Source organism: Dendrobates tinctorius, unplaced genomic scaffold, assembly GCF_039654945.1.
Source record: "Dendrobates tinctorius isolate UK_male_01 unplaced genomic scaffold, ASM3965494v1 ptg000169l, whole genome shotgun sequence".
Classification (NCBI taxonomy): domain Eukaryota; kingdom Metazoa; phylum Chordata; class Amphibia; order Anura; family Dendrobatidae; genus Dendrobates; species Dendrobates tinctorius.
Genome location: NW_027361836.1, coordinates 144,463 through 216,551, shown reverse-complemented (window position 1 = coordinate 216,551; position 72,089 = coordinate 144,463). Strand labels below are relative to the sequence as shown.

General features: G+C 42.0%; 1 protein-coding gene across 1 annotated transcript; it reads left to right on the top strand.

Annotated features, from left to right (window-relative positions):
- Positions 1-23,775: 23,775 nt before the first annotated feature.
- PI15 (peptidase inhibitor 15) lies at positions 23,776-65,398 on the top strand. The gene is made up of 5 exons (XM_073550769.1): positions 23,776-24,084; positions 57,706-57,824; positions 59,612-59,744; positions 65,060-65,175; positions 65,263-65,398. The coding sequence occupies exons 1-5, from the start codon at positions 23,812-23,814 to the stop codon at positions 65,396-65,398; spliced, it is 777 nt and encodes a 258-aa protein (XP_073406870.1). The 5' UTR covers positions 23,776-23,811.
- Positions 65,399-72,089: the final 6,691 nt, after the last annotated feature.

Sequence of the window (72,089 nt, the reverse complement as noted above, 5' to 3'; positions counted from 1 at the left end):
TTGCAGTGGCGACAGATGGGCTGTCCATCCTGGTCGTAACGATCGCTGTCTCTCCTTCTGGTCGGTGGAATTCTTCTCTGCCATCACCATGGGACATCATCTGACCAGCTGTATCTTCTTCTTTGGGGACACTTGCATGTACTGCATGGTTTTGGTTAGTACACCCACACTTTTGGTCAGCTCCTGGACCTGGAGATGTAGGCCTGCAGAAGAGATATTATCTTGGGTCGGCGCGTCGGCCTCAACAGGGGTCTGGGGAAAGGAAGCTGCCTCTTGCTTTAATTTAATTGCTGGACACCTAGGGGGTGCTGTGCTGCTGGAATTTGGTTCATGCAGCACCGGGATGGCCCGATCTTTAAAGTTCAGGTCCAGGTTTTGTAGGGCCATTATGCGCAGCTGTGTTTTTTGATTGTTAGACATGAGTCCCTCAACAAACTACTCCGTTAGCAACCTGTCCTCGTCTTGCCTGCTTTCTGGGTCAACCTGCTTTACAGCCCGTAGCACCTACTGTAGGTTAAGTGTTGTGAATTCGCTTTCTGGCCTCCCTCTGGTTATTACTGAAGGTAGTGGAGCTGGTAAGATTGACAGAGGGGTTGCGAGTTCTCTTTTTGGGCTCCCTCTGGTGGTTACTGGAGGTAATGGAGCTGATCTGATTGACAGAGGCTTGCCACCTGATAATGATGATGACGACTGGATATCTGAGGTTTCAGATTGGGATTTAAGACAGCCGACTCCCTCTATCTCTGCTGGTGATTTGCTTCCTGTTCCTCCTGAGGTCTGATTTCTCCAGCTCTGTCCCTGCATGTTCAGCTAAGTGGTTTATTTGCTATTCTGTTTGCATTTGATCTGGTTTTGTCTATCTCTTCTTGTTGCGGGTCAGCCAGCTCCGGCTGGGGCTGTGTGGAATCACCGCCCATGTGTTACTGCTTGTGCCAGTTTGTTTTATCCCCTGTTAGATTGGTCTCTTTTTGCTCTGCTTTCAGAATATACCAGAGTGCTGATATAGTGGGGGGCAAAGTCGTGTGACTTCAGTGCTTTTTGCATCAGACGTGTTGGACTTTTTGCAGGGTTTTTTGCATGATTGCTGACGGTGTCTTTCCTTTCCTGTCATGTCTAGTCAGTGTGGGCCCCCATCATTTGCTCAATCTATTTTCCTGCCTGTGTTTGTGTTTTCATCTTGTCTCACCGACAATATATGTTTGGGGGCTATTTATTCCTTTGGGGTCTGCTCTGGGGCAGTTTAGATTTCCCCTTTCTTGCTTTAGGCTTAGTTAGCTCTCCGGCTGTGCCGAGGCATCTAGGATCATCGTAGGTACGCTCCACGGCTACTGCTAGTTGTGTGGATAGGATCAGGGGTCTGCAGTACCAACTTCTCTGTTTTTTTGTGGCTTAACCTAGACCTGCTCTCCTCCTCTATGACCCATTCATAACAGTTAAGGGCATAGTCCCATATACTGTCCTGCACCCTTTGTTTTACACCCAAAGAATCTCATTTTTATTTCTGCTGCAGTGCGAGTGTCAAAGCTGTCCTTCAGCCTGGCTAAGACTTGCTTAACAGTTCCTTTATCAGTGTCCAGCCAGGACTTTACTTTCCTCTGGGCCACACCAGTTAACTGGCTAGTGAGGATGCTGACTTTTTGACTCTCAGACAGGGGGTACACTTCAAACAATCTACATAGGCTGTAATCAAACAGCAACTAGCAGAAATTGGTGTGCACTGAGATACCTGTTAATTTTTACAAAAAATATGAAAAAAAAATGCTTGGACCACATAATTTTCATAACCAGCAGAGGGATAGCTGATGGTTAAGGGTTGATGCTAATATTCTGGGTAGGAGTCAACAGCTATAAAGGTTCTCAGGCTATTAATATCAGCTCACAGCTGTTTGTTTAGCTTTTTCTGGCTCGATTACAGGGGAACACCAGAAAAAAATTGAAGTAGGGTCCTCCTATAAATTCTAACCAGAAATGACTAGGCAGGTAGGGGCCAATGATATTTGCCCCCTCCCAGACTAAATACATCAGCTCTCAGCCATCCCAGAAATGGTGCATCAATAATATGCCCCAAATATGGCACTTAGCCTCTCTCTTCCCATTTGCCCTGGTGCGTTGGCAAGTGGAGTGATATTATTGGGGTTCAAATCAGCCTTGTATTGACAGCTCAGGTTAGTAATCGTGAGGCGTAGATTCCCCATTAATAACCACATGGTAAATATTTGTAAATCAAATACAGCCGAAATAAATTTCTTTATTTGAAAAAAATGATACAGATTCCTTTATTAATTCTATATTTACCACACTCACCGAAGGCATTTTTCCCCTATAAACAATAAAAAATAATAAACAATCATATTATATACTCTCCTGTCAGCTGTACTCAATGTAATCCAGAGTATCCCATGGCAACCTCACTTGTAGAACAGTCACAATGGGAGATGTGATTGCTATAAACGGCCGCTGACTACACACAGACAGGAGTGTCATCGCTCCCGCAGTCTATAGCAATGAGCTGCGTGAGAAAGGTCACACAAGATCATCAGCTGATGAGCTCAGGTGATCTCACGGCTCCACCGCTGAGTGAGAAAGTTCTCATTCTCATCACCGATGTATGTAGTCGGCGGCTGGTTAGAACAGTCAGATCTCCCGAAGTGATTATTCTACAAGTAAGATCGCCATGGAACACTCTGGATTATGTGGACTATGGTTGTCAGGAGAGTATATGGTTGTTTATTATTTTTGATTGCTTACAGGGGACATTGGCATTGGGGATTGGGCGTTAAGGTGAGTATATGTTGTTTTTTTAGTTTACATTTTTTATAAGAGATAAGTGCAATAAGGATTTGGTGTTAGGTGAGTATCATGTGTTTTTTATTTTTAGTTCAATATGTATTTAATTATTTTAAATGTTTTATTTTTATTTTATTTTTTTTAAGTTTGTGCACAGGCGCCGGCTGATGAGAGACTACTTCTCCCATCAGCGGCACCTGCTATCACTGCTATCAGTGACAGCAGATGTAGCCTGATGGGAGTAGTAGTGTCTCATCACCCAATGCCTGCTGACCTGCGGTAAGCTTCTTATTGTGGGTCACAGTCACAGCTGCGGGGTCATGCTGACATCTGACAGCGTTACCCGACAGCACTCTGACCGATGTTAACGATTTTGCCGGCAATTCCGGTACCGCCGATCTGAAAGACAGGTGTTTCTTGCACAGTCACACAGATGACAGCGTAGGAAACACCACAGGACGTCCATAAAAACTAAAGGTGAAACTCAGCAAATCAGCAGCAAATCTGCAAACATTTTTTTATGTGCGTTTTTTTGCTGCGGATTTGACTGACTCAATTGAAGTAAATGGATGAAGAACACTAAAAATCAGCACAAAGAATTGACATACTGCCAAAAAACCGCACTGCAAATTCTCGGAAGAAAATTACTGATCATGTGCACAGCACTTCAAGATTCTCATTGAATTAGCAGGTATAAGGATTCCCTAACGTTTTTGGGCTAATGCTGCGCTGGGAAAAAACGCCATGGAAACGCACTGTGTGCACACAGTCTGAGAGTATACACTGTCCCTTTTTATGGCAATACATCCCTCTGTTAACCCAAGAATTATCTTTATACCAGGAGATCACAAGATGAAATTGACTAAAATAAAATTGAATTTATTTACCAAATGATGGAAGAGTTCAGATTTAATAGAAAATACATGACCTAGAGCATATTATGGAACAACTCACAAACGTCCATCGTGCACAATAAACAAAATTCAAAAGCCTAAAGCAACAAACTTCCAAGATGCAACAGAAGAACGTAGCCAATCTCTTCAAAGAAAACATTGTAAACTAATTTCAGATGTGTAGTGATGGAGAACATGACAAATTGTGGATGGAATTCAACATGAATTTGACACAAATTAAAAATTAGAGAAAGAAATGGAAATGTTGAACCAAATGGGCAATGTACAAACATGAAGCCAAGCCAAATAGTTAATTGCTGAGGGCTGCAGTTATAAGTATAATGGAACAATATCTGTAAGGCCCCCTTTACATGTCCATGTTTGCAGTACGTGTGCCATACGTTTTCTTCATGGATGACACACATACCGATTATAACCTATCATGATCTTCACATGGCTCATGTTTTCACATGTCCATTTTTCCGGCAGTACCGATGACAAGAGCCAATACAAGTTTATGGGTGCATGAAAAACACATATGGTATACGGATGTGCCATCCGTGTGCTGTATGTGCTTAATATTGCAAAATATAGGAGAAGCTTTGTAATTTCATTATTGCTTTATCCATACTGGATAAACACTGATGACACATTGATGGCACACGGATGACACATTGGTGGCACACTGATCCAAAATACTGATAAGACTGGTAATGTTTTATCCGGAACCGTTTTCTGCAGACGTGTGAAGGAAGCCTAAGGGTGGTTTCACATTTGCGTTTAAGGCCGCAGCGATGGCCTGCGTACGGCCGCCGCTAAGCCCCGCCCCCTGCTGCGCCTCCTCCGGTAGCTCCGCCTACGGGCGCATGACGCTGCATGCATCCAGCGCCCCCTATCTTTAGCACTGGGGACGCAGGCCGTGCGCAGGTATGCATTTGGCGGTGCATGCGTCCTTTTGACGCTGCGCCGACCGCACCAAATTGCAACAGGTTGCATTTGGCGCTGGTCTGCGCAGCGTCAAAAGGACGCATGCGCCGCCAAGCGCATACCTGCGCACGGCTTGCATCCCCAGTGCTAAAGATAGGGGACGCAGGACACATGCAGCATCATGCGCCCGTAGGCGGAGCTACCGGAGGAGGCGCAGCAGGGGGCCGGGCTTAGCGGCAGCCATGCGCAGACCGTCGCTGCGGCCTTAAACGCAAATGTGCAACTATCCTAAGATGTATACACTGATATGTTATAAGTGTTTTTTATCGCTTACATTTATGGCATATCTAGCATACCATTTAGACCTGCATCTATCTAAAGACAGGGGCCCTGGTGACTGTATTGTGCCACCTGTAGAGATAGGTGGAGGTGAGATAATTCTTTAGGGAATTTTCAGTGTTCAGCCTAGGACATTAGTTCTAGTAAAGGGAAATCTTAATATTTTAGCATACCAAGACATTTTGAGAACTGTATGCTTCTAACAAGGATCATTCACTGAACAAAAATATAAATGCAACCCTTGTTTCTCCTCTCAATTTTTATGAGCTGAACTCAAAGATATAAGACTTTTTCTATGTACACAAAAGGCATTTTTTTTCCCAAATATTGTTCACAAATTTGTCTAAATATGTGTGAGTGAGCACTTCTCCTCTGCCAAGATAATCCATCCACTTCACAGGTGGATCAGGAAGCTAGTCAGTATCTGGTGTAACCACCATTTTCTACACGCAGTACAACACATCTTGTTCACATAGAGTTGATCAGGTTATTGATTGTGGCTTGTGGAATGTTGGTCCACTCCTCTTCAATGGCTGTGCGTAGTTCTTGCATAGCCAGCATACTGATCGGACATGTCCCCCCTCTAGATCATTTTTTTTCAGTCTATCTGCACCATGCGCATATAAAGGTTTGGTCTGCCTTTTCTTTGAGCTGGACATTATATTGATGTGGTTCTGAATGGCTGTGTGTCTACTAGCTAGGTCCAATCCTTCTCGGCCCTTATCCACACGCATGTCACTTGACAAACGGTAAGATATTTAAAATTAGATTTAATACTGTCCCAATTAGGGTCACCGTGAACTGGTGGGATAGCTTTTGCATTTTTTTTAAAATAAAAAACATGTTAACTAAGTACCCTATTATTATTATCATGCACTATTGCTATTTATTTACTGCAGGGTATCCAAGAATTATGTTTCTGTCTTTGTTTTTTTTAAAGTCCAAGATCTTGTCTACATCTTTGCTCAACAGCATGAAGACTGGCAACTCTAACCTACAGTGGCTCCACCTCTGGTAAATGGACCTGCTCCTGGGAAGTATAATGGGCAGCCTGCTGTTCACCATGTCTCGCACGGATTCTGCAATTCATTCAAATGGCCTGGGTCATGGTCTCCGGCAAAAAACAAGGGGCATCATGAAGGACCAGAGCATCCCTAGGAGTTTCATAAAAGTCTTTGTGGAACTGGCAACTGAGAGCCGCATCGTTCCACAGAACTTCAGTGGACCACTGCCGGAACTCAGTACAGTAGTCTTCAGGTGTGCGACCCCTCTGCCAGGTTCATAATCTTCATCTCAGTGACCTGGATCCTGTCGGGTTTATCATGTATCAAACTTAGACTGTCAAAAAAGGAGTCAACAGAAAACTGTTCTGGGACTTGTGTGGACAAGTAAAATACGCAGAAAAAACACAAAGATTGAGCTTGATTTAAGTTGGTATACATGCAGCACATAAACGTATGTTCACATTGGCCATAAAGTATACAAAAACCACAAAAAATAAAGCGAGCAAAAACTCTGCTGTAATTAAATAAGTATAAAGCAAAAGTGCTGTCAGAGTTGACCTAAGTGTGTGAATAAGGGCAGACAAAAAGACCATATACCAACTTAAATCAAGCTCAATATTTGTGCTTTTTCTTTGTATTTTTGCATTCTGTGCAAGCTAAGGTGTGGCCTCCCTCTCCTGAGTTGGAAATTACATTTAAAGGCTTCTCCAGACTGGTGTCCATAGATAGGGACCCTGTCCTTTTGTCTGCACTTATTCACAAACTGAGGTCAACTCTGACACATGGTAAGGTTTTTAATATTAGACAGTGTAGGACTGTCCCGATCAGGGTCACCTTGTCGACAGTAGGATGGCTTTTATGCTATTTTTGAAAAACAGTATTACTAAGAACCCTGTGTTATTTAGATGCACTTTTGCTTTTTACTTATTTAATTACAGCAGAGTTTTTGCTCATTTAGTTTTTTGTAGGTTTTGTAAGTAAAATGCCCAGGTCTGAGGAACCCATCACAGCAGGGACATAATTTTTCCCACCTGCTGGAACTCACCCAATGATTACCTGGGGTGCCGGGTAAAAAAACCCTACAGCTCTCCTTGAATACCCTAAATTAGTCTTTCTCTCCTGAAAATTTATCAGGGAGGGCCATTACATGTTCTTGAGAGATCAACTCAGAGGGTACTGACGTCACAGCCACTGCCGGCAGTGGAGGGGTATAGGAGGTCTTCATCAAATTAGTTATCTGACCCTGCAACTGACATTGTGCTGACTCTAGACTCTGGAATTCTCTGGCCAGATCCTGAGTCATCTGCGTCAAATTTGCCACCTTGTCATAGAGCATGTGAACAGGCTTCATACTGGCAAAAAATAAAAACATATTGGTCAGATGTAATGTGATGATGAGTCCCCTCTCATGGACAAGCCATGGCATGGGATAGTCAAGGAGTCCGAGGTCAGAAGCCAGGAGTGTAAGTCATAAACAGAAGGAAGAGACAAAGATGTAGTCAGATAACATTCCAAGGTCAGAATACCAAGAGATAGCAGATCAGAGCAAAAGGGGTGAAACAGAAGGATGGTTAGAATGAGGTCCAAGGTCAGACAACAAAACATCAACAAACAGAATGCATGGCACAGAGAGAACAAACCATGCAGGAGGTGACTGTATGTCTGGCAGAGGTCTGAGAGAAACAGTCCAGTTAAATAGCCTAGAAATCACCTGGTACAATCAACATCTGGAGACAGCCAGCACCTTCCAGTCTCAGGTTGGACAGCCAAGCTGTCAATCAACACACCAACAGCTCAGCACACCCCTGTACCAAAATAGAAGGCTGAGCTGTCAGTAACTGCATCCCAGATGCACTGAGGGATGGAACGGTGACACTAGGAACTTAGAAGAAGAAAGAAAAGGGAAAAAAAGAATGAAGTAGGGTCAATTGTTTTTCGGTGGCTACAATATTTAAATTTCATTAGGTTTTGTAAATTTTTTAGATATTTGGGCCAGATAATACAATAATAGGACAGATTATTTTAGCTAGATATGTAGGTAGATAGATGTGCCAAGATGCAGCTAGTGGGCTCACATGAATTGGCCAAAGTGTGTACTAATGACCTTCATTTTATACTTATATGCTTTATAGCATTAATGTAGTCAAAATGTCATTTATTCAATTCTAACCAGGGTAGATAACTCACATTTATAGTAGCCTGCTTTGCAGCAATAAAATTCTCTTGACATTTTTATTATTATTTATTATTATAGTGCCATTTATTCTATGATATAGTAAAGTGTTTTGACATTGACCCTGAATTTTTATTAAGTGTAAAAACCAGTTAACATATATACTCGAATATAAGCCGAGATTTTGAGCCCATATTTTGGGGGCCGAAAGTCCTCCTCTCGGCTTATACTCGAGTCATATAGGCCAGGGGGTCGGCGGGGGAGGGGGAGCTGGGGCGTCAGATCATACTTACCCCCCGGCGCGTCACTGCAGCCCCCCTGCTTCTACCACGCCTTCATTCAGCGGTCACATGGTAACGCTTATTAAAGTCATGAATATGCGCATATTCATGATTTTAATGAGTGGTACCATGTGACCGCTGAAGGAAGGAAGAGCTGCCGCCAGGAGGGGGTAAGTATATGTGATATTCACCTGTCTCTGGTCCATCGCTGCGTGCCGCTCTGTCCTCCACGTCCTATTTCAGTAACTTTCAGGCAGCAGAGGGCGTGATGACGTAGTTAGTGCGTGTCGCGCCCTCTGCTGCCTGAACGTCACTGACAGAGGACCCGGAAGACAGAGCGGGCCCAGCGATGGACTGGGGACAGATGAATATCGCAGGTGCCGGGGCCCTGAGCCAGCGGTTTCACCGACACCTTCCCCCAGCGACGGAGAGGTGAGTATGTCATTTTTTTTTGCAGCAGCAGCAGCGGCATCATATGGGGCATAATCTATGGAACATTTTATGGGGGTATAATCTATGGAGCATCTTATGGGGCATAATCTATGGAGCATCTTATGGGGCATAATCTATGGAGCATCTTTTGGGACATAATCTATGGAGCATCTTATGGGGGGCATAATCTATGGAGCATCTTATGGGGCATAATCTATGGAGCATCTTATGGGGCATAATCTATGGAGCATCTTATGGGGGCATAATCTATGGAGCATTTTATGGGGGCATAATTTATGGAGCATTTTATGGGGGGCATAATCTATGGAGCATCTTATGGGGCATAATCTATGGAGCATCTTATGGGGGCATAATCTATGGAGCATTTTATGGGGGCATAATCTATGGAGCATTTTATGGGGGCATAATCTATGGAGCATCTTATGGGGGCATAATCTATGGAGCATCTTATGGGGGCATAATCTATGGAGCACCTTATGGAGCATTTTATGGGGGCATAATCTATGGAGCATCTTATGGGGGTATAATCTATGGAACATCTTATGGGGGCATAATCTATGGAGCATCTTATGGGGCCATTATTAACCTTTATGAAGCATTATATGGGGCGTATTTTGTATGGAGCATCTTATGGGGCCATCATGAACTGTATGGAGCATTATATAGGGGCTCCTGATTTCAATATGGATATTCAAAACCATTTAACCTACTGATGTCTCAGTTAATTTTACTTTTATTGGTATCTATTTTTATTTTTGAAATTTACCAGTAGATGCTGCATTTTCCACCCTAGTATTTTATGCGAGTCAATAAGTTTTCCCAGTTTTTTCTGGCAAAATTAGGGTGGGCGGCTTATACACGAGTATATATGGTACAGTTGTGGACAAAAGTATTGACACCCCTGCAATTCTGTCAGATAATACTCAGTTTCTTCCTGAAAATGATTGCAAACACAAATTCTTTGGTATTATTATCTTCATTTAATTTGTCTTAAATGAAAAAACACAAAAAGAATTGTCCTAAAGCCAAATTGGATAGCATTCCACACCAAACATAAAAAAGAGGGTGGACAAAAGTATTGGCACTGTTCAAAAAATCATGTGATGCTTCTCTAATTTGTGTAATTAACAGCACCTGTAACTTACCTGTGGCACCTAACAGGTGTTGGCAATAACTAAATCACACTTGCAGCCAGTTGACATGAATTAAAGTTGACTCAACCTCTGTCCTGTGTCCTTGTGTGTACCACATTGAGCATGGAGAAAAGAAAGAAGACCAAAGAACTGTCTGAGGACTTGAGAAACCAAATTGTGAGGAAGCATGAGCAATCTCAAGGCTACAAGCCCATCTCTAAAGTCCTTAATGTTCCTGTGTCTACCGTGCACAGTGTCATCAAGAAGTTTAAAGCCCATGGCACTGTGGCTAACCTCCCTAGATGTGGACGGAAAAGAAAAATTGACAAGAGATTTTAACGCAAGATTGTGCCGATGTTGGATAAAGAACCTCGACTAACATCCAAACAAGTTCAAGCTGCCCTGCAGTCTGAGGGCACAACAGTGTCAACCCATACTATCCGTTGGCGTCTGAATGAAAAGGGACTGTATGGTAGGAGACCCAGGAAGACCCCACTTCTTACCCCGAGACATAAAAAAGCCAGGCTGGAGTTTGCCAAAACTTACCTGAAAAAGCCTAAAACATTTTGGAAGAATGTTCTCTGGTCAGATGAGACAAAAGTAGAGCTTTTGGGCAAAGGCATCCACATAGAGTTTATAGGAGAAAAAAAGAGACATTCAAAGAAAAGAACATGGTCCCTACAGTCAAATATGGCGGAGGTTCCCTGATGTTTTGGGGTTGCTTTGCTGCCTCTGGCACTGGACTGCTTGACTGTGTGCATGGCATTATGAAGTCTGAAGACTACCAACAAATTTTGCAGCATAATGTAGGGCCCAGTGTGTGAAAGCTGGGTCTCCCTCAGAGGTCATGGGTCTTCCAGCAGGATAATGACCCAAAACACAGTTCAAAAAGCACTAGAAAATGGTTTGAGAGAAAGCACTGGAGACTTCTAAGGTGGCCAGCAATGAGTCCAGACCTGAATCCCATAGAACACCTGTGGAGAGATCTAAAAATGGCAGTTTTGCTTCATTCTCTTTTGTGTTTTTTCATTTAAGACAAATTAAATGAAGATAATAACACCAAAGAATTTGTGTTTACAATCATTTTCAGGAAGAAACTGAGTATTATCTGACAGAATTGCAGGGGTGTCAATACTTTTGGCCACAACTGTATATTGGCTTTTACACTTGAAAATAACGTTGGTCCACTGTTGAAATGCGTTGTTTGAATAAAAACCTTCAACTTTAGTGAATCAAGAGAATTTTATTCCAGCAATGCAGCCTACTATGAATGTGAATTGACCAAAACAGGAAAAAGTATCTGTTAAAAACAGGGGCTATCCATGATTAAAAAAATAGAGTAATCTCAGAATTTCTGTTTTTAATGGACGAAATAAACTGAAGTTTTATTTAAGTGCCGATCCTTTTTCCTGTTTTTGCTAATTGCACATTGCTGGTCAGCAGCATGGATAGAGGTCCTTACTACTGATGCAGCGACAAGGCATGGTGAGGCTTTTCATGTTCTTGCACATTTTTCCTATAAATGTGAATTGCCCACCCTGGTTTATTACCTCTGCCAGATTTCATCCCCCAGCTATGGGGCAGCAGCTGGCATTCTCTCTTTGTTCTGTAGTGGTGTTTCAAACAACCACTCCAGTTGAGTGCCACCAGTTGCTTTATTTTCATCCTCCAATTAGGCTTTACCCATTGTTCTGGTGCTCATATCAATCTACAGCTCCATTTTATATATTCAATGTTTGCATACATCTTAGTGCTTATAGAATGCTACTGTATTCTTCTGCTTGTAGACCAATAGACACGTCCTTGTATAAAATACACTAGAGTTACAATAGAGACCCGTAGAGTCAATGTGTCATTCATCTGTTATATATATCCCTTCTGGACCCTAAATTTCAGTGGTTCATCTTAGTGTTTTTGATTTATAACTAGAGCTTGCACACATGTTTGAATGCGGTTAGGCTGAAGATGAGCATATTCCAGTAACTTAGTATAAATCATTAGTTTTAGAACATTTGTCCTACGTGGTTGCACAAGTTCCTCTATGTATGGGATAATGTCTCATAAAAGATGTGTTTTTCAGCACATTACCAGATGAACACAATGACCATTCCTGCATTCGTAGGCTCACCCGTAAATGAATGTTTTGCTTTTGTGAGAAACCTGCCTCCTAACACAGGAATGAACTCATACATTGTAGTTCCCATGCTCTGTTTTTGGTCTTTCCTTGAGTTGCGTAAACATGTTGGCAGCTTCTGTCTTTTGGAATAAGTTCAAACCCTAGGATTTCTAATGTACAACGTTTAGCTTTGAGTTATGAGATAAGCCTGGTAAATGAAGTCAATGGTAATATGTAGTTGCATTTGTATGGCTGCTTGCTACGCAGGTTTTACTATTAGAGTCTGGGAGGTAAAAGAAACAAAATAAACACATGAACAATTTTTGTAAAGTTTGTATGGTGAGACTTTTCTTCCTTCAGTGAAAAAAACATGAAAAATATAAAACCAAGACTACAACTTCGCAGACTATTAAAATGTTTCCTGGCTGATTCTGGTGGTCTCATTTATATGTACATACAGTATAGCAATGACATGGCTAGTCTTACTATGTGAACATTTGGGGCCCCCTGGAGTCCTAGAGGTTAGACTTTCAGTTAGCATAAAGGGATGGCAAATCCCAGTATTATGTCATCTATAATAATAAATGCCCTAACCAGCTTCCGGTTGTAACAACTTCCGTCCAGTTGTAACCGGTGACGTCACCACACACACACGCACATATTAACCCTCAACACACCACACCGCCTCAACACACACTCCTCACTCCTCTCCTCTCATGTTGTTGCGGCGACGCCATCTTGAATATCGCGGGACTTCACAACATCCAAGATGGCGTCCCGCAAGAATATGTCGCTGGCGTGGGCGACATCGGGATCCAAAATGGCGTCGGCGTAATCTCGCGAGATTTCGCCGACGCCACCTTTTTGGATCCCGATGTCGTCCACGCCAGCGACATGTTGTTGCGGCGACGCTATCTTGAATATCGCGGGATTTCACGAAATCCAAGATGGCGTCCCGCAAGAACATGTCGGCGGCCTGGAGAACGTCTGGATCCTGGATCGCGGCGGCGGAGGAAGATGTCGGGGCAGCGACGATGACGGTGTGAGTATGAGAAACGGAGTGAGAGAAAGGAACGTATGTGGAGTGAAAGAGTGAGTGGACATGAGTGGAGGTGAAAGGTGAGAGGAGTGTGTGTTGAGGCGGTGTGGTGTGTTGAGGGTTAACATGGCAAGAGGTGTTAACGACGTCCGCCGACGCCATCTTGCATTCGTGAAATTGCGTCATTTACCTCACGCCGACTTGCTGTGCGGACGCTTGGCATTGCCTGTACCACCATAACTACTGCTGCCTTGGTCCTATGCCTGTTTACTGCCGGTGTCTAATTACTGGACCAATTTGCCTGTACCACCATAACTACTGCTGCCTTGCTCCTCTGCCAGTGTCTAATTACAGGACCAATTTGCCTATACCGCCATAACTACTGCCTTTGTCCTCTGCCGGTGTCTAATTACAGGGCCAATTTGCCTCTATCGCCATAACTACTGCTGCCTTGCTCCTCTGCCGGTGTCTAATTACAGGGCTAATTTGCCTCTACTGCCATAACTACTGCTGCCTTGCTCCTCTGCCGGTGTCTAATTACAGGGCTAATTTGCCTCTACCGCCATAACTACTGCTGCCTTGCTCCTCTGCCGGTGTCTAATTACAGGGCTAATTTGTCTCTACCGCCATAACTACTGCTGCCTTGCTCCTCTGCCGGTGTCTAATTACAGGGCCAATTTGCCTCTACCGCCATAACTACTGCTGCCTTGCTCCTCTGCCGGTGTCTAATTTACAGGGCCAATTTGCCTCTACCGCCATAACTACTGCTGCCTTGCTCCTCTGCCGGTGTCTAATTACAGGATCAATTTGCCTCTACCGCCATAACTACTGCTGCATTGCTCCTCTGCTGGTGTCTAATTACAGGGCCAATTTGCCTCTACCGCCATAAGTACTGCTGCCTTGCTCCTCTGACTGTTCACTGCCTGTGTCTAATTACAGGGCCAATTTGCCTCTACCGCCATAACTACTGCTGCCTTGCTCCTCTGCCGGTGTCTAATTACAGGGCCAATTTGCCTCTACCGCCATAACTACTGCTGCCTTGCTCCTCTGCCGGTGTCTAATTACAGGGCCAATTTGCCTCTACCGCCATAACTACTGCTGCCTTGCTCCTCTGCCGGTGTCTAACTACAGGGCCAATTTGCCACTACCACTTCATAACTACTGCTGGGCAATTACAGGGTCAATTAGTATCTGTTTACTCTACAATACTCCAGGACGCCTTCTTCACTGCCAGATAACTGCCAAATAGACTCCTTTACCTGTGCCAACATGAGTCATAACAAAAAGTATGCCAATGCCAGTGAAAGGAAAGCAGCTTTAGCACTACGACAAAAACAACGCCGTGCTAATGAGATTCCTGAGGAAAAACACCATCGCCTTGAGAAGATTAAGGCTTATAAACGCCGTCGCCTCACACATGAATCCCCTAACTCTAAATCCATAATATTGGCTGAAGAAGCCTCTGCACGCCGTCACCGCCGACAACAGACGGCCTCTGCCTCATCATTATTATTAGACTCACAACAGGATGCTTCCACATCAGCATGTGGAACAATTTACTGCTACACTTCATCCCATATGCCGTTCACTGACATAACTAATCAGCAATCTGTTTCTGCCCTATCAATACCACCATTCAATACCGATGCACAGTATGCCAATGCCAGTGAAAGGAAAGCAGCTTTAGCACTACGACAAAAACAACGCCGTGCTAATGAGACTCCTGAGGAAAAACAGCATCGACTTGACAAGATTAAGGCTTATAAACGCCGTCGTCTCACACACGAATCCCCTAACTCTAAATCTATTACATTGGCTGAAGAAGCCTCTACACGCCATCACCGCCAACAACAGACGGCTTCTTCCTCATCATCTATAATAATAAATGCCCTAACCAGCTTCCGGTTGTAACAACTTCCGTCCAGTTGTAACCGGTGACGTCACCACACACACACGCACGTTAACCCTCAACACACCACACCGCCTCAACACACACTCCTCTCACCTTTCACCTCCACTCACGTCCACTCACTCTTTCACTCCACATACGTTCCTTTCTCTCAATCCATTTCTCATACTCACACCGTCATCGTCGCTGCCCCGACATCTTCCTCCGCCGCCGCGATCCTGGATCCAGACGTTCTCCAGGCCGCCGACATGTTCTTGCGGCGACGCCATCTTGGATTTCGTGAAATCCCGCGAGATTCAAGATGGCGTCGCCGCAAGAACATGTCGCTGGTGTGGACGACTCGGGATCCAAAAAGATGGCGTCGGCGAAATCTCGCGAGATTACGCCGACGCCATTTTGGATCCCGATGTCGTCCACGCCGGCGACATGTTCTTGCGGCGACGCCATTTTGGATCTGCGAAATCCCGCGATAGTCAAGATGGCGTCGCCGCAAGAACATGTCGCCGGCGAGGACGACATCGGGATCCAAAATGGCGTCGGCGAAAACTCGCGAGATTTCGCCGACGCCATTTTGGATCCCGACGTCGTCCACGCCGGCGACATGTTCTTCCGGCGATGCTATCTTGACTATCGCGGGATTTCACAATACTCAAGATGGCGTCGCCGCAAGAACATGTCGCCGGCGTGGACAACGTCTGGATCCAGGATGGCGCCGGCGGAAGAAGATGTCGGGGATCGTGGAACAGCGGCGATGACGGCGTGAGTATGAGAGACGGAGTGAGAGAAGGGGTCGTATGTGGAGTGAAAGAGTGAGTGGAGATGGTGAAAGGTGAGAGGAGTGTGTGTTGAGGAGTGTGTGTGTTGAGGGTTAACATGGCAAGAGGTGTGATGCTATCGCATCCTCCCGATGCGATAGCATCGGGCCATAATCTAGTCTAATATATAAAGCTCAATGTGTGTGTGGGTGTGTATGTATGTGTGTGTGTATGTCTGGGATTGGCCTCTGCACTGTCGCAGCTACAGCCACAAAATTTGGCACCGTCACACGTCTGGACCACGAGAGCGGCACAGGCTATGTTGTGAGGCGAAATTTTAATCCCGTGCGTTCCAGTTCACCAAACAATTTTGCCCCTATCTACATAATGGGGAAAAAGGGAAAGGAAAAGTGTTGGAGGCAAATTGACAGCTGCCAGATGTTCACAAGGGGGATTTAAAGAATGAGAGCGATGGCACCAAAGAGTATGTACCGTACAGTTGCTAAGGCTGGGTCCTGACATGGGATACTCACCACACACGGGGACATGAACACACCCACAAAATGCGCCACACACTACCATGTGCTTCAACACATATACCACCCTCAGCACACATTTCACCACACATACACCAACCTCGCCACATAAAAGTCGAAACACAAAAGTCACCACTCAAAACTTGCCACGCTGTCCCAGAGCTGTTTAAAAGATGAAAAATGAGCTGTGATTGGTTGCTATCAGCAACAGTTTTCTTTGTAGACAGTTGTGGTAACTGAGGCCTATTATTCTTATCATTTCCATGGTGTTATCGTCCTTCTGTAAAGCTGGAAATAACACAATTTATTACCGTGCCAACACAGACCACCCTCTGACTCAGACTGCAGGGGGAGCCCAGTATCACACAGGATAGGATTAGATACACGGCTCAGCAGACAGTATCACACAGGATAGGAATAGATACACGGCTCAGCAGACAGTATCACACAGGATAGGATTAGATACACAGCTCAGCAGTCAGTATCACACAGGATAGGAATAGATACACGGCTCAGCAGACAGTATCACACAGGATAGGATTAGATACACGGCTCAGCATACAGTATCACACAGAATAGTATTAGATACACAGCTCAGCAGTCAGTATCACACAGGATAGGATTAGATACACGGCTGAGCAGTCAGTAACACACATGATAGGATTAGGTACACGGTTCAGCAGTCAGTATCACACAGTTTAGGGTTAGATACACGGCTCAGCAGACGATATCACACAGGATAGGATTAGATACATTGCTCAGCAGTCAGTATCACACAGGATAGGATTAGATACACGGCTGAGCAGTCAGTAACACACGATAGGATTAGATACACAGCTCAGCAGAAAGTATCAGACAGGAGAGGATTGGGTACACAGCTCAGCAGACATTATCACACAGGATAGGGTTAGATACACAGCTCAGAAACAGGATGTGCCAAAGGAGAGGACATTTTCATTCCAAGAATTCCACTCATTCCATCTGATTTGTTTTTTGATTTTAAACACCTCGAATTTCCAGTCCAGCTGCTATTTGCAATGTCCAATAACAATGCTCAAGGACAGTCCTTGAAAGTAGTAGGGATCGATTTGCAATCTCCATGCTTTTCTCATGGTCAACTTTACGTGATCTGTTCAAGAGTTGGAACTGCCAAAAATCTGTTCATCTTTGCACCGAAAGGAAAAACCAAACATGTTCTTTATCAAAAGGCTCTTTAATGAGTTGAAAATAAAATACTATCAATACTTGGGAAATTGTTTAGTTAATTTGTGTTGAAAATCTGTAGTGTTGAATATATGATGTGAAATGTTTTTATGTGCAATATAATCATTATAATTTGTTATAACTAACCACAGATGGTTACTATGCCCAGGCAACGCCGGGCTCCTTGGCTAGTCTCTTTATAAGATTAGAAAACCCTTTTAAAAGTAACAATGACATTTACTATAAAGGTTTGTTGAGTAATAAACAGAATAGGATCACTTATTAGGAAATAGTTCATTGTTTCATTACGTGTGATGAAGTATCTAACTTTTGTGCCAGCTGAAAATGGGAAATGACTATGACATTAGAAGCACAGTAAAACTTCCAAGGAATTGCAATAAATTACAATAATTGTATTTATTCATTGCTCCTTTTGTCCTAAGAACATGGCATAAATGTTACCAATTGGAATACTTATGTACTTAAAGGGTATCTGTCACCAAGTTTTTGCTATGAGCTATGAGAGCAGCATGATGTAGGAGCAGGAACCCAGATTCTTGCAATGTGTCCCTTACTGGACTGCATGTTGTATTTTTTTTTATAAAATCACTACTGTATATACAGTGCCTTGAAAAAGTATTCATACCCAGTGAACTTTTCCACATTTGTTTCAAGTTACATTCACAAACTTAAAGGAGTTGCCCACTATTTGGACCACCCCTTCTCAATATCAGTGTTTAAACACACTTATACTCACCTCCAGTGTCGACGCTATTTCAGCAGTGTTGGCACTAGTGTTTCGGCGACTCAAACTAGCCCTGCAACCAATCAGCGCTGGTTTTACTGCCCACATCTTCGGACGAATTGAACATCAACAAAAAGTCAGGGCTGTGGCTACTCTCTAACGTCTTCTTGATGATTGATTTGTCCAAAGGCGGAGACAGAAAAGTGATTGAGGGCAGGGCTCGTGTAACAGAACAACCTCATGTGTGCCCTGGGAATGCGAGCGCTCTCACCGATGGAATGGTACTGGCATGGGAGGCGAGTATAAGTGTTTTTATTTTAATGGAGGCAAACATTCAGATTTAGAAGATGGCCTCCTAGTAATGGACATCCCATTTACCCCCTTAACGACCGCTGAGGGTATGTGCACACGCTGCGGATTCTGCTGCGGATCCACAGCGGTTTTGGCTCTGTGGGTCCGCAGCAGATTCTGCTGCATTGTACAGTACCTTTATTTCCAATGAAAAAAAAAACGCAGTGCACATGCTGCGGATTTTTCTGTGCAGTTTTGCTACGGTTTACAATCCGCAGCATGTCAATTCTTTGTGCGGCTTCCGCTGCGGTTTCACACCTTATCATTGTGAGGTGTGAAACCGCAGGGCAAAACCGCAGGCTAATCCGCAGATAAACCGCAGGACTTTTGTCCTGCGGATTTACATGCGGATTTTCCAACAAAATCCACACAACCAAAAATCTACGTGTGCACTTACCCTGATACGCCTTTTAATGGCGGCAGCTAAGGGTACTTATTCCTCAGAGACGCTTTTTAACTGCGCCTAGAAATAAGTGCATAGCGTCCCCAGCGTTGGAATTTCTCCAGGGTCTCGACTACCAAGGGTAGCTGAGACCCCAGAGTACATGATTTGGGTTGGTCTTACCGACCCAAGTGTTGTGATCTCCGTTGTTAACGAAATAACGGCGACCTAAAAAAAAAGTCTGATTTCCCTTTTATTTCTCTCTCCTGTGATGTGATCGCACATCAGAGGAGAGAGAAATGAGGTCCCCCGTTCCCCCAGGTACCTCCAGTGTCCATGCATCCCCCCGTGAAGTCCCACTGGCTGGCGGCGTCTTCTTCTGGGAAGAAAATGGTGGGCGCATGCTCAGTGCACCTGTCGAGATCTGTCAGCTGGCACCCGGCAACAATAGGAAATTTTTCTTATTGGTTCATTTTGATCACTGTGATAGACCATATCACAGTGATCAAAATAAAAAAAATAGTAAATCAAACCCCCCTTTATAAACCCCTTAGGTAAAAATAATAAAATTTAAAAAATGTATTTATTTCCATTTTTCCATTAGGGTTAGGGTTGGGCGAAAGTTACGGTTTTTTAACCATTCAAACATTTGTATGTGTCATTCAGTAAGGTTGTACCTACTCAAATCTTAAGAAGGTCATTTCAATAAAATTGTTATTTAGGGACCAATATAATCACCCATTTTACCAAATATATTGTATATTAACCCTTTTATGTGTTTCACAGGAACAGAAGCAATGTGGAAGGAAAAAATTAACATTTAACTTTTTTTTACAAACATTTTACTTCAGAACCATTTTTTTTTATTTTCACAAGTGTAAAAAGAGAAAATGAACCACAAAATTTGTTGTGCAATTTCTCCTGAATACGCCGATATCCCATATGTTGGGGTAAACCACTGTTTGGGCGCACGGCAGGGCTTGGAACGGAAGGAGCGCCATTTGACTTTTTCAATGCAGAATTGGCTGGAATTGAGATCAGACGCCATGCTGCCCTTGGAGAGCCCTTGATGTGCCTAAACAGTGGAAACCCCCAACAAGTGACCCCATTTTGGAAACTAGACCCCTTAAGAAACTTATTTAGATGTGTGGTGAGCACTTTGAACCCCCAAGGGCTTCATAGAAGTTTATAACACAGAGCCGTGAAAATAAAAAATCATTTTCTTTCCTCAAAAGTGATTTTTAAGCCTGTTATTTTTTATTTTCACAAGGGTAACAGGAAAAATTGGACCACAAACATTATTGTGCAATTTGTCCTGAATACGCTGATACCCCATATGTGGGGGAGAACCACTGTTTGGGTGCATGGGAGAGCTCAGAAGGGAAGGAGCACCGTTTGGAATGCAGACTTTGATGGAATGTTCTGTGGGTGTCTTGTTGCGTTTGCCTAGCCCCTGATGTGCCTAAACAGTAGACACCCTCCAAAAGTGACCCCATTTTGGAAACTAGACCCCCCAATGAGCTTATGTAGATGTGTGGTGAGCACTTTGAACCTCCAGGTGCTACACAGAAGTTTATAACGCAGAGCCGTGAAAATAAAAAATAATTTTTTTCCACAAAAATGATTTTTTTGCCCCCATTTTTTTATTTTCCCAAGGGTAACAGGAAAAAATAGACCCCCAAAGTTTGGGCACATGTCGGGGCTCAGGAGGGAGGGAGCACTGTTTGACTTTTTGAACGCAAAATTGTCTGGAATCAATGGTGATGCCATGTCGCATTTGGAGACCCCCTGATGTGCCTAAATAGTGTTATCCCCTCAATTCTAACTCCAACCCTAACCCCAACACATCCCTAGCTCTAATCTAAACCTTAACCATAACTCTAACCACAACCCTAACTCCAACAAACCCCTAACCCTAATCCCAACCCTAACCATAACCCTAACCACAAACCTAACCCCAACACACACCTAACCCTAATCCCAACTCTAACCCTAGTCCCAACACTAACCCTAGTCCCAATCCTAACCCTAATCCCAACCCTAACCCTAATCCCAACCCTAATCCCTAACCCTAATCCTAACCCTAATCCCAACCCTAACCTTAATCCTACCCCTAATTCCAACCCTAACCCTAATTCCAACCCTAGCCCTTATTCTAACCCTAAATCTAACCCTAACCCTAATGGAAAAATGAAAATAAATATATTTTCTTTATTTCATTATTTTTCCCTGCCTATGGGGGTGATAAAGGGGGGGTTTATTTAATTTTTTTTTTCATTTTGATCACTGTGATAGGGTCTACCACGGTGAGCAAAATGAACCAATAGGAAAAATCTTCCTATTGTTGCTGGGTACTGGCTGGAAGATCTCGGCGGGCGCACTGCACATGCGCCCGCTATTTTCTTCCTGGAAGAAGATGCGGCGCCTATGGAGGGGAAGCATGTGGGCCAAGGACCACTGGGAGGTACCGGGGAGGGATCGGGGACCCTGTTTCTCTCTCTTCTGATGTGCGATCACATCAAAGGAGAGAGAAATTAAATGGCACATCGAGCTTTTTTTTCGGTCGCCGTTATATGGTTAATAACTGCGACTGCAAAAGCGGGGTCGGTAAAAACCAACCCGAATCATATTCTCTGGGGTCTCGGCTACCCCTGGCAGCTGAGATCCTGGGGAAAATCTGACTCTGAGGGGCGCTATACACTTTCTCCACAGAGAAAGTTAAGTACCCTTAACTACCGCCGTTAAAAGGCGCATAGGCAGTCGTTAAGGGGTTAAAAAAGTTATGGATGCTTAAAACATTTTAATGCACTTGAGCAAAAAAGGAAATTTTTTTAGCAGACTGTTCAGGAATTTCTGGATAGTTGGCAACCCTGCCACATGCGTGCAGATCTCATCATTTAATGAAACGGCTGTTCTGAAAATTAGCTATTACATGATTGCTTGACTATTTTCAGGCACCATAAAAGTAAGAGAGGGAGAGCTGTAGGTGAGATGTGTCTGAAGGATGTGACTACCGAACTCTGGACAAACAATGGCAGATTGTTTACTCACTATTCCCAGCCTCCCTCTTGCCTGACCAGCTGCACATGGATGTTCCAGGAAGGAAGATGAAGTGGACAAACTTTTAGGTAGTTTATTCACAGTACCTTGACAAATAATGTATTTGAGATGTTAGAAGAGATGAAAGGAAGAGGATGAGGTAGGAGATAGAGGTCGAAGGATAGAGGTAACAGTAGGGTCCTCTCTAGAATTCTAGTGCGTGCTTCTGCCAAGATGGCACTGACCAGAAAGAAAGGATGTGAGGAAAGAAGATAGGAGGAGTTACAGAGAGAGAGGTATGATGGGATATTACATCAGCAATGCATGAGAACACATAATAAAAATGGCCAGTAGATGGCATCAAAGGACAACAAAACACTGTTTAATCATCATGACATAGCAAATGAATAATATGCCTATGTCCTTTTAAGGCTGTATGAGGCTGGACAGCACAAGGCACATACAGTCATGCCCAAAAGTGTTGGCACCCTTCAATTTGTTCCAGAAAATGAAGTATTTTGTCTCAGAAAAAAATTTGCAAATACACATTTTTTGACATGTTTATCTCTTTTGTATGTATTTAAACAATGCAAAAATAATAAAAAAAAAGGCAAATTAGAGATAATTTCAACCCCAAAAATGTGCCGGACAACACCCACCACATGTTCATTAGGGTTGCTGGGTGTTGCAAACCCCTTCCCTCCAATCTGACTTTGATGATCATCCTGGAAAACCTTCAATATCAAAGCACTGGACAATGCCTTCTAATTCAGTTCCCTCCAAGATCGGAAGCCAAGAAAATTGAAAGATGGACTGCTCTGTAAGTCTTATGCGGTCTACAAATTAATACGGATGCATGCGCCATCTAGTGGTTGCAGCTTCAGGAGTTTGATTCTGAAATTATGTCTGAAGTTCAATGCAAAAACAAATGAAGTTGCAAACATTAATAAAACAGCTTTGGCAGGTTGTCCTACATTGTTTTCATCAGATTGTGTATACTTAATTGCTTTGTCCAAGAAGCATTGACATTTCAAAGCTGTATTCCAACGAACTACAGGACCACAAATGAAAAAAAAAAGACCATGACCAGGTATTTTGCATTCAATTCTAATTTGTTACATTATTTGGATGTGCCATTGTTTTTACCACCCCTATGATATAATGCCACCCAATCACTGGACTCTTCTGTGGACTCCTCCTCTGGAAACCTTACATGCAACAGGCTCTGGCTTTAGCGTCCAGGCTGGAACATATAAAAGCTGTTATCATTTACAAAATCCTGCAGCCAGAAGTTCCTAGCAAGCAGAGATTTGCTTTCACTGAATTTATGACAGGAGGATACATCCCCCTTCCCAGGCTCCACACCTCACTGCACAGCTTAGACAGCTGACTTTTGCAAGATTGACATTCTGTTGAGAGGTAAGACTGTGATCTCAAGTGTTTTCTTTAAAGGATCCAAGACTAAAGTGATTTCTTTTTTATTCTTGCTAAACTCTGTGCTTGCCAAGTTTATCTTACTTTTATACATAAATGGTAACAGCTAAACTTCGGAACTCTGTGGTGTAATATCATTTGTATCCTTTCCAAGCTCGTCGTGTATAAATCATGTTCTGACCTAGTTTATTCTTTTGTTTGCCATGATATTCCTTCAGCTTTAATTTTTCTTTATATTTTTTTTTTCGTGTTTGCTTTTACAGATTTCCAAGAAAATCATCTACGGTAAATCCTAAACGTAGAATATCCAACATGGCAGAAATCTGTTGTGTGGTCACTGCTTTTATGCTTTCACTCCTTTGTGAAGCATGTGGTTTAGCGTTACCTAATTCCACAGAGTTGGCATCATCAGCCAGTAATTCCGCCATCATAAGCTCCGATCTCGGCGCTCAGCTGGATTCATCCAATACCACCAAGGCCAGAAGAAGGCGCTACATTTCCCAAAACGACATGATCGCTATCCTAGACTACCATAACCAAGTCAGAAGTAAGGTTTTTCCACCTGCTGCCAACATGGAGTATATGGTGAGTGACTCCCCCCCCCCCAAAAAAAAATCTCTGCATTCAAAATGTCAAATATATATAATTAATGTGCAAGATTCTAAAAGTTGTTGCCCCTTTTTTTAAGCACTTTCCCAAAATTAACCTGCTGCATATAAAGGCTATAGGCGTTCCAAATTCCGTTCCTTATCTCTGTGTTAGAGGCAAGACGCCATATTTTATAATTTTGGTATACTGGAGAGCTACCTATAGGTCGCTGTTGGTAGATTCCGCCATATATTAGCGAGATTCTTTGATATTTTACTGTGTATGGATAATGTCTGACAATGAATGGATCTAGTTGGATTTTTCCTCTTTGAATCCAAAGCCTACTCTGAGAACATCTGACATTTCGCTACCCCAGACATATAATTGGGCACTTTCCTGGCCATCTAAAACATACGTTAATAGGAAAATCGATGGTATTAGTAACCAGCTGAAATATCTTTCAAACTTTGAAGTGTTTCTTGTCTGCAGCTATCCGTACAGATAAGGTAAAATTTACCGGAAATGGTAGATTTCATCCATTTCAACTATTGGTTGAAATTGTAAAATATTTAGAAAAATATTAATATTCGCTGATGGCAGATTCCGATTTGAAAAAAAATGTGATCTGATAGGTTGGACAGTTATCACCATGCCTCCAACTACTTACTTGTGCTTGCCATTTTGCAGAAGTCCAATCTGTTCCATTCTAAAGTAGTTGTCCATTTCTATCGCCATCGATTCCGAGGATGAGTGATCACTCATTATGAAACAGTACCTGTATGACTGACTTAACAATAAGAAAAAAATACTCTGGAAACCTTGTAGAAATGCCAAATTGTAACCATAATTTTTTTCAAACAGGAACTCAGACATTTAATGGCTCCAATATTGACACGGATTTGGCTATGTTTACACGTATTTTTGCCGCATTTTTTTCTGCAGTCAAAACTTGTTTTTGGCAGTAAAAAAAATGCTTCATTAATTTGTCCATTTCTGCAGTGTTTTTTTGTGTGTAGATGACATGTGTGCTTTTTCTATGGTACGTGTTTAAAAAAGTTAGTTTTATTCATTTTAAGCTCTTCAAGAATGTGCTGCCGTTGTATTTTTTGCAGTGATTTTTTCCACTTTCTCATTACTTTCTATGGGTGAAAAAACGCTGAAAGAAATGACACTCTTCAGATTTAAAAAACGCTGCAGTTTTCCAATTGGGTCAGGAAAAAAAAAAGTGTGTATGCGGAGAGTTCCGAAATAGCTTTTGGTGGCACTGAAAAGAAAGTAGCTTTTAATTTGTGTTTAAAAAGTTGCAAAAACGCAACGTGTGAACATAGCCTTAGAGAAATGTATAGGTAAAAAAAATGTTTCCGTTACATAGTGTTTGTATTTTCTAACTATACATTGGGTGTGAAGCCATGTAACATGTATGGCCTACCTAGGGGCACATGGAGACTTTATAGCTTCAACCTACTGATCCAAAGACACTCCATGTGTCGTAGTATGACGCCAATGTACAACATCAAGGTAAGCAATGTGTCTACATGAGTAAATTATAGTAAAACTATATGAAATGGAGCATGCCATGGTTTTATTTCTGAAAAGCTCATACAGAATCTTCCAGAAAGGGAACACTGTATTCCTGAATTGGTGTCATAAATAGGCACAGTATTATTTGGAGGTTTTCATGATCCCAGATTCAGTGTGCACAATACCTTACAATTTGCGTTCTACCTTGTAGTTGATAGTATCTTTTATCCACATGACACATTTTGCTTTGCTTGCCTAGCTTGCGGGGGACTGGCTCTCCTTAAGGGACCAGCTGTGTTTGACGTCTTTTTGGCAATGCTTCGTGGGAAAAATATCCAATCTTACAATAGAGTTTTCTTAGAAAGCAAACTATCTCCGCCACCCTGCAAGTAAATAAATGTTTCAGATATAATTACCTTCTGCTCAACTGGCACGTGCACACGGTCGTACTGCTGTAGAGGCTGATCTCGTGCATGAAAAAAAACATAAAAAATTGTAATTGGAAGTTATGTGTCATGTGATCTAATTAGAAAAATGGGGATTTTCCTCAATGTTGACAAACCATTAATCATTTGAATCCTATAGGGACTTCAAAAATGTTAACTGTTGTTCTGCATGGAGTTTCTTCTACAACAACCAATCCAGGATTCTCTCCGATCTCAAGAATAAATTTACAAAATTAAATTTTAGTCAACAGGATAAGAATGGGGATTAGCTCAAAAATGTACTCTTCGGGCATAACGAACAATAATTGGGTGAGACCTTGAGAAACAACATTGTTCTGTGAATATTAAAATGATGAAGAATTGGAATTGTAGCCAAGTAAAGGCCACCAGGAATTATATATTTAAAAAGCTCCTTAAAAAGGACCTTTCACAATTATTTTTCATGTTGAGCTGAACACACAATGTAATAGTGGCTACAGAGCGGAAGAAAAACGTATTGTTTGTTTTAATTTCACCTCTCCGCTGCGGATATATGAGGAAATCAAAGTATTTGGCATCTAATGAGTTAACTTTAGTAAATTCCAAGTGGGTGTTATTAGACAGTTTTCACTGGGGGCGTAAACTTCTTCTCCCAGAGTTGACATTTACTAACGTCCACTTGGACAAAAATTAGCTCATTACGTGTCAATACTTTGATTCTTAATATCTCTGCAGTGGAAAGGCAATATTAAAAAAAAAATTATTCTGCTCTGCAGCCACGATTACATCCTCTGTCTAGTTCAACATGTAAAATTTGGGTAATAGTCCTCTTTTTAACATTTTCTGTAAGCAAAATGGTCCCATACTATCTGTAGGAGTGCTGTAGTATGATTTCAATCCTAGTGGGAATTTCAGTAATTTCAGCAATAGTAAAAAAAAAATGCAATAAGGTGGTGGACAGGTGATGGTGAGGAGCAGAGGAGTGGAAGATGTGAGCAGTAAGTTGAAAAAAGTTTTTGTTTTTTTACATTTTGATGGTGCTAAATAGTTCAGAAAAATGATGGCCAGAGACCACCATTTTGCTGAATCCATGTGGGAGCAAATTTTACAAATTCCACATTTTAAAGAAGAGGCCCGGAGATTCAGCGCTTGTGGCGGTGATAAGAATATATGGTGATGAATAGATGGGTGACAGTGAAGAGTGGAGGGTCTGGAGGAATGAGGTGAGTATAAGTATGTGTTTTTTTTTAAATTTTACATCTTGGGTGTATTATGCTATGTAAGTTTGGAGAGATCCCAGCACATAAGGGTTATTAAATCCCTGGAGAGTAACCTCTGTGAATAGAATTTTCCAGGAAAATCTACACAAACAGGTAAGTTTGGATTTGCCTAATCCATTCATATCTTGTTAGAAATCCTATTTATTGAGACAGGTAAAACATCAAGTGCAATCCTGTCTGGAGCCTTCATCAGGCATATGGATTTCATGCAAACAAAAATACACACTGTATATTACACACCCAGACATTTTGGTATTTTGTTATGTAAAACATAAAAAATAGTGAAAATTGTTAATTCCTGTAGCATACATAATAGAAACATATGTATATAACTTATTTTGAATAATAAAACTATAATATATAAAATGGGAGATTGCACAGTAAATGGAAAGTGTATATTTATATAAATATATATGATAAAAAGAGTCTTTATATATACACTAGCTGAAGAGCCCAGCATAGTAACTAACTGTGGTTAGTTATAAGAAATTATAATGATCATTCTCCATCCCATAGTCCAGTGCCCATATACCCATCATACATATCCTCATCCCATAGTCCCATGCCAAAATACCCATCATACATATCCGCCATCCCATAGTCCTGTGCCCATATTCCCATCATACATATCCTCCATCCCATAGTCCAGTGCCCATATACTGATCATACATATCCGCAATCCCATAGTCCTGTACCCATATACCCATCATACATATCTGCCATTCCATAGTCCCGTGCCCATATACCCATCATACATATCCTCCATCCCACAGTCCAGTGCCCATATACTGATCATACATATCCGCCATCCCATAGTCCTGTACCCATATACCCATCATACATATCCATCATCCAATAGTCCAGTGCCCATATAACCATCACACATCCTCCATCCCATAGTCCCGTGCCCATATACCCATCACACATCCTCCATCCCATAGTTCCGTGCCCATATACCCATTATGACATCATCGTCACCATGGCAACCGTTATGACATAACTGTCATGTACAGTGGAATATAAAAATGTGGGCACTCCTGGTCAAAATTTCTACTATTGTGAACAGTTAAGCAAGTTGAACATAAAATCATCTCTAAAAGGGCTAACGTTAAATATGACCTAATTCATTTGTATTTCAGGCAAGAAAAAAATATTGCCTTTTTTTAATTTAACCCCTTCACCCCAAAGCCTGTTTTCACCTTCCTGACCAGTCCAATGTTTACAATTCTTACTACTGTCAATTTATGTGGTAATAACTCTATAATGCATGAATCGGTCCCAGTGATTCTGAGATTGCTTTCACATGACATATTGTACTTTATGATAGTGGTAAAATTTCTTCGATATGACTTGCATTTATTTGTTAAAAAAATGGAAATTTGGTGAAAATTTTGAAAATTTCGCAATTTTCAAACTTTCAATTTTTATACCCTAGAATCAGAGAGTCATATCACACAAAAATAGTTAATAAATAACATTTCCCACAAGTCTACTTTACATGAGCACAATTTTGGAGCCATAATTTTTTTGTTAGAACGTTATAAGGGTTAAAAGTTGACCAGCGATTTCTCATGTTTACAACATTTGCAAAACCATTTTTCTAGGGACCACCTCACATTTGAAGTGACTTTGAGGGGACCATATGACAGAAAATACCCAAAAATGCCAACATTCTAAAACGGCACCCTTCAAGGTACTCAAATCCACATTCAAGAAGTTTATTAACCTTTCAGGTGCTTAACAGGAATTTTTGTAATATGGAAGAAAAAATAAACATTTTACTTTTCTTTCACAAATATTTTCCTTTAAACTTAATATTTTTACTTTCGCAAGGTTAACAGGAGAAAATGGACCATACCTTTTGTTGTGCATTTTCTCCTGAGCATGCTGACACCCCATATGTGGGGAAAATCTACTGTTTGGGTGCATGGCAGGGCTCAGAAGGGAAGGAGCACCATTTCACTTTTTGAATGTCATGTTTGGAGAGCCCCTGATGTGCCTAAACAGTGGAAACCCCCAACAAGTGACATTTTGGAAACTAGACCCCTTAAGGAACTTATCTAGATCTGTGGTGAGCACCTTGAATCGCCAGGTGCTTCACAGAAGTTTATAATATTAAGCCGGGAAAATTAAAAAAAAATCACATTTTTCCCAGATAAATCTTATTTAGCACCAAATTTTGCATTTTCATAAGGGTAACAAGAGAAATTGCTCCATACAATTTGTTGTGCCATTTCTCCAGCATGTGCAGATGCCCAATATGTGGAGGAAAACAACTGTTTGGGTGCATGGCAGGGCTTGGAAGGGAAGGAGCGCCATTTGACTTTTTGAATGTAAAATATGTTGGAATAATTAGCGGATGTCATGTCGCATTTGGAAAGCCCATGATGTGCCTAAACAGTGGAAACCCCCAACAAGTGACACCATTTTGGAAACTAGACCCCTTATGGAACTTATCTAGATATGTATTGATCACCTTGAACCCATAGGTGCTTCACAGAAGCTGATAACGTAGAGCTGTGGAAATAAAAAAAATCAAATTTTTCCCAGATATATCTTTCTTAGCTCCATATTTTGCATTTTCATAAGGGTAAGAGGTGAAATTGCTCCACACAATTTGTTGTGCAACTTCACCTTTGTTCGCCGATACCACATATGTGGGGGGAATACTACTGCTTGGGTGCACAGGAGAGCTTGGAAGGGAAGAGTGCCATTTGACTTTTTGAATGTAAAATTTACTGGAATAATTAGTGGATGCCATGTTGCGTTTGGAGAGCCCCTGATGTGCCTAAACAGTGGAAACCCCCCACAAATGACCAAATTTTGGAAATTATAACCCTTTGGGAATTTATCTACAGATGTAGTGATGATTTTGACTCCATGTGTGTTTTCCAGAAACAGGCAGCAGTGGATGTTGCTGAGTGAAAATTGCAAACTGCCGTTGTAGTGACCAGTTCATGCTTCTGGAGACATGCACCTGTAAATGAGGCGGGCTCTCATCACTACAGAAATGCCAAACGTGTGGGCACTATATGTGGCTTAAGCACACTGGGGCTCAGAAGGCATTTGGATTTGGGAGCACACAATTTGCTGAATTTCTTTTGGGGAGCGTGAAGCCATTTAGCTTTTCCAGAGCCTTTGTGCTACCAGTAACGTGGAAGCCACCTATATTTTCATTAACTGTTGACGGACCTGAGTGGGGACTTGCTTTTTTTGTGGATTTAGTTGAAGCTTTTATTGAGAACTTTTTACATAACGTTAGGGATCATATTTATCTGGCGCTCTACGCTGAGCTCTTACTTTGGGGTTTCCATCTAAATCTCCGAGTGACGTGACAGATGAAAACTCCAAAGGGATCCATTCACTTTAATGAAGCAGAAGATTTACTCTGGACTCCATCTGACCTCTGCTCAGCGGTGTCCTTTTCAGAAGTGCACAAAACTGTGGCCGATGGCACTTTTAATCCTAAAAAGATGGACACCGCCGGATCACAGGTCAGATGACGTCCATAGTGCCTCCATCTGCCTCATTGTAGGGAATCTTCCACCAGGGTTCTATCTGAATCACGTATTTCAGAGATTTACATGGGAACCCCAGGTAAGCGTTCAGTGCAGAGCACAGGATAAATGTGTGCTGAGCCTTACTGCGATCTTTGGGAGGCAGCATGAAAAAATCAACAGCGTGTGAAGAATTAATTTTATTTATTTTTTACGCCATTCCTCATGCGGTATAAGTGATTAGATGACTTTATTCTTCAGGTCAGTACGATTACAGCGATGCCAGATTTATATTGGATTTTTATGTTTGGCTGCTGTCACACACCAAAAGACTTTTTATTGTGAAAACTAGTTTGTGCATCACCATATTTTGAGAGATATAATTTTTTCTTATTTCGGCTGACAGAGTCATGTGAGGGCTTGTTTTTTTGTCAGACGAGTTAATGTTTTTATTGGTACCATTTTCAGGCACATGACATTTTTTAATCTCTTTCTATTCCAATTTTTGGGAAACACAATGAACAAAAACCAGCAATTCAGGAATTGCGTTTTGTTTTTTATTATACCGTTCCGTGTGTAGTAGAATTGGTAAGGCAGCTTTATTCTTTGGGTCAATTCGATTACAACTATATCTCATCTATATCTTTTTTAGTTTTTTTTGCTATTTTATAGAAAAAATAATTTTTGCTTTATTCTGAGAGCTATAACTTTTTTATTTTTCTATTGATGGAGCTGTATTGCAGCTTGTTTTTTGCGGGACAAGTTGACGTTTAAAGCGGTACCATTTTTATTTCCATCCATCTTTTTGATTTCGTTTTATTGCATTTTTGTTTGATGGTATGACGATAAAGCATTGTTGCAGGGGTTGAATTGTTGCAGGGGTTGGAGACGCGGCGATACCAAATATGTGTACTTTTATTGTTTTTTTAATTTGCATAAATAAATGTATTTAGTGGAAAAGTATTTATTTTATCTTAAAAATTAAAAAAAAAATATTTTTACACATTCAAAATTTTTTTTTACTTTATCACATTGTCCCAGAATGGGAAATCACTATGTTATAATGTCAGATTGCTGATCTGACACTGCACAACACAGTATCAGATCAGCGATCTGACAGGGAGGGAAGGAGGCATGCTGGTGCCTGCTCTCAGCAGGCCCTAACAAGCCACCTTCCCTGCAGGACCCGGAAGGACCCCGTGGCCATCTTGGAGCCGGGGGTCTCCATGGAGACCATCAGAACAACATGATTGCATCGTGATGTCCTGGTGGGAGCATGCAGGGAGCCCACTCCCGGTGCGGTGCTTCTCTATGGCGCTGTCACTACTGCAGAGGGGTTAAATGCCCGTGATTGGTGATAGCGCCGATCGTGAGTATTGCTGCGGGTTGTCAGCTGTCACATACAGCTGACACCCGCACCCGATCGCTGCGGCGTTAGAGAAAAAAGTGCACAATTTCAGGAAAAGAACATCTTGCCAATCATTAAGCATGGGGGTTGAACAATCATGTTTTGGGGTTGTGTTGCAGCCAATGGCACGGGGAACATTCCATGGGTAGAGGGAAGAATGGATTCAATGACATTTCAGCAAATTCTCGATGCAAACATAACACCATCTGTAAAAAAGCTGAAGAGTTAAAAAGAGGATGGCTTCCACAAATGAATAATTATCCTAAACCCTCATCAGATTTCACAATAAACCTCACAATCCCCTGATATGAGCATCATTAAAAATCTGTGGCTAGATCTCAAAATAGCAGAGCATGTAAGACTACGACCATGTGGACACATTGAGTATTTGGTGAGTTTTTACCCCAGTATTTGTAAGCCAAGACCAGGAGTGGAATGGTCAGAAGAAAAGCATAATAGAAACATTTGCACCACTTCTGTATTTTTCACCCACTCCTGGTTTTGGCTTACAAATCCTGGGGTAAAAAAACTCACCAAATACTCAATGTGTGCATGTGGCCTACCTAGGAATCTCACAGAACTGGAAGAATTTTCCAAAGAATGGATGAAAATCCCTCAAGCAAGAATTGAAAAACTCTTGTCTGGCTACATAATCATTTATAAGCTGTGATACTTTCAAAATGTGTGCTACTAGATACTAACCATGCAGGGTGCGCAAACTTTTGCATCTGCTCATTTTCCTTTTTGTAATTTTTAAAATGTAAAAGATAAAAGAATATACAGCTCTGGCAAAAATTAAGAGACCACTTCCAAATGTTCAGTTTGTCTGATTTTTCTCTTTATAGGTATATTTTTGAGTAAAATGTAAATTGTTCTTTTAGTCTATAAACTACAGACAACATGTCTCCGATTTTCCAAGCAATAAATTTTTGGTTTTTTTTTCTGAAAAGAAGAAATGGGCAAAATTAAAAAAAACAAACTGTGCTTTCAGACCTCAAATAATGCAAAGAATACAAGTTCATAATCATTTAGAAACAACAATACTAATGTTTTAACTCAGGAAGAGTTCAGAAATCAATATTTTGTGGAATAACCAAGATTTTTAATCACAGCTTTCATGCATCTTGACATGCTTGCCACCAGTCTTTCACATTGCTTCTGGTACAAAAATGTAAGCAGTTCTTCTTTGCTTGATGGCTTGTGACTATCCATCATCCTCTTGATTACATTCCAGAGGTTTTCAATGGGGTTCAGGTCTGGAGATTGGCTGCCCATGACAGGGTTTTGATGTGGTGGTCTCTTAATTTTTGCCAGAGCTGTATATATTTTGTTTGCCTAAGATACAAAGTGTAACGGGGTCTACCAAGCTGGGGTACCTATTTCAGTACCACCCCGTGTTTTCAGAGGTCCGCTCTGCGTTGGCTGGAGTCTGAATGAATGACGCTGGCTGGAATTCCTTGGTTACATGGGCGCATATAAAAGATCACTGCTTCTCCATGTATTTCCAGTCTGACAACACTTTACTCACAGGACACAGAATATATCACACAGATACAGAGGGCCGGTGGCTCTGTAACACGGCTCCCCTTTTCAGCGACGCGATCGGCATACACAGTCTGATCCTCAACGGATCGGTTTGGGGATGACCGAAGTTTATGGGGTTGGTACAAGTTCCGTTTGTCGACTTAGTCCATCGGCGTCACCGTTTTGTTTGCCGGGTCTGTGGTGGATGGTGAAGTCCAGAGGTTGTAGGGCTAAACTCCACCGCAGCAATCTGGCATTGTCTCCGGAGACCCGATTAAGCCAGACTAGGGGATTATGGTCCGTTAGGAGGGAAAACTGTCGTCCAAACAAATATGGTTATAACTTCTTGATTGCCCATACTACCGCCAGGCACTCCTTCTCGATGGCCGCATAGCTTACTTCACGGGGCAGTAGTTTCCGACTCAGGTAAGCTACCGGGTGTTCTTGGCCGTCCGGCCCGACTTTGCTCAGTACTGCCCCCAATCCAAACATAGAAGCGTCTGTGTGAATAAGGAAACGTTTAGTTGGATCGGGTGCGGCCAATACAGGGGTATTGGTGTGGGCGTCCTTTAGTTGGCGGAAGGCTTCCTCACACTCTGAGGTCCAGGTTACCTGGCAGTGTTCGTTCTTATGGGTCAGATCAGTGAGGGGCTTGGCTATGCTGCTGTAATTGGGAACGAATTTCCTGTAATACCCCGCTGTCCCTAGAAACGCCATGACCTGGGTTTTAGTGCATGGAATGGGCCACTTGGCTATGGCCTCAATCTTGGCTGGTTCTCGTCGCTGTTTCCCACTTCCCACCCAATGCCCTAAATACTGAACCTCTGCTTTGCCCATGTGACACTTGTTTGGGTTCAGGGTGATTCCGGCCTGCTGGATCCTGTCCAATACTGTTTCTAGGTGATTTAGATGCTCTTCCCATGTCGCACTGTAGATGGCGATGTCGTCCAGGTAGGCACAAGCATAGTCCTGGAGACCATCCAGAAGCCGGTCAGCCAGCCTTTGGAAGGTCGCCGGGGCATTCTTCATCCCGAATGGCATAACTCGAAACTGGAATAAGCCAAACGGGGTGACAAATGCCGACTTGGCAATAGTGTCAGGACTAAGGGGAATCTGCCAGTAGCCTTTGCATAGATCGATGGTGGTCAAATACTTTGCCCCCGCCAGCTGGTCTAACAACTCATCCACACGCGGCATGGGGTATGCATCCGTCACTGTTTTCTCATTGAGCTTACGATAGTCTACACAAAACCGTGTAGTCCCATCCTTCTTGGGCACTAACACTACGGGGAATGCCCAGGGACTATCTGACTCTTCAATGACCCCTAAACGCAGCATCTCTTGTATCTCTTGTCGCATCCCCTCTCGTATAGACTCAGGGACGCGGAAGGGGTTTTGTCACAGGGGGTCTGATCCTGGGTCTCAAGCTTGTGTTGTGCCAGGCGAGTGTACCCTGGTCTCCCCGAAAACATCCTCTGTCGCTGCCTCAACAACTCCTCCGCCTGCTGTCCCAGGGGCCTAGGACTTCACCCAAGTGTACCTGGACCCATGTTTTAGACTGAGTCCTTTCCCCTAAGACATCCAGCAAGGGAAGTCCGGCTAAATCCTCTGCTTCAGGTGCACAGATGGCCACTACCTTTTCAGGGCGCTCCCGGTAGGGCTTCAGCATATTCACGTGGAACATGCGGATAACCCTGGGGTCATCACAATCGGCGACATTATAGGTTGTGTTGGCTATTTTCCCCACTACCTGGTAGGGCCCCTGCCTTGCAGCTTGAAACTTATTCTGCTTAGTGGGCTCTAACACCAGGACCTTCTGTCCTATTTCCAAAGTGTGCTCTCTGGCCCTCCGATCGTACCATATGCGCTGGCGCCGCTGTGTTGCCTGCAGGTTCTCACGTACAGCCTGAATAAGCTCCTGTAGGTGGTCCCGGAATTCCAGCACATAGGGTACAATAGGTACCCCTTATATGAGGCCCTCCCCTTCCCAGTGTTCCAGCACTAAGTCTAGGGGTCCTCTTACCCGTCTCCCATATACCAGCTCGAACGGGGAGAACCCCGTGAATTCTTGGGGCACCTCCTGATAGGCAAACAGGAGGTGTGGCAAGAATTTCTCCCAGTCCCTGTATGTCCTGGTAAAAGTCCCAATGAGCTGTTTTAATGTCACGTTAAAGCGTTCACACAACCCATTGGTTTGCGGGTGGTACGGGGCGCTTCTAATGGACTTTACGCCGCACAGCTTCCACAGTAGGCTCGTCACCTCTGCTGTAAACTGGGTACCCTGGTCCGAGATAATCTCCCGGGGAAATTCAACCCGTGAGACACCTGGAGCAGGGCGGCCGCCACCGTCTCTGCCAGTATGATAGGTAACGCAACCGCCTCTGGATACCGTGTGGCATAATCTACCACTGTCAATATATACTTTTTCCCTGACGGACTGGGTTTGGATAACGGCCCTATCAGATCGACCGCTACTCGGCTAAATGGTTCCTTCACAATGGGGAGGGGGCGTAATTTGGCCTTGCATCGATCCCCCTCTTGCCAATGCCCTGGCAACTGTCACAGGTCTGGCAGTACTGACGAACATCATAGGTTACCCCCGGCCAAAAGAAGTTTTGTGTCAGACGATGCCTGGTGCGACTGATGCCGAAGTGCCCGGCTAAGGGTATGTCATGAGAGATTCGCAGTAGCTCCTGCCTATACTTCTTGGAAACTACCAGCTGTCGTTTTATAGTGCGGCTCGTCCCTGTGTGGTGCTGCTCTGTGATCCGGTAGAGGAGTCCCTGCTTCCATACAAACTGTTCCCCTTCCAGTACTCCTCTCCCCTCCTGTGCCTTCCCATGATATCCCTCTAATGAAGGAATCTCAAGTAACTCCCTCTTAAATTCATCTGGGGTGGCCCAAGAAATGTGTCTGGCTATGGGAATATGTGTAGGGCTGGGATGTCTTACCTGAGCCTCCTCTGAGTGTGATTCCGCCTCCGCAGCTCGAGCTTGTCTCCGGGTGGTCACAGGATAGGTCTCAGCCAGAGGGGCCACCGAGAATGCAGACAACATGGGCCCCAAGTCATTTCCCAGCAAGACGTCTGCAGGCAAATCCTCCATCAAGCCGACCTCAACAAGGCCATCCCCGACTCCCCAGTTCAGGTGAATCGAGGCAGTGGGAAGTCGATGTATGGCTCCCCCTGCTACACGGACTGCCATTGTCCGGTCCGTCTTCTCTTGGTCCTGGACGAGATGAGGCTTCACAAGGGTCAAAGTTGCTCCGGAACCTCTTAGTCCCTGCATACGTTTCCCATTAACCCACACGACCTGTCGATGCTGTTGTCGATTATCTGCCCGGGCTGCCTGCATGGGGTCTACTTCATGCAGCACTTCCTCCATCTCTTCCACCCCTTGGTTAGTCGTAGCCCCCAATGCCGGGTCAGCTTCGCCTTGGTAGCAGTGTACAGCAGCCCGGCTGAAGGTAGTTGTTCCCGCCTTTGGCCACTGGGTATGCTGAGTCCTGTTGGGACATTGTCTTTGCAGGTGGCCCAGCTGACGGCAGGTGTGGCATCGCACCCCAGGGGGACTCTGGTAAGCCGGGGTTTTAGCTGGTCCCCCTACTGTCTTTGGTGGTTTGGGGCCCTCCAGGTCCATGGGCGGGCCCCTAGTGACCATCTTTGATCCGGACAACTGCGGCCTCCTGGCATCATAATGTTCATCGGCCAGACGAGCGGCTTCCTCAAGAGTCGTTGGCCGCCTGTCCCGAAGCCACTCCTGTGTCTCGGGGGTTAGTCCATTAAAGAATCGTTCTAACAAGAAGAGCTGGAGGACGTCCTCCTTAGTGGTTGCTTGGCTCCCTTGTACCCACTGTAGCAGTGACCGCCGTAATTTACAGGCCCATTCAGCGTGGGTATCGGTTACGTGTTTTATAATTCCGCGGAACTTTTGGCGGTATGCCTCTGGTGTCAGCGCATACCAGGTCAAGATCACTTCTTTGATCCGCTCATAGTCCATACAGTCCTCATCAGGTACCGTGCGATAGGCGTCCGCTGCCCGGCCTGTCAGCTTGCTGGCCAGAATCTGAACCCGTTCCTCCGGCTTCACTTGATGAAGGGCACACTGCCGCTCAAAGTCCTGCAGAAAGACATCAATGTCTTCCTCTGCCTCCCCAACTGTCGGAAGGCATTATACTGGATCTTTTTGTGGCTTACTGTTGAAGGTACCTGGTCGAAAGCCAGAGCTCCCCCTGCTCGCTGACTCTCCTCTCTCCGCTCTGCCATCTCCATCTTGGCTAGCTCTATCCTGGTTCGCTCGGCCATCTTTTCCTTCAGATCAGTACACACATCAGCCATCACCTCTCGTATGATCTCTACCGCAGGGTTTGGGCCATAGAACACCAATCTGTTCTTTACCTCCCTCTGGAATTCGGTCTCCTCCACGTTCACATTGGGGGGCGCTGCACTGTCGTGTTCCATGATGGCTGCTATCAAATCCACTTTTGTTTTGTTGCTGGTGATCAACCCTCGGGCTTCCACCAGATCTTTTAATGTAGTCCTCTTTAACTTCTGGTAGTTGTTTTCCATTCATTCCTTTCCTACTGTAGAAGGGGTATCATATCACGCCGCTGCCACCAGTGTAACGGGGTCTACCAAGCTGGGGTACCTCTTTCAGTACCACCCCGTGTTTTCAGAGGTCCGCTCTGCGTTGGCTGGAGTCTGAATGAATGACGCTGGCTGGAATTCCTTGGTTACATGGGTGCATATAAAAGATCACTGCTTCTCCATGTATTTCCAGTCTGACAACACTTTACTCACAGGACACAGAATATATCACACAGATACAGAGGGCCGGCCAATAAAAAAGCGGCAGGCCAGACATACATTACAAAAGCCGCAGGTGGCCGGAACCTGCTGATGTTTACTGTGGGAATTACAAAGGTGGGGGGAGGGCGGACAAAAGGAGAATATCGTGTCCCCTCTGCCCAGGGGCGCAGCGTGTGAACTGATGCATTAGGGACATGCATCTCACATGGAACCTATTATGCATACATATAACTGCACAACATATTCTGGGTGCTGAGTGGTTCTGTAACACGTAACACAAAGGAAATGTGTCATCTTTAACATTAGGCCGTTTAGAGACTATTTCATCTTCAACATGCTTAACTGTTCACAATAACAGTAATTTTAAGCATGGATGCCAAACTTTTACTTTCCACTGCATATATATGTGCACAATTTATAAAATCTGGTTACATTTGATGCTTTATCTGTCTCAATACAACAATTTCTAACTTACCACTGACCTATTACTTACCAAAGGATACGAGCTCCAATCTTACAATTTTTCCATATTCATCCCAATTTAAAATAGAACATTTTAATAGATATATACCTATTTATTGGCAGTGTAGTATGTGCTAACATTTTTCAATCTAATAAGCTACATTGATTCTTTTTCTTTAAAGTTGTCTGGTCTTCTGACTGCAGACGTTGTCAGGATTCTCCAGTGTTGCTGGTAAGAGTGGGCGGTAATATGACTACAAATATGAGATTTGTATTCATGCGGTCACATGCCAACTAGACGTGATCAGCCTCATGCAATACAAATGAACTGAGCGAGGCCCAGAACACATTTTGTTGGAATGTGGCCGCTGTACGATGGCTGTAAGGATTCCAAAGCCTGCAATCACTTGGAATGACTGCAGATTTTCATCAGGAGACTGAACAACTCCTTTAAGTAGTGTTATCATAGTATATGATGCAATAAGAGAAAAAAGGTTGGCACTCACCATTACCAAAAGTAGAAGTCTTTATTTCGTGGATAAAAATGCATAGGCTCAGGAGTAATACAGAGAGTGCGGACAACGGGTCCTGTTGAAGCGCAGGAGCGCGAAACGGCCGTTGTCCGCACTCTCTACATTGCTCCCGAGCCTATGCATTCTTATCCATGAAATAAAGACTTCTACTTTTGGTAATGGTGAGTGCTATCCTTTTTTCTCTTATTGCATCATTGGATTTTGTATACTTCTATAGGATTGAGCACCCGTTCCTTGGGGTATGTGGCGTTTATATTGCGTGTCAGGGGTCTCTTTATATTTGCTCATGAGACCATGGTGGTGCAGCGGTGCCGAATCTTTTTTCTTCTGTTCAACTTTATCATGTTATATAGCTACAATATACGGAAGATGTAGATTTTTTCTCCTTCTCTGTATACATAAATACACAGACTTCCAGTAATTCAGTGACTGACTCTACTTTTAATGATTTGGTCTTTCTCGGATGACCCTGTTTACTATGACTTATTGCTTTTCTTGGCATAAGCTTTCCAAACATGACTCGTTTCCTGGACTACATAAAATGTTGTTTGTAGCCCCATGGAAAGAAGCACTCTGAAAACATGTTCTCCTGAGATGTTTCACATTTTTACCTGAAACACTTAGACTTGCTAGAAACTCTTGAAAATTCCCTCTTCATCTTTACAATGCTTGCAATAGCAATGGTTGTTCTAGTGAAAACAGCTGGATAACTTGTTTCTGAAGCTGCAGACCATCAATAGGCCCTATACAGTAAGGATAGTACTTAGTTGATGATGACATTCTCTGGATATGACTAGTGTTTCTTGCATTGCACAGGCACAGTTTGTGCTTGAGCATGTGCACAGAGCTGTTGCATGGGCTCCTACACTTTCTATTGAGTTCACAAACTGTGCTGTGCATGTGGTGGCGCAGGTACTGTGCCCTGTGCAACGCAATGACACATCGAAGTCCATCAAATGTCCTACTTGGTTTACATCATTATTAGCCATTTTTTTTTAAGAACTCGGCTCTCCTGCAGTCCTCCACAATAGAAGTTGTAATTACTATGTGGTGCATTAAGTGCAGAGATGAATTTGTTGCCTGCTTCTGACAGATGAATTGGGAAAACGCAAATGCTAATCTCTTAATACACATGGCAGATGATTATTTTTTGTCATATGCATCAATAAAGCAGCTTTACAGTTTGTCGTTACTGATATGTAAGCAGCAGGATTCATACGCTGCTCAATTTTGTTTTTCAGCACTGCACATCCTAGTTATTATAAGTTTTGTTGTGTAGAATTACAGGAGAGTTGACCTCAGCTAGGAACCAGAAAACTATTATACAAAACCACACAGGCAGCTATACTGACGCAGGTGGCAGGACACAAAATTTGGCCAGGCAGAGTACTGTACAGGAGCGTACAGCGCACAGAGCCATAGAGGGTATTGTAAATGTAGTATACACTTTATGTCAGTGGTGGTGGGACTGCAGAGCTATGCTGGCAGGAAGCAAATGAAGAGGTACTGCACATTACCAACCAGGAGCAGTGCAATTACAACATGACACTTCCTATGGCAGCTTGAGGATAAAAAGAGCCTCAAGGTGCATCTTTTTTAGGGGGGGAGTGATATAAGCATAAATGGGTTATATTGGCACAAACGATTAGACATACAGTATGTACATTATTATAAGACACAGGTAAACCATTTAGGCTAAGTCCACACGTAGCGGAACTCTCGCGGAAATTACCGCGAGAATTCCGGAATTCCATTCCGCGGGAAAATCGTATTTTAAATTCCCGCGATTTTCCCGCAGAAAAAGTAGCATTTTGCAAGCGTAATTAGCTTGCAAAATGCTAGCGTTTTCCAAGCGATCTGTAGCATCGCTTGGAGAACTGATGGACAGGTTGGTCACACTCGTCAAACATAGTGTTTGACAAGTGTGACCAACTTTTTACTACTGAGGCTGCCTATGCAGCCTCAGTAGTAAAAGATAAAATGTAAAAAAAAATAAAAAATGTTGTTATTCTTACCTTCCGACGTCCCGCGCAGCTGTTCCCAGTAATCCTTTGCGAAAATGCCCGCGATTACTTTCTCGCGGAATCGCAACGTCTCGCGGTAATTCGCGATGACGTCGTGTGAATGACCGCGAGACTTCGCGATCTCGCGAGAACGGACGCCATCGCGGGCATTTTCGCAAAGGATTACTGGGAACGGGAGCGTGGAGAGAGGCGGGAAGGCTGCGCGGGACGTCGGAAGGTGAGAATAACAATATTTTTTATTTTAAATTCTATTTTTTACAGGGATATGGTACCCAAAGCCCGGAGGACAGTCTCCTCTCCTCCGGACCGTGGGTGCCATCCGCAAATGTTCTGCTTACTTTTCACATGGTGTGCGATAGGAACAATGCATTCCTATCGGTGCGGGATCGCCGCGATTCCGCAAAATTAATGAGCATGCTGCGGTTTTTACCGCGAAGCGATTCCGCCGCGGTAAAAACCGCAGCATTAGCACAGCAATGCGGAATCCCATAGGAATGCATGGAATGCTTATTTTTCGTGCTTTCGCGGCAAGATCGCGAGGATAAAACCGCCGCGGAAACGCGAAAAAAATGCAACGTGTGAACTCAGCCTTAAAATTTCTATGCTGGCATTTTGCTTTCAATTTTGCCTTTTTTTTGTTAGTGTCCTTATTAAATGATAATGTATCTTGGTGCTGAGTGACCATTCAGCGAGTTTCAGTTATTTGCTTTACATTAATTGAACGTAACATAAAACAGATGTTTTACGCCGAACTCCACGAATTGACGCTGATTATCATAATATATGACATGTTTTCAGTAGCATTATATTCCTTTGTGGGCAGTGCTCCAAAACATATCCCATCCTATTAATATTATACATAAATATGAATGTTATTGTAATTTATAGCATTTGTCATAAAATTTCACTAGTTAATTCTAACATTTCTAAAGCTTACAAATCAGTATATGCAATGTGTAAATTACGTAACGTGGCAATCAGAAACATAGCAAGGCTCAACCCTGTCTATAGCATAGCGTAGTAAAGATATCATAGCATATCTCCCTATGGAAGTGTAGGAATTTTCGACTGCGGAGTGGAATGTCAAACATGATCATTGCATAAATTGACATGGACCATCAGTCAGCTAAATGTGTGCTTAGGCCTTTAATATGAAATTAGCTGAATACATAAAATAACAGAAACCCTGAAAGGATCCGATGTTAAAATCTGATCAGATTTTCACATTGGGAAAATAAAAGAGTCAATACATTAGATGTTATGAGGGTTTGAAGGTTTTTGATGTTGATACAATGGTTGTAGACTTGTGGGAATGAATACGCCTATTCTGTGGATGGTATTATTACTATACATGCAACTCTATGTGACTAGCTACACTGTATAAGTATATGTTGGCTGGCACTACACTTCTGATACTACAGTGCGACATTGTGACTGCCACTAATGCAAGGCTACTACAATATGTTGGTGTAAGAAGATGTAAGGCCGGAACTATCGGGGCTGTCACCACTGTTAGCAAGGGTAGATTTCTTCTGAAAGGGAGAGACCTTTCTGTCAGACAGAAGGGGGCGCTGGGTACATAAGGAGACCTGAGCGTGGGAACGAGTCAGACTTGGTGAGAAGGCGTAAGGAGACGGCTGACTCCCTCTCCGCTGCTTAGGCCTCTTTCACACTTCAGTTATTTGCATCAGTTACAATCCGCCAAAAAGGCAGACAAGCGGATCCGTTGTTAACTGATTTGAACGGATGGCACAGGATCCGTTTTTAGACGGATCCTGAAAATGAGGAAATTTAAAGGAACCGCTGGCTGGGAAGGAGAGAGAGAGAGAGAGAGAAAATTTTTTCCTGTCCGGCAGCCAGACAGATTTTGGGGTTAATTCAGTGTCTGGAGGATCCGCCGCCGAAAAAAACGTTGCAAGCTCCGTTTGGAAATCTTTGAGGATGTTGACGGACACTAACATTGTGGCGGATCATCAAAAAAACGGATGAAACGGACGGCAATCAGTCAGGATCCGCCAATAATGAAAGTCAATGGGGAAAAAAAACGGATCCGCAAAGAAAAATGGCGGATCCATTTTTTTCAAAATTGGCGGATCTTGACTGATTGTCAAAAACGGAAGTGTGAAAGAGGCCTTACACTGACAACTCCACTTTTCCTAGACCTCCGTGTGTTGACCTTGAGACTCTTCTTGATGCTGTTAAGTTACAGTCTGTACCTGCACTGTTCGATACCCCTGTTTTACCTGAGATACAGGACAAACTGTTTAGAGACTGCTCCAAAAGACTGTGGACTGTTGTCGTCTGTACACATGCTCACAACCCGTGCTTGGTGCCCTTTTTGAGGAATCCACATAGAGGACTGTTTCCACGTTCCGGCGCACCCAAGTCAAGCAGGACTGAATCCATCAGCACTGTCCAGCGGCAGTGCTACTCATTTCTCTGCAGCAGAGCCAGAGACTTCGTTCATCAGTTGAGACGCTACCGGGAGATTTTCCAGCCTTCCCCCCGCAAGAACTGCAACCGATAAGTTGTCTTGTTTTTTTTTTATATTCTTTTCCTGACTGTCTTTACCTTTCTGTGTGGAGTGCTACTTGTTATTGCTTGTTCAGTAAAATCCTTTTTAACCCCTTCTCTGTCTCCGGTTACTCACTGCATCCCACGAACTGTTTATCCCTTACATTGGTTCTATAGAAAGCTTTCTAGTATGATTGCTATTTATGAAATTATTTTCCTTTTATATTGGGCACTACAATACAGAGCGGATACTATGATATTTCTATATATTGCTAGTCCTTATGTATGATTTTTTGTCCTCCATTACTATTTTTCCCTGGTTACACAGCTAAAACAATTGGGTCCCTATAGAATAATGTAGTAGTGGAAACTAATAATTCTTTTTCATATGGGTTTGGAGTGCTCTTTATGTTACAGACAGGGAATCTGTTTCAATAAAATCAGGAGATTATTGCTACAGGACTAGGTGTCTTGAGTCTCCTTGTCAACTGCACTGTCTAACCACACCCCCATCACTGGTTAATAGCTATACTGTCAATCAGTGGTGTGGGTGGGGTTACACAGGACTCTGCATTCTTCACACTACTGGATCTGCAGCAGAGAAAACGGAGATTGTATCAAATTGACATTATGCAGACCAGCAAGTGACACATTGTTGCAATTGGGAGTCTCTACCCCTACATCATGCTGCTCTCAGATTACATAGCAAAAAGCTGGCCAGAGGTTCTCTTTAAAATTCACCTTCCTCTGGGAAAATATGAATATTAATATGTTGCAGAACAGTATCGCACCTAATTTTCACATCATTTTCTTTTATTCTACAAGTATTTTGAAGCCATAATCAAGAGTAGAACGTACAGAAAAAAATTGTAATTCAAAAATGTACATCTCTCATTTGGTTCAGAGCCACACCTGCTTTTAGCTTATCTATACTGATGGAAAATGCTGACGAAATACTAACGTGCGAATGAGGATTTAGTCAAAAGTAGAAAAGAGAGAATATTTTGAAAATTGCAAGGTTCCCAAAAATTTGATTTGCATAAAATCAATTTGCTGCAAATCACAATATTACAAAATCTCTTATTGCCCTGACAAGACATTTGAAACACTTAGAACTTTATCAAACCCTTCTAAGTGTCTTAGTAATGTCAAAGTGACTTCATCATAGAAACCGATGCAGTTCACTAGTACCCAGCAGCCCATTTAATTTTATTTTTCTAATTAAAAACCAGTTCCAAGTCATGACTCTTAGTCATCTATGATCAGGCAGAACACTGACTCAGACCGTTAGTGTCACTGTTAGAGGTAATGTAAGCAGGTCACTGGATGCAACACGCAGACAAGGACAAAGCGGAAGTAACTAGTTTAACGATTTATTCTCTGAGTGTGAATACGGGAAAGGGATTTTTGGAACAAAGGATAACTTGTAAGTAATGGTATTTTCAATGTACTATGTTCAATATACAATAATAATATCAAGGTTGTTATCAACATACTAAAACTGTTGCAGCTTGACGTCACTGTGTTATTTATATCTAGTTTCTAATGAGAACAATGTTCACAGCAATGAAGACATCTCTTTAACGATCCCATTTATCTTTCAAGCTCTAGTGGGGGTCTCCAGTTCTTTCCACTTGGTCGCAAGTCGTTTTGACAAAATCAATCAATGATCTCTGGGCCTCCTGAATTCTAGGAGGTCCCATTTCACTTGCGCCTCCTGGTCACTGCCACAGACAACACTTCAGGATTAGGGTCTTTGCCAGAACTTTGGAGCTTGACCTGCGACTTACTGTTGTGTAAAAAAGTGTTTGCCCCTTCCTGATTTCCTATTCTTTTGCATGTTTGTCACACTTAAATGTTTCAGATCACCAAACAAATTAAAATTTAGACAAAGATAACACAAATAATTTCAAAATTTATTTTTTTAAATTAAGGTCTTTATTATCAAGGGAAAGAGAAATACAAACCTACACGGCCTTGTGTGAAAAAGTGACTGCCCTCTAATCCTAATAACTACAATCAAGTTTTTGCAGCAACAATTGCAATCAAGCATTTGCGATTACTGGCAATGAGTCTTTTACAACACTCTGGAGGAACTTTGGCCCACTCATCTCTGCAGAATTTGTTGCAATTCTTGCCTGGCGCAGTCTGGATCTCACCCTGGTCTGGTCTCTCGAATGTGGCCTGATTTCTTGGCCTTGACACTCCCCCGAGCACACGTCTTGCTGCTTTCTCTCTTTGGCTCCAAATCCTCTCCTGCCTTGGCTCTCCAGCCTTTTATATTGGGGAACTGCATCATGGATGTCATCTGACCTAATGCTTCATCTAATCTCATCCTTCTCAAAACACTTCCCCTTCTTTTTGGTTATGCAGGGTCTGTGTTGGATCGTAGGTGGCAGTCTCCGATCAACAATGCCGGATGGCTGTGAGGGATCTCATCTTCCGCGGCACACCTTCTTTCAGTAACATCATACTGTTGTGACTGAAACAAAATATGTATAATTATGTATATTACATAATGCTTTCCTCTTCTTCCCCACTAATACATTTGCCAGAGTAATCGGCTGATGCTACCAACTTCCTCATACTTAACTTTGGCATTGTTTTTTTTTACATTCACACAACACCATCAATTGCTGTCGCCTCTTTCTCTTTTACCATAAATTTTGTACAATGCTATAATTAACTTTTGACAATCTTTTCAACCCTAATTGAACCGTTGCTAAAAAGGACATAAGAAATGCTAAATATGTACAAAAAACAAAACAATTGTTTTCAAAATGCAGTTTCGTAATAACAGTTAAAGTCTGGATTATAGAGAATTTTCTTGTGTATTAATAAAACACTAATAATTTTCATTCACTAAAAGCATTACACTAGAAATGGCAAAACACCTTACCTGTGATAACCAAGCACATTGTCTTTGATAGACATTGAATTTAGATTTATTTTTTCTGTAAAAATATTGTACTGACTTGCTGCTTTCTGGTCCATAAAAAAATGTGTAATTCTAATTCAAATGCAGCAGTACAAATGCCAGCTACACCACATCACTGGCACTGCTAACAGCATCTGTCTTATCTTTCTCTTCCTCAATCATTTGAATCTCTGTATTATTTTCAGACCACAACACTGATTTTCTTCAGTTCTGCAGTTTAAGGGCCCCGTCACACATAGCGAAGCACCAGTGATCCCGACAACGATATGACCTTGTCAGGATCGCTGGTGTGATGCTACATGATCGCTGGTGAGCTGCCAAACAGGCAGCTTCACCAGCGATCAGCACCAGCGACACGCGGGTAACAAGCGACGCACGTCGCTTAGTTACCCACTGTGTACCTTAGTTACCAGCGCACTGGTGCAGGGAGCTGGTAACCAAGGTACACATGGGGTTTCTAAACTGCGCGCGGCACTTAGAAACCTGATGTGTACCTTGGCTACCAGCTCCCTGCACCAGCGCGCTGGTAACTAAGGTACACATTAGGTTTCTGAGCGCTGCGAGCCATAAGAAACCCGATATGTACCTTAGTTACCCGATGTGTACCTTAGTTACCAGCACCAGCTCGCTGCGCGCTGGTCTCCCGCCTGCCACAGCCAGCAATGCGTGTGGGCCAGCGGGAGACCAGCAATCAAAACAATGTCATGGCCATTCCAGGACGATCAGCGATACCCATCAGGTGGGCCGGTCGCTGGTAAGTGTCACACACAGCGATGTCGCTAGTGAGATCGCTGTTGCATCACAAAACGTGACTCAGCAGCGATCTCACTAGCGAGATCGCTGTGAGTGACGGGGGCATAAGAAACATTCATTATCTCCCCATCTCTATTGCTGACCTGTGAGCTCTAAAGTTCTCTCACTCTTTCAAATCACCCTAAAATAGCTACTGCATTCCCTGCCTTGGCGTTTAAACATGCTGTGGTAGTCAATCATGATTAACTGCACTATACCATTTGATGTGATGATGGCTGAAAATGATGAAGCCTGTGCTGTCACGCCTGATGTCACGTGGGTCTTTGGTAACTGATGAAATCTTCTGCAATGTGTAAAAATTGCACTAGGTTTTTTTGGCAAATTGATGGAATTGAATACCAAATTATTTGAATTTGACTGGACTTTACAATTTCATAAAATTCAATAGGTATATCCTAAGTCACATTTGAAGGTTCGTTAAAGGGTCGATAGTGACTTATAGGATTGCTGCTTCCAACAGGTGGCTCTATAGAGTTCAAGCCCTCTTTCTCTCCAAAGAGTCAATTTGCATATAAAATTCAATACAAATTCGATTCACTCATCTCTAATAGCAATTCCAGAACACAGTCTAATAAACTGGCATAAACTAACAGGAAAGCTAATCTTAATAGTTCATTTGTTAGCAACTACATATCTTCAAGTCTATTGTCTAATGACTAGCACCTTCCATTATACTCTTGGGCATGTACTGTTGGAGAACATATCAGCAGTAAAGTTAGTTAAATTGTTTTTTACTTTATTTTGGAGGATTAATTTAAAACATTAGAATATAAATGATGTATTGAAGAATGTATTATATCACATTGTGGCTCCTGTCTTTAAAGACAACAATAATAGGTGTACCTGCAGACTAAATTCTAAAGTTTATATGACTTGAGCATCATGTAAGTAGTTAACCCCTTCTCAACATAGGATGTATATTTATGCCCTATGTTGTGTCCCATGTCTTTGATGTTGGCTACGGCGTTGATTTAATCAGCTGTCATGTGCCTTTAATAGCCACAGGTGGATAAGAGCTCCACCCGCGGCTGTTAACCAGTTAAATACCAATGTTAGTCTCTAACTGCAGGATTTAACATGAGCCGTCTGGAAGAGCATCATTCCGGATGCCTTGCCTATCAGCACCCCTGTCACGTGATTGCGGGGCGCTGATGGGTTGTCATGACAGCCGAGGTCTGCAGAAGACCCTAATGCCTGTCTTTACGATCCACCTGTAATCGCTGGTTCTCGGCCGGCTTTCATAGGAGATTGTGATTTGTAATATACATAGCAGTGCTTCTGCACTGCTATGTGAAGCACAGGCGATTGAATGATCACTGCTTTAAGTCCCCTATAAGAACTATTGAATAAAATAAAAAGTGAAGACATTAAGAAAAAAAAAAGAGAAAAAGATAACCTCTTTTCCCATTGAAAATAAAACAATTAAGAAAAAACAGAATACACATATTTGGCATTGCTGTGTTCAGAAATATATGATCTATCAAAATACAACATAAATTTATCAGATGGGTAAATGCAATTTTTTTAGGCCACTGCAAAATTGCATAAAATGAATTAAGAAATAATCAAAACATTGTACCTACCCCAAAATGGTAAGAATAAAAACATCAGCTCAGGTCACAAAATTGAAACCGTCACCAAGCCTCAGATGCTGAAAAATTGAGACGCTATGGGTCTTGGAAAATGACAGCAAACGCAAATATTTTTTTTTCATAAACATTTTGAATTTTTTTTCCTCACTTAAATAAAAAATAAACTCTACATGTTTGGTATCCGCGTACTCGTGCTGACCGGGGGAATCATAATGCCAGGTCAGGTTTCCTCTGTATACTCAAATTATTCACATCAGCAAGTTTCATAAGTTTCCTTCTCTTCTTGCTTCTTTTTCCATGTTTCTATCAGTCAGAGTGGGTGACCTGTAGTTTGGTGGATTTTCCTATAAGATTAGACAATTGCAGACCATCTTCAGTTCAGAAAATTCAACTTTTTTTTAACATGTAAGTGACACAGAAAGATTGCTAATTATGGTCACTTTATGAACTACAATAAACTTGATTGTTACACCACTCATGAGGCAGAAAATCTTAATGGTTTCAAAATGCAAAATGTGTCACTGTCATTTAATAGGAACCTGGCAGCTCATCCACAGGCAGCATGTATCAGTCACTTATCCAGAAATGTTTAACTCTTATATACTGCAGCCATACAAAAAACATACTTTAAAATCCGCTATGGACCAAGCCACTCGGGAGACTAGTCGGACAAGAAAGTGCCCAGTGGCTTCTCCCCACCTGCTGCCAGTGACTTACAGGTCCCTCCCTACACCTTCACTCTGAGAGTGACCTGACACTCCAGGGGAAAGGGTGGGGAGAAGACGATGGGACCCGCCTGTCCGACTAGACTCCTGTGCAGCTTGGTCCTTGGCCGTCTTTAAATCATGTTTTTCTCTGAAACACTGTAGCATTTCATGGTCAAACGTACATGGCTGAAATCATGCAGCCAATATCCAATACATAGAGAAAACAGAAAGCAAAAAACACAAATATCCTGAACTAAAAAGTAAAAAAATAATCTGCAAATAATGCATAATGGTAATAATAATAAGGTTATTTAGTAAACATAATTTTGATTAAAATAATGTACAAGCCATCCCGCCACGTCACGGAAACCCTTGTGGGACAGTCCCTACTCTAGTATTTAAAACCTTTTCATTTGCCAAGTGACGTGAATGTGAACAAGGATCGAGCAGCTGAACCACTAGTAACAGCTTAGGCCAAACAGGATGGTTTTCCCAGCTCAGAAAGAGGGCGGTCACATCCATATATGCACTGAATGCACAATGAAATGAATAAAAAATGAATCTGAACTGAGAAAGTAAATTAATGTGTATGCACAATGTAAGTGCATATTAACACATGACCATTAACCAGAGAAAACAAAAAGCAAAAAACACAAATATCCTGAACTAAAAGTAAAAATAAACTGCAAATAATGCATAGAGGTAATAATAATAAAAAGGGTATTTAGTAAACATAACTTTGATCAAAATAATGTACAAGCCATCCCGCCACGTCACCGCAACCCTTGTGGGACAGTCCCTACTCTAGTATTTAAAACCTTTTCACTTGCCAATTGACGTGAATGTGAACTGAACTACTGAACTACTTTTTAGTTCAGGATATTTACATTGTGCATACACATTAACTTACTTTTCTCAGTTCAGATTCGTTTTTTATTCATCTCATTGTGCATTCAGTGCATATATGGGTGTGATCGCCCTCTTTCTGAGCTGGGAAAACCATCCTGTTTGGCCTAAGCTTTTACTAGTGGTTCAGCTGCTCGATCCTTGTTCACATTCATGTCACTTGGCAAGTGAAAAGGTTTTAAATACTAGAGTAGGGACTGTCCCACAAGGGTTGCCGTGAAGTGGCGGGATGGCTTGTACATTATTTTGATCAAAATTATATTTATTAAATATCCTTATTATTATTACCTTTATGCATTATTTGCAGATTATTTTTTTACTTTTTAGTTCAGGATATTTGTGTCTTTTGCTTTCTGTTTTCTCTGGTTAATGGTCATGTGTTAATATACACTTACATTGTGCATACACATTAACTTACTTTTCTCAGTTCAGATTAGTTTTTTATTCAATATCCAATACATGCTGCACGTAGATTGGTAGGCAGGTATCAGCTGTCAGGTTCCCTTCAACACTACAAATCTTGAGGGGTTGGTCCGGCACCTAAAATATCCTTTCTAAATATCTATTGTTACACTCTAATCACTTTTGTAATTAGCTTTATTTTAAAATGCCCTATACTCCTTATCTAACTAATCATTAAACGTGATGTTTCGTTTGAGCAGAGTCTCACACAGAATGTCACAGGTGGCTGGGGCTGTACTCACTTTCCTGTAGTGTCTATAGCCCCTCTTGGAACAGAATGTCATCAGGTGGCTTCACTGCAGTTACGGTATTTACTGCAGTTTCTTGCATCGCTACCCTCTGAAGATGTCATAGATCCATGGAGATGCTGCTGGAGAGGTGAGTACAGCGCCGGCACTGCTTCTGTCTTCACCACTGCACCTACTAACTGTGAAACAAGATGTTGTCAAGGGTCAAAGATAGAAGCAGTGAGTGACACCAACCTAGATACTCCTCACTACGCACCTTATCCTCTCCTCATAACATACACTTACTAGTCAACATTAATCTGTTCATGGGCCTATGCTGACATCCGTACTGCTCACCTAAAGCTGATAGGCAAGAAAGGGATTTTCATGATCAGTGGTGGCATCATTGCTTGGTGGCACTACTGAGCTTTGGGAGCTATGCTATGTGCAATCCACAAAAAATGTGCAGCACATGTCATTAAAATTATACATTTACCAGCAGGAGCAAAGAAGAGACAGAACATTCTCTTAGATAGAGATGAGCGAATATTTGAATTTTAGGTTCAGATTACAATCGCCGTATTTGCAATATTCGGAAATGATCATCAAACATAAAATCGGCATGAATATGGTACGAATATGGCACATTCAGATTTGGCAATTGTTTTCCGAACATATTTGCTCATCTCTACTCTTAGATAACTAACCTGTCCATGTAAAGAAGCTGTAAATGAAAGGCATCCTTATTATACGTACATTTTGCTTCCTATTGGCTGCAGTAAGATTTCTACATTGAACAAGGCAATAATAACAACACCAGGTAACATGTTCGTCACAAAGACTATAGCACCAAATAGTGCAGAAAAAAACCCAAACTTGGGAAAATCACCCACTCCCATACTCCCATATTAAATGTAAGAAAAGGAGAATATGGGAGTATGAAGGTGTAAAATATTAAATTTTTATTAACAATGCATAATAAATATATCACCACAAAGTTACAAAACCAAGCAATAGTAAAAGATGCACAAGGACAGTGAATGAGGAAAACAACCCAAGTGTACCCTGCCGGTTGTGTAAATGATTATGTAGGCAGAAAGCTCTTCTGTAGAGCATATAGAATGATAACCTTCAGCACTCAATGAGTCACAAGATGAACAGCCGACAAAGTAAGGTATACAGACATCAGCCAACGTTTTGGCAACACTGCCTTTATAAAGGTAGTCTGCATGTAGAAAATGAAATAATGAGTCAATGGTATGGTAATATAGTGCCCATAGGTACCCATACCAATGGCCAGTCAGCTGTACAAAGAGGATGAGGAGTTACAGTCAATGGTAAAGAGAAATAGTGCCAATGAAGACAGTCAATATACTGTGATGGTGGGAATGCCAGCATATTTCCGTTAAGGATAGCAGAGAGTGTTACACCTTTATACTCCCACTTTTACATTAAACAGAAAATGTCAACAATATACCGTTGGCCATGAATAAGGCATAATCTGCCACAAAATGTAGGTCATTCATGGGCTCCTGTATTTTTTTATACCGTATTTTTATCATGATGGAATAAAAGTTAATCCCATAAGACTTATCTCTGGACTTTTTCTTTGCGAATTAACTATGTGGATCCAGGCAGATGACAGTTGTATCCTGAGAAACCTCAGCACAGCTTATCTGCAGTAAATGTTCACAATTTGTATCATTATATCATTGTTCTAAAAATGATCCTCTATTAGGCTGGTTTTACAGTTGCCGTTTTTTTGCTGGCCATTTTTGCGGTCCCAATGCATTTCTACGGGGCCGCAAAAACGGGCCACAAAAATTAGTAGGAGGCTCGTATATACGGCCATGAAAAAATATATGTTTATATTGTATATTGTATATATATTATATATGTTTCATGGCTTATGGACACGACCGCAATGCATTTCAATGGTACAGCAAAAACGTTAGCTTGTTTTTGCGGTACACCGTATTTGCGGATCGCTGGTTTTTCCCTGCTATTTGTTATAACAGGGAAAAACGGCAATCCGAGAAGGTTTTTTTGTGGCCCGTTTTTGCGGCCCGAAAAATGGCCCCCCCAAAAAACAGCAAGTGTAAAGCCAGCCTTAGAAAAAGTCAGCTGCTATTATAGTTCATGAACAACAGTTATACCTTCCATGATGATATGAGGCATTTCAAATAATGTAAAAAGTAAAAGTAAAGTAAAAAGATTCTGTTAACGGAAAGAACATTCTGCTATGAGGTTCCACATAAACCACTTTTGGATTATTTTTATACAAATTGAATTTTAGGTATACAAGAAGCTGCAGAGTCAGACAATGACTACAATTAGGTCAACCATGTCTTGAAAACACATCCAAGTTTACTTTTACACAACAAAGGGAAACTGATCATTTCTGCATAGAGAACAGATAAACTGGCACTCTGAAAGTTGTTTTTGGACTCTTGAAGAATAAGTCTGTAAATCTAGTATTAAGATAATAAATTATTGTGTGCAAGCCTAAAGTCTCCAAATTCATGGAATTTTGGAAACCTTTCATGTCTTAGCAGGGGGTGTTTGTGTTTTTTTTTTCTTCTTTTATACAGCTTTAAGATTTTCCAAATTTTTGTCAATGGTAGCAGTTTAACTAATACTGTAAGATATGAAAAGTGTAAAAATAAAATTTAATGTGGCAAATGTATCATAGATAATAGTCAGCAAAAAGATGAGGAATCTGAATAGGTAACCCCCTGTATTATTCAAGAACTTCCTAAAAGTGTATTCAAATGGTATACCTCTTCAAATATGAAAAAGAAATCCACCATGATTCATCTGATGCATTTTTCAGGCAGGTTTACCAGTTGCAGTAGCATTAGGAGATAAATTCAGATGATGCTGGTATCATTGCTACCTTTTACGCAACGAGAACTTAGTTACATTGAAGATTTGTTCAGCCAAATTATTTATAGTTAGATTCAGAAATATTTGACAAGAATGTGACAAGTTTTGACATTTAGGCTGCTTATCAAAATATATTCAAGGTACAGTTACAGAATCAATATGACAGTGCAGACTCTCAGCTTTAGTTTGAGGATATCCACATGCTAATTGTAGTAAGGGTTTAGGAATTACAGTTGTTTAATATATAGCTGCATAGCTGCCTTTTTTCAAAGTGATCAAAAGTAATTGGACAGTTATGTTAAATGATCTTTAAGGGGCTGCATGGGCTATTCCTTCATTAATCCATTATCAATTAAGCAACTAAAAGGTGTGGAGCTGATTCCAGGTGTGGCATTTGCATTTAGAAGCTGTTACTTTGAACTCAGAACATCCAGCCAAAGGAGATCCCACTGGAAGAGAAACTGACAATCAGGCTGAAAAAAAAGAAGAAATCCATCAGAGAGATATCAGAAATGTTATGACTCGGAGTGTCCAAATCAACAGTTTGCTACATTTTGCAAAAAATGAGCGCACTGGTGACCTTGGGAACTCAAAAAGGCCTGGATGTCCAAAGAAGACACCAGTGGAGGATGATCACAGAATTCTTTCCATGGTGAAGAGAAAGTCATTCACAACATCCACCCAAGTAAAGAACACTATCCAGGAAGTAGGTATTTCAGTATGTGAGGCTACCATAAAGAGAAGACATTATGAGAGCAAATACAGATGGTTTACCACAAGGTTCAAACCAATAGTCGGACTAAAAAATAGGCCAGTTTAACCTTTGAAAAAAAAACATCTAAAGAATTCAGCCCAGTTCTGGAAAAGCATTCTTTGGACAGATGAAACCAATATCAACTTGTACAAGAATAATGGTGGAAGAAAGTATTAAGAAGGCCTGGAACAGGTCATGATCCAAAACACATCTTATCCTCTGTAAAATATGCTGGAGGCATTGTGATGGTATTGGCATGCATGGATTCCACTAGTCACTAGTGTTTATTGATGATGTGACTGAAGATAGAGGCAACTATACTATCTGCCAAGATTCAACAAAATGCAGCAAGGTTGATCGGACTGCACCGCCCGCCCGCCCGTCATCACAAGTTACATAGTAACATGGTAACATAGTTAGCAAGGCCAGAAAAAGACATTTGTACATCCAGTTCAGCCTATATTCCATCAGAATAAATCCCCAGATCTACGTCCTTCAAGTTCAAGTGTATCGGCATCCTGGATGCAGAAACAGTTGAAATCAATGATGAAAGAGGGAGTGTCAGCTGACACTCCCTCCCAAATCATTCTTCCTTGGCATTTTATGTCTCAGCACAGAAGGCTCATTGACATCACTACATGGCGTCTATATGACATCTACATGACTACATGACATCGCTACATGAGGAGTGCATTATACTGTATGGAGGACTATGGGGAGTGCAATATATTATATGGAGGACTATGGGGAGAGCAGTATACTGCATAGAGAATTATGGGGAGTGCAGTATACTTTACGGAGGACTACGGGGAGTGTAGTATACTATATGCAGTACTATGGGGAGAGCAGAATACTGTATGGAGGACTATGAAGAGTGCATTATACTATATGGAGGACTATAGGGAGTGCAATATAATATATAGAGGACTATGGAGAGTGCATTTTTCTATATGAAGGACTATGGGGTGCATTATACTGTATAGAGGACTGTGGAGAGTGCATTATACTATATGAAGGACTAAGGTGCGCATTATACTATATAATATGCTATGTGGGGCTATTATAATATTTGGAAGGCTATGTTGGAGCTTTTATAGTGTATGCAAGCAAATTTGCTTGTTTGTTTGGAGTCCATCATGCTGTGTGGGGACTATTATACATTGTGGAGAGGTGTGGGACCATTAAACTGTATATAGGCCCATTATATTGCATTGAGAACTGTGTAGGGGGTCACAGTTTGGTGATCATACTGTGTTGGGGGTCACCATATTTTTTCTGGGGAGTTAAAGGGTGGGGGAAAGCAGGGTGATCATACTGTGCATGTGGAAGAATTCACTGTGGTGGCATCTTACATCGTTTGTGGGGAATTTTTGTTGACATTATACTTTATGAAGTGCAATGAAAGGGGAATCTAGGGCTCTAGTAGGATGAAACATATTACTTTATAAAGGCTGCAAAGATATGCTCTTTCATGACCCTGCCCAATATTATTGTTTTTTCTTTTTTGTGGGGCCCAATTACAACTTCTTCTATGGGTCCCCATGATTTCTACGTACATCTCTGGATGGCACTTCACAGTACTGGTGAACAATGATCCAAAGCATACTGCAAAAGCATCCTATGCATTTTTTATAGGTGACGAAATTGAATATTCTGCAATGGCAGAGTCTGTCGTTAGATTTCAACCCCACAAAACATGCATTTCATGTGCTTAAGTCAAGACTTAAGGCAAATAGACCCACAAACAAGCAGCAACTGAAGTCAGCTGTAGTAAAGGCCTGGCAAAGCATCACAAGGGAGGAAACCCAGCATTTGGTAATGTCCATAGATTCCAGACTTCAGGCAGTCATTGCCTGCAAAGGATTCTCTACAAAATATTAAAATTAATATTTTATGTATGGTAAAGTTAATTTTGTCCAATTACTTTTCATCCCCTGAAATGAAGAGGATTGTAGAAAAATGGAGTTCCTAAAACATTTCACAGGATATTTTTGTTCGCTCCCTTTAATTAAGCCTGAAAGTCGACACTTAAATTGCTTCTCAGTTGTTTCATTTTATATCCAAAATATTGGTAAGCAGAGCCCAAATCACAAAGATTCAGTCACTCTCCAAATAATTCAGGATCTAACTGTATAAAATAGTAATATAGAGCAGAAAAAATAGTACAATTGTATTCATTTAAAAATGTGTATACTACTCTTCTTCATTTTACATGTGAGCATACACTGTTAATTAAAGTTTGCTTCAAGTTAACTACAATATGAGTGGTGGAGAAAGGTTGAACTTGATGGACCAAGGTTTTTTTTTCAATCTATGTAACAAATCTTTTTTCACACAGGTGTGGGATGAGAACTTGGCAAAGTCAGCTGAAGCCTGGGCTGCCGCATGCATTTGGGACCATGGACCACCCTACTTAATGAGATTCCTTGGTCAAAACCTGTCAGTGAGGACAGGAAGGTATAAAGGCAATTTATATATAAGACATTTTTGTACATTTAGTACATGACATAGACAACAGAACTCTGGTTGAGACTTAATGTATCTAGGAGGACTTTCTCAAGCAGGCTGACTACTTTCCTACTGATAGTAAGTAAATATAGAAGACCAGGAGAGCTCTTCTGTATCAGAGTTGACAACCATCTGGAAGTTCCAGGATAGACAGTAAAAATAGAAGTTAGCTACGACACTTCTGTGATACAACAGACCTTCATCAGAATGGGAATTTCACAGTTGGTTTAACTGAAAGGAGCTGTAATAGAAAATTCCATATATTATTAAAGAGACAGCTGGCATGTGTGGCACTATTCAGTACTGAGTGTATTGGTATTCAAAAGTGGGTAAACGGGAGCTGATAAGCAGCAGATAAAGGGGATGAGGAACTTATGAAGCGGAGAAACACTGGATTGCAGGAATAGGACCACATGGCATCCTGGTAAATTAGTATATATGTCCGCAAATAGAGCTGAGATTTATTTAGGAGATATACCACGAGTTGTGCATAGCAAGCCTGAGTCCCCAATGAGGAAATGGTACTTTTATGCTGAAGGGTTAAGTCCTGTCCAGGTAAGTATGCCCCAGGAGGAGAGGACACGCTGGTAAGAAAGGCACAATAAGTGCAAGGGAATAGCGCTGCTCCTGTGTCCGGGCGTGTGTGCAGCTGCTGCGGACATATATACTAATTTACCAGGATACCTTGTGGTCCTATTCCTGCAATCCAGTTGTTCTCCGCTTCATAAGGTCCTCATCCCCTTTATCTGCTGCTTATCAGACGCCGTTTACCCACTTTTGTATACCAATACACTCAGTACTGAATAGTGCCACACATGCCAGCTGTCTCTTTAATAATATATGGAATTTTCCATTACAGCTCCTTTCAAATAAAACAACTGTGAAATTCCTTTTCTGATGAAGGTCGATTGTATGACCGAAAACGTTCAAGTGTGTTGAACTGGATGCTTTGTACAATAAAGGAACTGTCAAATCTATTTTGCCTTGTGAGTGCCAAGTTTTTACTATAATCTGTAGTGGGCTGGATACCCTACTTGTGCACCTCCCTCTTATTCATCGAGTGCTGTGTATTTTCCAATTTACGACACTTCTGTGGACGGGTGAACAAATAGGATCCTATCGCGTAGATAAATTGACATAAATTCGGCACTCCAGATATGTGTAATGGTGAGGTTTATTATAAAAGAGCAATCCAGGATGGTGATAAATATTTCAGTCAACAATAGACCTTTTTCAGTACGTAGATTGCAATATTGAGAATGCTAGGAGCCTAGCGCTTGTGTGATACTGCAACGTCCACCACTGGTAAAATGCAGAAGAGGGCCGATCTCTGTATAACCCCGCCCATACCACTGATTGGCAGCTTTATGCCTATGCACAGTGTACACAGAAAGCTTGACTACCTGGCAGCAGATTTACTGGTCCTCTAGTGAGCATCTGATGCTGACAAAACAGTGATTTTGGCAAAACTACACTAACAACCCATTAAGTGATACATCCTTGGAATCAGGAACTCTGTCTCTACATTATGCCCTTCTCAGATTAGGTGGCAAGTAACCTTTCATCTGACTTAGTGAATAGGGAGCAGTAGCTGACAACCAACAGGGTGTATTACAGTCATATTACTGTACATAAATATATACACAACGGGACTTGCCTGAGTAGAATGGACCATAATTTTCACTGTTACCTGATGCACCTCTAAATACTGATCTTTATGCAAACTTGTTTTTTAGATATCAATCGATATTACAACTAGTGAAACCATGGTATGATGAAGTAAAGGACTATGCATTTCCATATCCTCAAGACTGCAATCCCAGATGTCCTTTAAGATGCTATGGTCCAATGTGCACACATTATACACAGGTAGTATGATTTCTTATAGTAACAATTTTGGAGTATTTTGGTGTTTTGATATTGAACCAGCTGGGGTATCTTGCAAATATCCACGGCTGTTTTGCTACTAGGCCGGTTATTGGGGAACTCATCATGAATGTATAGTATATACATCTCTGATTCCAACACATTATTATTATTATTATTATTATTTATTGTTATAGCGCCATTTATTCCATGGCGCTTTACATGTGAGGAGGGGTATACATAAAAACAAGTACAATAATCTTAAACAATACAAGTCATAACTGGTACAGGAGGAGAGAGGACCCTGCCTGCGAGGGCTCACAATCTTCAAGGGATGGGTGATAATACAGTAGGCGAGGGTAGAGCTGGTCGTGCAGCGGTTTGGTCGATCGGTGGTTACTGCAGGTTATAGGCTTGTCGGAAGAGGTGGGTCTTCAGGCTCTTTTTGAAGGTTTCGATGGTAGGTGAGAGTCTGATATGTTGTGGTAGAGAGTTCCAGAGTAGGGGTGATGCGCGAGAGAAATCTTGTATGCGATTGTGGGAAGAGGAGATAAGAGGGGAGTAAAGAAGGAGATCTTGTGAGGATCGGAGGTTGCGTGCAGGAAAGTACCGGGAGACGAGGTCACAGATGTATGGAGGAGACAGGTTGTGGATTGCTTTGTATGTCATGGTTAGGGTTTTGTAATGGAGTCTCTGGGCAATTGGGAGCCAGTGAAGGGATTGACAGAGGGGAGAAGCTGGGGAATAGCGGGGGGACAGGTGGATTAGTCGGGCCGCAGAGTTTAGAATAGATTGGAGGGGTACGAGAGTGTTTGAGGGGAGGCCACTGAGCATGAGGTTGCAGTAGTCAAGGCGAGAGATGATGAGGGCATGGACTAGGGTTTTTGCAGATTCTTGGGTGAGGAATGAACGGATGCGTGAAATATTTTTGAGTTGAAGTCGGCAGGAAGTGGAAAGGGTTTGGATATGTGGTTTGAAGGAGAGATCAGCGTCAAGGATTACTCCGAGGCAGCGAGCTTGTGGGACTGGGGAGAGTGGGCAGTCATTTACTGTAATTGATAGGTTCGTAGGGGGGGTCACGTGAGATGGGGGAAAGATGATGAATTCTGTTTTGTCCATGTTGAGTTTCAGATATCTAGTGGAGAAGAAGGATGAAATAGTGGACAGACATTGAGGGATTCTGGTTAGTAGGGAGGTGATATCTGGTCCAGAGATGTAGATCTGTGTGTCATCAGCATAAAGATGATACTGAAAGCCATGAGATTCTATGAGCTGTCCCAGGCCAAAGGTGTAAATAGAGAACAGCAGGGGCCCAAGGACTGAACCTTGTGGGACTCCGACAGATAGGGGGCGAGGTGAGGAGGTGGTGTGTGAGTGGGAGACGCTGAATGTCCGGTCTGTTAGGTATGATGAGATCCAGGAGAGGGCCAAGTCTGTGATGCCGAGGGATGAGAGGGTCTGTAATAATAGGGAATGGTCCACTGTGTCAAAGGCAGCCGACAGGTCCAGGAGGAGGAGGACAGAGTAGTGTCGCTTGCTCTTGGCAGTTAAGAGGTCATTGGTGACCTTAGTAAGGGCAGTTTCAGTGGAGTGGTGTGACCGGAAGCCAGATTGTAAGCGGTCGAAGAGGGAGCAAGAAGAGAAATGGGAGGACAGTTCAAGGTAGACGTGTTGTTCCAGTAGCTTGGAGGCGTATGGGAGAAGTGATATAGGGCGATAGCTAGATACAGAGGATGGGTCAAGAGAGGGCTTTTTGAGGATAGGTGTGATGGAGGCATGTTTAAAGCTTGAGGGGAAAACACCAGTTGTTAGTGACAGGTTGAAGAGATGGGTTAGGGTTGGGATGAAGACTGTGGTGAGGTTTGGGATGAAGTGGGATGGGATCGGGTCGAGTGCACAGGTGGTGAGATGTGATCTTGAGAGTAGAGTGGAGAGTCGATCTTCTGTAATGGTGGAGAAGTTGGTTTTGAAGGTGGAGGGCTGGGAAGTCGGGAGGAAGGGCTCTGGGGGTTGTTGACCAAAACTGTCCCTGATGTTATCAATTTTCTGCTTGAAAAATGAGGCAAAGTCTTCAGCTGAGATGAGTGGGAAGGGAGGAGGTGCTGGGGGGCGGAGGAGAGAATTGAAGGTGTTGAATAACTGTTTAGGGTTGTGAGACAGGGAGGATATGAGAGATGAGAAGTAGGTTTGTTTAGCTGTGGCGAGTGTGGTCTTGAAAGTAGTGAGGGACTGTTTGAATGCGATGAAGTGCTTGTTGGAGTGGGATCTTTTCCATCTGCGCTCAGCAGCCCTGGAAGCTCGCCTCAGCTCTTTGGTCAGGCTGGTGTGCCAGGGCTGTCTGTTGATTTTGCGAGTTTTGGTATGTGTAAGTGGGGCAGCGGATTCCAAAGCTACAGCTATTGTGGTGTTATATAGAGCGGCAGCGTCATCCGCATTGTGTAAGGAACTTATATCTGTAAGAGGGAGGAGGGATTCAGAGAATGAGTGTAGGTCAAGGTGTTTAAGATTCCTGCGAGGGTGTGAAAGTTTGTGGGGTGGGGATTGTAGACATGGAGTGAAGAGGGAAGAGAATGTGAGCAGGTTGTGGTCAGAGAGAGGAAGAGGTGAGTTAGAGAGGTTAGATAGGGAGCAGAGGCGGGTGAAGATGAGGTCCAGTGTGTGGCCATCTTTGTGGGTGGCTGTAGAAGACCATTGAGTGAGGCCGAAGGAGGAAGTGAGAGATAGAAGTTTAGTGGCAGCTGAGAGGGAAGTGTCGATGGGGATGTTGAAGTCGCCCATGATGATAGTAGGGATGTCCGCGGAAAGGAAATGAAGTAACCAGGTGGTGAAGTGGTCAAAGAAGGTGGTGGCTGGCCCTGGGGGGCGGTAGATGACAGCCAGTTGGAGGTTGGAGGGGGAGTAGATGCGCACAGAGTGCACCTCAAAGGAAGGGAGGGTAACAGAGGGTGGCAGTGGGATTGGGGTGAAGGAGCAGGTATCTGACAGGAGAAAACCAACTCCTCCACCATGTTTGCTGCTGGGGCGTGGGGTGTGAGAAAGGTGGAAGCCGCCATACGAAAGTGCAGCAGGAGAGGCTGTGTCAGAAGGGGTGAGCCAGGTTTCGGTGATGGCGAGGAAGGAGAGTTTGGTAGTAACAAAAAGATCATGGATGTAGGAAAGCTTGTTGCAGACAGAGCGAGCGTTCCACAGAGCTCCTGTTAGTGGGACTGGGGAAGCGGGGGCTGGGTGAATGGGTATAAGGTTGGAGAGGTTACGGAAGGTTGTGATAGAGTGTGGATGGGAGGTAGAAATGACTGTGGGAATGTGGTGAGGAGGACCAGGATTTGGGGAGATATCGCCAGCAGTGAGAAGGAGCAGAGAAAGTGTTAGCAGGTGGGAGCAGGAGAGGGCATGAGGGGGCTGTCTGTGTTTGGAGACAGAGGATTGTATGTTAAGGAACAGTTTTGAGGCGGAGGTGAGGTGGATGGGGAGGATTGAAGAAGAGATGAACAGTTCCTTACTAGGAGTAGGGATTAGGGGAATTAGCAGAAAGTGAAGGATTATTGGGGTGAAAGTGAAAACAAACAGAAACATTGTTTACAGTGACTGTGTCCAGTAACCTTCAGTTCCCTTCTGGTTCAATTCTGGTTTTAATTCTTAAATTAATCTTCACACTTCTAGCACACACTTATAGCAATCACAATGCAGACTGAAGTCTATGCAGACTTGTGCTCTGCAATATATGTACAACTAAGTGCAGTCAGGTGTGAAGCAGAGAGGGGTGGTCTCTGCTCATTTTGGTCAGACAATTAAGAGTGGACCAGATGTATATGATCAAGCCAGAGTAAACAAGGTCATAAATAACACTGGGGTAAGCTGGGGTTAGCTGAAAGGCATACCATGTGAATGCTAGGTGCAGAGGCAAGTCTATGTGCAAAGCTGGGTGATGCACTGTGTGTCCTTCATAGACAGACAGCAGGAGAGCAGGAGAGCTGGGTGGATGGACATACCATGTGAATGCTAGGTGCAGAGGCAAGTCTATGTGCAAAGCTGGGTGATGCACTGTGTGTCCTTCATAGACAGACAGCAGGAGAGCTGGGTGGATGGACATACCATGTGAATGCTAGGTGCAGAGGCAAGTCTATGTGCAAAGCTGGGTGATGCACTGTGTGTCCTTCATAGACAGACAGCAGGAGAGCAGGAGAGCTGGGTGGATGGACATACCATGTGAATGCTAGGTGCAGAGGCAAGTCTATGTGCAAAGCTGGGTGATGCACTGTGTGTCCTTCATAGACAGACAGGAACACATGGAATATATATGTGTATATCTATATATATGTGTATGTGTATATATATAATATACACTCCGGTATGGTCACTGCCAAGCTCCGCAATAACCCAAGAAAACTAGCTGCCACCACCAGTTGTTTATACACACCTCTTGGACACTCATTAGGAGTAGCGTATGGCTTTATAGATCTGGTTTATAGAGTAAGAGGACCAAAGCTATTCAATTTTATATATTTAATCCAAAAACACAAAAGATGTTACAAAAGGGAACAAAACAATACAGTATTACAATTACATGAAATAATCAAGGCATAATAGATTAAAACTACGAAACCTGTGGTCCCAGGAATGGCTCTGATTTCTATGGAGGGGGAACACTCCTTTGTAAATGGTACAGAACTACAGCAAACTGTGTCTTCCAGAACTGACAATGATTATAATTCAGAATCTGTATTTATTAGATAACAGTCACTCCCACATATCTCCCCTTGGTGAGCTCATAGGGAGGCTGATAAATGGGATGTGGCTACGTCCCAAAAATTTAAAAGATCCCCAATTTTCACTAAATTTGCCCACTTGAATGTCCCAGGCGGGAGATATTAATGCCATATTTCCTATCAAGATTTTAGCTTTCCATATATAGGAAGCATGACCTACATATCGTTATCCATCTCTCCAATATTAATTTGAAACTGGTGCACAGTTCATAACTGGACTACAGTGCCAGAGTGTCTGTTATAATATTCCTTTGAAGACCATGAGAGTTACCGGAGGTGATAAATTTGTTGCCTCCCAGTCTCTGGTTTAAAATCCATGACTGTTTTCCATTGGATAACCAACTTCAATTACCTAATCACAGCAGGGGTCCAGACATAATAGGAATAAAATGGAGTGTTTTCTGTGTCCTAGCTCTTGTTTGCTTCAATTCATAATTAAGTCAATCTTCCATATGAGGGTCACACTTCTTCTCTTAATAGATGACTTTATAGATTTTATTCCCATTTTACCATTGCATCTATGACAAACAATTATCTTACATCTTTTCACAGATGGTTTGGGCAACAACTAACCGGGTGGGCTGCGCAATCAATACTTGTCACAATATGAATGTATGGGGTGCTGTATGGAGAAGAGCTGTCTACTTAGTCTGCAACTATTCACCCAAGTAAGTTATCCATCTATCTATCTATCTATCAGGAATATGTATATATTTTATATATAATGTATAATTTTTCCAAATATTTTGTTTTAGGGGAAACTGGATCGGAGAAGCTCCTTATAAAGTTGGGGTCCCATGTTCTGCATGTCCACCTAGTTATGGAGGCTCTTGTACTGATAATCAGTGCTTTCCAGGAGTGACATCAAACTACTTATATTGGTTTAAGTGAGATGATTTCATGTAGGATATTGTTTTCAAAGAATGCAATATTCATTTGACAATGTTGTACATTTTTACAGTAAGATATGGGAAATGTAGTGTGATGACTAGTTTTAGCATAACATCAGCAAACAAGCTTATTCAGATACATTTATCGATAGCAACATTGTCACTAATGTATTATATTAAAAGCCGATGCATTATTGGTAGATATGAAATCAATTTAGAACTATGAGACCTGAGTCAAATGTAGCATGGCTCTTATAGAACAGGCAAATGTTTGCTGCCTTTCCAATGTTAGAAAGCAGCTGATAAGACCGCTTTATCACAATGTACGGTAAGCCTCAAAATCAACGGCATTCATCTACGCACTAGTTCCATTGTTTCCCACACACAGCAATATTATAGTCATAGTTTTGGTCAAATACTCCATGCAACCCTCCATGAAAAACTATAGTAGAGCTATACCATGCGTGAATAAATATACCATACAGTGCTTAATTCTGAGCGCCATTCAGTATGGTTAAAAAAAAGTGCCGTGTTTTGGCAGATGCAAATTGCCTCCTCAGAGAGGGAGAGGACGGTAACTATAGCGCCATCTATTGGAAGTGGCAATCCTAAAAGTTAATGTCAACCATCTAAAGGACCTTGCCGTTACTATTCCCAGTGGTGCATTGCAAGACTCATAAGTCTTCCTGTGGCAGTATGGCATTCTCCACAAGAAGAAACTGTACCTCGTATATTGGCAGAATAACACTTCCATACTTTTGTAACCAAAATAAAAGTGCTGTGCAACAGTTTAGCTTCATGATCAGTCGACATCTCAGGTCAAGACATAACCATTCACCAAATATCAGCCCTGTAAAAAACAATATTGCCCAGAAGATATGCTGTATTAAGCCCTAAGAATATTAGGCAATTGTCTTTTCCTTTCTTCCATGAAAATCTGTAGCTGAATAGAAATGACTAATTTGGGTCTCAATAAATCTGTCAATTGAAAGTGTTGGAGATTACAATTAGGGGACCTATGGTGCTTTACTAAATTCATTATTATTGCATTTTCCATAGGTAGATTTTACATATGTCTAGTTTTTTTTATTATTTAAAGTGTTATGTAACATACAGTACAACCTCTTTATTTAGATTGTTCTTAATTTGATACAATTCAGCTACAATAGGTGCTCAATGTTCCTTTTGGTGCTACGTGCAGAATTCTGTTGGATCAGGAATGGTCTATGTTTAAGTTAAAGCACAAAAGCTGACGTGAGTGATTCAAAGGGGTTGTCCATCTAAAAATATTTTGCTAAAAGTGCTTAAATTAGTAAAAGTGCAGCTAACTAATATTGTACAATTTTCTTAGCTGGACAACCCCTTTAGGGAATTAGGCTCTGTTCACACTTCCATTGTTTTTGCCTTGAACTTTGAATTCTTGTATTACTGATGGCCAGGACACTTCAGTCTGTAGATCAAATAAAGGATCTTGATGCTTATCTAAAAAAAAGTAAAAACTCCTGTAATTAACTGCTACAAAATAAAAAGAGAACTGGCAGATCCCTTCAAGATGCACTATGTCGAGTTAAAAGAGGTGCTGACATTTACTGTATGTATCGCCAAAGAGGCATAGAGTTTTTGCAGGGTTTTGTGCAGCATGTGAACATATACTAGATGGACAAATTTATTGGGACAACTATACATTACACAAGCAGGAACTTTTATGACCTCCACTTCTAAATCCATAGACATTAATATGGAGCTGATCTCCGTGCAGATGGTTCACTCTTCTGGAAAAGTTTCCTACAATATTTTTGAGGTCTCTAAAGGAATTTTTGCCAATTCATTCAGAAGAGCATGTGTGAGATCATCGGCTGAAGTTGGGGGCAAGGGACAGGTTCATGATCCCAATTCTAGTTCATTCCAAAAGTGTTTGATGAGGTTGAGATCAGAGCTCTGTGCATCCACCAGTCAAGCTCTTCCACAACAAATTCCAAAACTATGCCTTTATGGACCTTTCCTTTGTGTGCTGGGGCTCAGTCATGCAGGAGCTGAATAGGACCTTCTCCAAACTGTTCCCACAAAGTTGCCAAAATGATTTGCTATACTGAAACATTACAATTTTTCTCTGCTATAACTAAGTTTTAGGCCGATCCCTAAAAACAACCTTATAGCATTGACCTTCCTCTACCAAAGTTTACAATTGGCACAGTCAGGGTGGTAACGTTCTCCCAGCATTCACCAAACTGGGATTCCTACATTGGACTGTCAAATAGAAAAGTGTCATTCGTCAGTCCACAGAACATGTTTCCACTGCCCCAGAAACCAGCGACATCTGATGCTTGGCGATATAAACCTTGCATTTAACTGCTGGACCATAGAAATCTATTAGTGATGAGTGTGTGTGCTGGCTACTCGAGTTTTCTGAGCATGCTCGGGTGTCCGAGCTGCATGATTTGCAGTTACTTGACAGCCTGAATACATGTGGGGATTCCCTAACAAGCAGGCAATCTCTGCATGTATTCAGGCTGTCTAGCAGCGGTAAATCATGCGGCTCCGGGGACTGAAACATAATCTCTGAGCACATCCAAATACTCGGAGGACACCCGAGCATGCTCGGAAAACTTGAGTAACGAGCACACTCGCTCATCACTAAAATCTATGCCATGAAGCCCCCAACATACTGTTTCTGTGCTGATGTTAAAGCCAGAGGAGATTTAGATTCTGCAGTTATTGCATGAATATAGCATTGATGACTCTTCAGGAATTAAAGCCATGACAAGTTAGGTAACTCGAATTCATTGATCTCTTTAGAATAAGCTATGATTGCAAGGTCCGCATGGCGAGGGGCTAGATGTTACATACCTGCAGCAATGGCCTGCAGACCTTAATTCAATGATTAAGACATGTACCCCAATACTTTTGGGCATATAGTGTATCTGAATGCTGCTTATCAAGTATAGAGCCCACAGAAGTTATTCCTTAATGAAGGACTCACTAATGAATAATTTAACTGAGATTTTCTTTCGAAGCACCGTTGAATATTTCACACATTTGCAATTTCATACAATTGTATAAATCAATTACATTTGGTGAAAATGTTTAAACGTGCACACTTAGGCTATGTGCACACATAGTTTTAGATGCTGCGGATTTGTCCCCGTGGATTTGGGAAAATCCGTAGGTCAAAAGACCTGCGGTTTGCCTGCGGTTTCACACCTCTACAATGGAGAAGGTGTAAAACCGCTGCGGATTCCGCACAAAGAATTGATATGCTGCGGATTTGAACCCGCAGCAAATCCGCACGGAAAAATCCGCAGCATGTGCACAGCGTTTTTCAGTTTACCATCCGCAACGTGTGCACATGGCCTAAGTGTAAGCCCCCAGTGTGAACAGAGACTGAAGGCCCTCTTACACCGGACAGTGACTGACCAAATGAAGGTTCATAGGAATCCTCATTTCCAATCACTGTCCCTGGAAACGTGCGCAGCGATTAGCTGACAAACAAGCAAATATTTGTCAGCTAATCGCACTTTTTATGTAGACATAAAAATGATCCCTTTTTGGCAGCACATTGCCTTGTATGAACTGAGGACGTGCTGCCAACAGTGCAAACTCTATGGGAATGAACAATGATAGTAATGATCAGCTGTCCACATACCGTCTGCACAGTGCAGATGATTGCTCCCGTAAATGGAGCTGAATGAGCGACTTGCTATAACATTGATCATTTTAGGCAAAAAGCGACCTACTTACTGTAAAAGATAGCTATTTTCTGTCTACCAGTTACAACACCCCAAAACTGGGATTGTATCTATTCATCTCAATCGTAGGATTGAGAAAATAGTATAAATTACATTTAGAGATGATTTTCATACTCCAGTTCCAGAAATAATTAAAATGGAAATCTGGCAAACTCAATTCATGTTTACAAATGCATTGTGGGCATTATTCACTTATTTAATATTTTTAGTGATTGCAATTAATTGTTTATAAATTAGAATAGAATTTAGATTTTTTAAGGAAAGGTAACATGATTATATACGGTATAATACAAGCATGAATGCTAACATCTATACTTCCACCTTCAAAACATAAGTTTAGATAGAAGTATTGGTTATATTTTTTTCACTATCCTTGCTTTACGCTTAACCTTTTTTCATTAGAATGCTCCAGCTAATGTATGCCTTGTAACTGCATCCAGTTGATTATTGCAGTTCACAGACACCAATTATTTAAGGGTTGCCGCTGGAGAACTACACCTGAGCTTCAATTCACGATAATAGGAGCTGATCTGCAGGACCCGGCAGCGACCTCTACAAATTATATGGTGCTGTACTAACCAGCTCCGTTAACTGTATACATCTGCCTGCCACCCACACAATTGATAACTGATCAGTTGTCGATATAAGATGCCCAGACAACCAATCAAAGAATGATATTACCAACATGTCTGTCCAAATGTGCTCAGTGCTGGGTTGATGAGTTGGAAATAGGTAGTTTGGCAAAAGTTTCACAAGGTATCTTGGCTATGATTTGGTCAATACTATCTAATTTTATATTCTTATTTCATTTATATTATCATATTTTGATCGTCTTTTTGTCAACTGTGTTTTTCTTTATATACTCGATCGTAAGCACTTTTATTGATAAAACCTCTTTTTGATGGGTAACGTTATATGGGTCCAACTTATGGCTAAGCACAACTTATGTTCTACAATTCATATCATAGAAAACTTGGTGCATGAATACCTCTATTTATCAGAGGGACTAATTCATTATATCACGAATGTACAAAATGTCTGTACACTTTATTTATTCACTTCTTTCTGGAGGAGTATTAGGAGAGACCAGATACTATACCATAGATTTTACTGCAACAATGTCCTAAAAGCTGATATTATAATAGCTGTTTATGGAGGTATCAGGCTCTGGCAGTCCAGTATACCAACATAAATGTGCTACAGGAAGAAAGGAGAAATGTTTTCCTGGAAATTAAAAAGAATTTGTACAATATTCTTTATGACATAATTTGAATAATTTTAACCCCTTAGTAAAAGAGCCAAATTTTAAAAATCTAACCAGTGTCACTTTATGTGGTAATAACTCTGGGACGCATCAACAAATTCCAGTGATTTTGAGAATGCTTTTTCATAACACATTATACTTTATGACAATGGTAAAGTTAGGTTGATATGTTTTGTGTTTATTTTTCTAAAAAATATCAGAAATTTAACAAAAATGTAAAACAAATAGCAATTTTCAAACTTTGAATGATTATCCTTTTAATTCAGGCAGTCATACCACAGAAAAAAATTAATAAATAATAATTCCCACATGTCTGCTTTACATCAGCACCATTTATAAAATTGTATTTTATTTTGTTAGCATTTTAGGAGGTTTAAAAATGTAGCAGCAATTTTTCATTTTTTCAAGGAAATTTACAAAATTATTTTTTTAGGGACCTATCCAAGGTTTGAAGTGACATTAGGGGTCCTATATATTGGAAAAGCCCCCAAAGTTATACCATTTTAAAAACAACACCTTGTGACATCCTGAAAACTGCTATCAGACAGTTTAGTAACCCTTCAGGTGCTTTTCAGGAATTAATACATAGTGGCATGATAGGAATGAAAAAGTTGATTTTCACCACCTAATTGTCACTGACTTTTGAACCTGTTACTATAGCCGGCAGACTCTAAGGCCGTTAATTGCTAGTGAATTGCCAAGGCAAACATCAGGACCACACAATCATGATCTCAGGGTGCCAATAGGGATAAAGAGGGAGACGCCACACTCTTTTAAACATTTATATGAAGTAGTCAGTATTGGCAGCAGCATCTAAGGGGTTAAACAGATATGGACGGTGACAACACTGATCGTGGCTTTTGCAGCAAGTTGTCAGCTATAGTGTACTGCTGACAGCTGCTGGATTGTCACTTGTATGGGGATGCTAGTCTCTTATATCTCAGGTCAGTTAAAAGACGTATTGACGATCATTAAGGGGTTAAAATGATGTACCCCAAAGGTTCCAGGCATTTCCAGACCTGACTTTTTATACTACTTGTGCAAGATGTTGATTTCCTTGTGGACCACAAAAAATGTACTGTTTACTGAAGACTCAGTGGGGCAAAGTTATAAAAACTGTCTGAAAGAAAAGTATAGAAATAAGAAAAAATTGTTCAACTCACTCTCTCAAGTATAGCACGTGCTTTTAGCTGGTGGTGCATGGGGGGAGGCCAGGAAAGTTGGTGCTATTAAACAATGTGGAGAGAGGGGCTTATCTAACACTCAACAGACGATCCACATAAAAAAAATATTTATTCAAGAAACTTAAAATAATTCTTTAGTACATACTGTAATTCAAGATAAGACAAAAAACAGGCTTTCTGGAGGAGTTTTACACATTTCAAATCCCCAACTCCTGGATTCTTAGTCATAATATAGTTCTGTAACTTAGTGATTGATTAAATCATAGAATCCTAAAATGTTAGAGTTGGAAGGGACGTCAAGGGTCATCGTGTTCAATCCTCTGCTCAATGCAGGATTCACTAAACCATCTCAGACAAATGTCTGTCCAGCCTCTGTTTGAAGACTTCCATTGAAGGAGAGCTCACCACCTCTCATGGTAGCTTGTTGCACTCAATGATCACCCTCACTGTCAAAAAGTTTTTTCTGATATCTAATCTGTATCTTCTTCCTTTTGTTCC

Coding starts and splice junctions, on each gene's coding strand:
- PI15 (XM_073550769.1), top strand. CDS start 23,812: ATGGCAGAAATCTGTTGTGTGGTCACTGCTTTTATGCTTTCACTCCTT. Junction 57,825..59,611: donor CTGTCAGTGAGGACAGGAAG/GTATAAAGGCAA, acceptor CTTGTTTTTTAG/ATATCAATCGATATTACAAC. Junction 59,745..65,059: donor TGTGCACACATTATACACAG/GTAGTATGATTT, acceptor ATCTTTTCACAG/ATGGTTTGGGCAACAACTAA.